Source organism: Gossypium raimondii, chromosome 10, assembly GCF_025698545.1.
Source record: "Gossypium raimondii isolate GPD5lz chromosome 10, ASM2569854v1, whole genome shotgun sequence".
Classification (NCBI taxonomy): Eukaryota; Viridiplantae; Streptophyta; class Magnoliopsida; order Malvales; family Malvaceae; genus Gossypium; species Gossypium raimondii.
In genome coordinates this window covers 4012883-4073830 of record NC_068574.1, presented here as the reverse complement: position 1 = coordinate 4073830, position 60948 = coordinate 4012883, and the positions used below count along the sequence as shown (strand labels likewise).

Below are 60948 nucleotides of genomic sequence, written 5' to 3'. Positions count from 1 at the left end.
AAAGTCTAAAAACTTCCTAGCATAATGTGAAACAGATTGATGGGAGCGGTGAGCAAAGTCTAAGATCAGCGGTCAAAATAGAAATTAAGTCTCCTTTCGCCTTCTAATTTTGGCAAGTATCCAAAAGGAGATAAGTTAAAACTAAATATCGAATAATATTTTTTTAATATCTGTTGGAGTGGGCTATTAATTTATTCCAACTTGCTGATACTTTTGGTTCAGCAATCATGTCTTCTTCCTCCCTCTCTCTCTTTTCTTTTTTGTTGAGCAGCAATAATGTTTTCAAGTTGACCTGGGCATTAACAGAAAATTGACAATTTGAAGTATGGTGAAATCTCCAAGCAAATAAAGCTCAGGTTAATTCATGCCCAGTAATAATTCTTATCGAAGACGAAGTCGAGAGAGCCATTGGCTCATTGCGTGGAGTAGATGTGAGTGGTGACTGATAATAAGAAACACTTGTACGCCCAAATCCCGTATTTATTTTGTGAAGAAAGAAAAAAAAAAGAGATGGCTTTAAGGTTGATGATGAAGCCACCACTGTCTTCTTCCAAAGGCTTGCTCTTCTTCTACTTGGTTGTTTTGTTTTCATGCAGCCAATCCATCGATGCCCAGACTAACCAGACTAACGCCACAACCGATCCTTCTGAAGGTTCTCTCTCTCCCTCTCTCTGTATATATGTATAACAACGAACAAATAATTGATTTTAGGGGGAAAGCTATGGTACTTATAATCGGTTTTGATAAACATAGTACATGTTCGACAAAATGTAAATATATTTATCAGTATTGTTTATTAATATTAAATGCTTCCTCTGTTCTGAGTAATTATTGTTTGGATAAATGGTAATCCTTTGTTAACGAAAACAGTGAGGGCATTGATCTCAATCTTCCAACAGTGGGATCTACAAGCGCCGGATACATGGAACATCAGTGGAGAGCCATGTAGTGGAACTGCTCTCACCACAAGCTTTTCTGAGTTTGAGGATCCTTCTAATAACCCCGCTATCAGATGTGATTGTTCTTTCAACGCTAGCACTGTTTGCCATATTACTAGTCTGTATGCTTCTTGCTCTCTCACGCTTCTGCAATATTTTTAAGCCATTACTATATATCATTATAGTATAACAGTTTATATAAGGCTAATTTGATCCAAAAGCTACTCCATTCACATTAACCGGTAATGTATCTTCTGGAAAAATTTAAGGATATAGTTTTCCAGATTATACACAGCAAAAAACCTTTCATTATTAATGGCCTTTGTGAGAAGTCTAATAATGATTAATATATCATTTCTACTAACATTTTACATGTTTTAAACTCTTTTATCAGGAGGGTATTTGGACTAGATAAACGAGGAGTGATACCAGATGAGATTTTGGAGTTGCCTTACCTGGATTTCTTGTAAGAATGTTCCTTTTTATTCCTCTTTATTTTCTCCTTGCTTTTGTTCTTCATAAGCCAACATTGATTTTGAATATTTTCCAAATGAATACAGATTTTGAAATGTTTACAGAATGTTTTTTAGTTAAGGAAACCGGTTGGCTTTACAGTAACTGATTATAATCATTTCTGTTGTTGGTGATGCAGGAAAATTGATAAAAATTTCTTCTCCGGTTCTTTGCCAGCATTCATTGGAAATCTGTCTAGATTAGGGTTACTGTGAGTACTCGAAGGGAATCTGATAAAAAGCATTTCATATTTGGTTGATATTATTTCTTTGTTGGTTTTCAGGCCTTAGGAACGACCTTCCAAATAACAGTAGTTAGAAAAAAAAAAAATTGGACGAAACAGTATTTAGAATTAACATCATAGGAATGCAGAAAATGTATAGGCTGCTGTTTTATGGTTCAACACTTCCAAGTCTAATTGGTTTTTCATAAACCTCCCAATACCATACATGTAATTGCTACCAATACTTGGACTCAATACAAGAATGGATTCTGATATGTGATTGACACTTAAATTTTTTTTAAAGTTTTCTTTTTCATATATTTGAAGGATCATATCTCCATACCGTGTCCAAAAAATTAAGAGTTGAAGCAACATATTAATAGGTTAACAATGAGGTTACCTTGACTATCTTTCAAAATAATGACTAGTGGAATTCGATGGCTGATCTGAACTGAAGTTAAAACAGTAGTATGTGAAGTCCACTCTGTTTTATATATGACAGACAATGGCTCTTCTATCACACTAGAATAAGAAATCATTCTGTTCCCTAATTTCTATGTACAATTTTCATTTTGTTTCTTCCTAATTTCTTATATTCAAGAATACTCCTTTCTTTGGATTATTTATTTATTTATTTTACTTTGTATAGGTCAATTGCCCAAAACAATTTCTCTGGGCCCATTCCAAAGGAGATCGGAAATCTCAAGAAGCTATATCTGCTGTAAGAATTGAAGGAACTCTCAACGAATTCTTTATGTCACCATTATAAAGGATAAAATAGTTCTTTTTTTAAGCAAGCATTTACTTGTAAAAATGGTTTTTTTTTCCCCAAAGTTTCTCAAAAAAATTATGTGGATCAATGTCATGCAGCTCTTTGGGTAATAACGATCTCTCCGGAACATTGCCTCCTGAACTTGGTAATTTAGTCGAACTTGGAGAACTGTAAGTTATAACTTTCTTTAGTTCTTTGTAGGGGGCGTACATGATTGTGTTTATAGGTTACCCTTAAAATTATAACAACAATGGGTTTATGAATTTGGCAGATACATTAACAGTTGTGGATTGAGTGGTGAAATTCCCTCATCATTTGCTAACCTTAAAGAAATGCGAATTGTGTAAGAAAGACCCTTCTTTATGCTTTTTTCCTTTTCTGTCTCTTGTTCTTACAAATAGGCTTACGTACCTTAAGTCCTTACCTTACCATAATAACTGTAAGCTCTATTGAATCTCAGGTGGGCATCTGACAATGCATTCACAGGCAAAATACCTGACTTTGTTGGTAACTGGACAAAGCTTACACAATTGTAATTCATCAAAACATATTGGTTATATTCTTCATATAAGTTCAATCAGACATCAAGAATGATAGCTTTGCCTAGATTTTTCATCAGTTTGACTACTCTGTCGAATATTTATACAGGAGATTTGAAGGGAACTCTTTTGAAGGTCCAATTCCATCTAGTTTTTCGAATTTAACATCTTTGAATTCTTTGTAAGTAGAGATATCTTTCTTTCAAGATAGTATACTTCTGACCACCGTAGCACTCTCTCCCATTGTCTACATATTCATGCATGATACATGTAGGCATGCATGCATACATGTATGTGTATATCTACGTACTTATTTTTTATGCTCGTAAATCATGTAGGCGAATTGGTGATATATACAATGGGAGTTCTTCTTCTCTTGATTTCGTAAGAAATCTAAAGAACTTGACTGACTTGTGAGTTAACCATACTCTTTACTTCTTGTAATCATTGGTTTTCCATTTTGAGAAAAAAAGATGGTTTTTATCTAAATTTATGTAATTAACATATTTATTTTTCCCTTCTTTTCGTTTCCTATAGGGTTCTAAGAAATGTCTTGCTCACTGGTAATTTTCCATCTTATATCACGGAATTACAATCTTTACAAAAGCTGTAAGTTTCATCTAGAAGTTAACTGCTTCAATAATCTATGTTATTTGCTTGCTTCATGTTTCAAATTTCTCTCTGTTCCAGGGATTTGAGTTTCAACAACTTAACAGGCCAAATTCCAAGCACTTTGTTCAATATGAATTCTCTCATATACTTGTAAGCAATCAAACAAAAAAAAAGAAAAGAAAACCATCCCTTTAGTAGTTGCTTAAGACTTATAGTTTTCACTTGACATTATTCATCTCTTTCATGTTATTGATATGGCCAGGTTTCTTGGAAATAACAGTCTATCAGGTTCCATTCCCAGTCAAAAGAGTGAAACTCTTCAGACCATGTAAGTCATTCTATCTCATCAACTTATTTCGTAAAATGTTAGTTTTAAATGTCCACCCTATTAACCATATCCCCCCTCCCCCCCTTCCGTTTTTAATGTAAAATTGCCTTTTATCCCCCTAAATACTTCTCCAATAATATGGTAAATTATGTTTGCCTCCCCAAAAGTATTTTCAATCAATTAAATAGTTTAATTTACATTAATCATGGTATTAATATTTATGTCTACCAACTTTTTTTTTTTTGGGGAAAGTCTACCAACTTATTTAATTTACATTAAATAGTCATTCTATCTCATCAACTTATTGCATAAAATTTAGTTTTAAATGTCCACCATCTCATATTAACCATAGTCAGCCAAGGGCAGGATTTAAGGGGCTGGCAGCCCCCCAAATTTTTGTAAAATTGCCTTTTATCCCTGTAAATACTTATAAAAAAAATATGATAAATTATGTTTGGCTCCCCAAAAGTTTTTTAATTTGATTTATTTTTGAATTTTCAATCAATTAAATAGTTTAACTTACATTAATCATGCTATTAATATTTATGATTATATATTCATAACAAAGAGAAGAAAATTTTAAGTCAGCATCTTCCATATAGTGAATCTCCAAGTTGAAAAAGCAGGTTACATTCTCCTGATTCTGGCAATATATTTGTACTCCATACTCACTTTCTGCTAATATATTTCTCTATGCAGAGATTTATCATACAATTTTCTATCAGGAAACTTGCCTTCTTGGGTAAACTCACGCTTACAACTGTATGTATCTTAAACCAGGATGCTTCCTTTACTTACCTTTGCTTTCTAATTTTAACACTACTTTGTAGCTTATGGCCATTCTGGTGCTCAAATAGAGTTTACTATCTTCTTGTTGATATCTCACTGTAAAAAAGGAATCAATTGCAAAACAATACTAATAAGAGCTTGTTTCATGGAATTTTATGCAGGAACTTTGTGGCCAACAACTTCACACTTAACAGCTCAAACATAAGGTGAGTTATGTCCTGCAGCTCCCAACTTACCTTTCTCCTAAACTTTCTTGAAAGAATTCGTTTAACTTTGTGAAAAGAAATGCTTGCTATTATCTCTACTATGCAATGCATTCTTATGAATGTTCCTAATCAAGAAATTGTTTTGAAATTCCTCAGGGTTTTACCAGGATTAGAATGCCTACAAAGAAGCTTCCCATGCTTTAGAAATGCTCCACGATGTATTAGCTAAAACTTTGGAACTGATATCTGTTGTTGGGCTCTTAATTATATAATTGATCAAGACCAATGCTTAATGCTTTGCTAACATATTTCAATGTCGGCAATGGCAGATGCAAACTTCTCGCTCAATTGTGGTGGACCAGCAATAATAGCTGATGGGATACAGTTTGAGGCTGAGAATAGAACACTCGGCCCAGCAAAATTTAATGTAACCAGTACGCAGAAATGGGCAGTTAGCAATGCTGGCTTGTTTGCAGACAGACAAAATCAACAGTTTGTGGAAAACAATGGAGGACAAGTGAGAAGTACAAACACTCCAGAGCTGTATGAGACTTCAAGGATATCCCCTGGATCACTCAGATACTATGGCCTAGGCCTTGAGAATGGACCCTATACTGTAAGATTGTTCTTTGCAGAGACAGGTTTCCCAGAGCGAACCTCAGGGTCCTGGAGGAGTCTAGCAAGGCGTGTTTTCGATGTTTATATTCAGGTAATATTTCTTTTGAAGTACAAATTCATACCATTGTAAGCTATATATAAATCATTTCACTGCCCCTATTTGCAGTGTTTCTATGATTACAAGTATGTTCACATAATTTTACCCTTAGAAATACTTATTGGTTTGATATCTCATTAATGCTTCATCAGGGAGCCCGGAGACTAAGGGATTTTGATATATCAAAGGAGGCTGGTGGTGTTCAGAGAGCTATAAGTAGGAATTTCACTACTAACGTAACTGCGAACCATCTAGAAATTCACCTGTTCTGGGCTGGTAAGGGGACTTCCGGCACACCAGAAGATGGTTATTATGGTCCATCCATTTCAGCTATTAGTGTTGTTCCAAGTAAGACACCTTAACACTTTTGAATCCTCATGTAATAAATGCTCCATGTGCTTATCTTCTGTTTTATGTTTCTAATACACCTATTTTGTTCTCCAGATTTCATACCAACTGTCAGTGGGATACCCCCAAGCAATCCTAAAGAGAAGAACCACACGGCATTGATTGCTGGTGTTACAGTTCCTGTTGTAGCATTGGCTTTGATACTTATATTTGCAATTATTTATGTGAAGAGAAAGAAAGAAGATGATGATGAGGAGGGTAAGAGGATTAGTTTATTGTAAAATATATATTATTGGTTTTTCATTGTATATCAGAAAAAGGTGCATCTTTAAATCTCTGTTCAATATCAATGGAATAGTTTATATGAAAAGACCCCATTAACAGAAAAGAGAAAAAGTCTTCTGCTTTTAAAATTGGTATGCCCAGCAAAGATCATTAGTCTTTCAATGTAATATCTAATCATGGTAATTGTTAATATTAGAGAAGCTTTTTTTTTTGGCTCCAACTTACAGGTTACTAATTGCCTTGTCTCTGCAGTGCTTCTTGGTATCAGCCCTAGACCAAACACATTTACTTATTCAGAGTTAAAAGCTGCCACTGAAGACTTCAGTCCTTCAAATAAGTTAGGAGAAGGGGGGTTCGGACCTGTGTACAAGGTAAACGATGTCAAACATTTTTAGCATGCTAACTTGCTTGTCATACAATGATGAAATTATCCAGAGGATGATTTATTACATGGCATTACTAAATCATAGTACACTTTAGGGTACACTTTCTGATGGGAGAGTCGTAGCTGTGAAACAACTTTCAGTAGCATCAAACCAGGGGAAAGATCAATTTGTTGCTGAGATAGCTACCATATCAGCCGTACAACATCGTAATCTTGTCAAACTATTAGGCTGCTGCATTGGAGGAAATAGGCGCCTCCTTGTTTACGAGTATCTTGTGAACAAAAGCCTTGATCAGGCTCTCTGGGGTATGAGAACAATTTATTGTAATAATTTATGCTTTCCATTCTTTTTTTATTAATGAACAACTATATGAGATTCATTGTACTACATATGCAGGAAAACAGGACTTGCATCTTGATTGGCCAACACGCTTTAATATTTGCCTATCAACCGCAAGAGGGCTAGCTTATCTTCACGAGGAGTCTATGCCAAGGATTGTTCATAGGGATGTCAAGGCAAGCAATATTTTGCTTGATGCAGAACTTTGCCCAAAGATATCTGATTTTGGATTGGCAAAGCTTTATGATGACAAGAAAACGCACATCACCACTCGCGCTGCTGGAACAATGTAAGACCTTTCAACCTTTTTGTTCATGAATCCTGCCTCAGTAGCATGTAATTTCTGTTCCCAAATTGCTAGATTTAGTAATTTTATCAGTAAACATTGTTCACCAATGAAATGTAATTATCTTGAAGTGGCTACCTGGCACCGGAGTATGCGATGCGTGGGCATCTTACAGAGAAAGTAGATGTTTTTGGCTTTGGTGTTCTTGCTTTGGAGATTATAAGTGGTAGACCAAACTCATATAATTCCGTAGAAAATGACAGAATTTATCTTCTTGAATGGGTAATCCAAACAGATATCTCCCTTTTGCAGTACTATTTATTCAAGTACCTCTTAAATTCTGAAGGCTTTGCTCATTATTATAAATTTGTTCATACAATGTCTCTAGGCGTGGACCCTGCATGAAAATAACCAACTTTTGAGCCTTCTTGATCCAAAATTAGTGGAGTTTGATGAAGATGAAGCTCTCCGAATGATAAGAGTAGCACTTTTATGCATTCAGGCATCACCATCAATGCGGCCACCCATGTCCCGTGTCGTTGGTATGCTTGCAGGAGATATTGAAGTGACCAATGTTACAACAAAACCAAGTTATATAACTGACTGGGATTTTAAGGATGTCACAGGCACCTTTATGGATGAATCGCAAACATCCATTCCATCTGACCATAGCGGCAGTGACATCAAGAGTAAGAACAAGATCATTTCAGATGCAGATGATCAACCAGTACTTTCTCCTTTAAATATTTCTGGATTCAGGGAGAGCTTTGGAGAAGGAAGGTGAGAGTTGTTTGTTCCATGCCTGCTATAACAGCATATGATAATGTAGTTTCTTCAACTCTGCCTACTTTGTTGTTCTGGAAATTATCATTTATGTATAGATTGAATTGTCTTGTAATATATGTATCGCAATATTATGAAATTCAGACAAACAAAGACTAGTTGTTGGAATACAATAATTTTGTTCAATGAAAAATAGCAAATTATGCAGTCCAAAGATTAACCCCCGGAATAACAGTCGTGAGACATCGTTGCAACAGAATAATATTGTTCAGTGTGTAAATCTGGTATATGCTAGGTAGGCCAGCCGACCTGATTTCCTTTTTCAATAGTTCTAAAACTATAATTGAACTTTAGGTGCTGAAATGTGCTCTAATGTCCATAGCAATTAAATTTTTTGAGAAAGGTAGCAAATGTTTTGTTCATTAAAATACTTGGTATTTTGACATGTGAAATTACATGCTAAAATTGGTATATAAATATATGTATGTATTGGACTGACATAATCAGGAAGAATATTTGGCAAGTGGAATGGTGGATAGATAATAAATGGAAGTTTGGGTCTAATCTAGCCACCCAAATCTGTTGGCTTGACTGATTTTCATTTCATATATATAAATAAAATTCGCCATATCCAACTTGCAGTACACGTTCATTTAAAAAAAATCACCTTGAAAGCAATATACACCGCTGAATATTTGGCCAAATGGTTTGGAAACACTATGAATTTAGATAACTCTCCAAATCCGCTCTGTATTCCATCCCCATTCAATAAGGCACTGCCCACTTCCCTCCCTGCAGTACAGGGCAGCTCCATGGGATTGGTTCATATCAGATTGTAAGACCTATGAATTTGTCATAGTCCTGTGATAAGTTCAACTTTGGGACATTGGGTTCTTTCATGCATGGTCTTATGCAACTCTCTGTCATCGCTGCCCTAACCAATACGGCAAAAAAATATTTATATTTGTCTATTTTTGACAAGGCAGCTCCTTCCTATAGCTAGTTGTGTTTTTTATATCAGATAAAACAATACAACGCTGGATTAACAACTAAAACTGGCGGCTAAGTCCAACTACATATATAAATGTTGAGTCACACTAACTATATCGGTGAAAGAAATCAAAAGAAAGATGATATCGAGTGAGGAGCCGCCATCTTGTTCCAAATGCTTGGTGGTGTTATTCATTTTCTTTATTGCTTGCACCAAATATTGCAATGCTCAGACTCCGACAGCTACCACCGACCCATCTGAAGGTATTCTCTCTGTCTGTAATTCACCATCTACAATATCTGAAAGATTCAAATACGAAAAATTTTAAATGTTAAGACTTAATTTAAATGTATGAAGATTAAGTGCAAAGATATATTATAATTTCTAGTTCATTTAATTGTTTCAATTGATTTCCTCAAACAAAAAATGATTTTGTTTCAATTGATAGCTAAGTTTATGAGATGGAACTGTTGGCATATAATAATACAAGTCTCAACTTTCTTGCAGTATTCATGGTAGATGGAGTCCAGTAAATTTAAGATTAGTTATTTGATACGTTAACAATGAAGCAAAGTTAAAAAATAGCCAAGTCTTCTTCTTCTTCTTTTGGAAACAAGTTAAAAGATTCCTTTCAAGTGTTTTTATCATATAAAAAGTTTAGGGTAAACTACACTACAAGTCACCCAACTATTGGCCTGTTTCTTTTTCAGTCACTTAACTATGAATTTTTTTAAAATTGGTCACCCAACTTTTTGAGCTTTTTTTTTTGTCAATTTCTGTTAAGTGCCGTTAAAATATTTGTATAATAACAAATTTAGCCTTCAACTTTTACATATTATATCAATTTAGCCTTCAACTTTTAAAAAATTACCCTCAAAATTTACAAATGGTCTCAATTTGGTCCTAATTCTAAAAATTCAAAAAAAAATGTGTAAAAGTACATGAATATTTTCATAAAATATAATAATAAATTTAAAAATATAAAAAAGAAAAACAAAACTATCGATTTCAAATTGACTTGGGTCTAAGGTATGGTCTTCTACTCGTCATTTAGCCGAACTGATGAAATGACGAAATCCATAAAAATAATTCAACAGGTCCTGGAAGGAATTCTGGGGGGTCCATATGAGAATTTAGAAATCCATTGTTTTGATCGAGAAAGGGATCCATAATGGAATGGTTTTGAATCAGTTCATTAGTAAAAAACCTTCTTCCACCTTTGAATTACCGAGACAAAAACTTTATGCGAGAATAGAAGCCCCAATGGGAGAATTAAGAATTTTTCTGATAGGGGATCAAAGCGGTTTTCCTTGAAGATGGAAAATTCGTCCGCCCGAATTTTATCAATTTGAAAATTCTTCCTCAATTAGTTAAAAAAATGAAATTGACTGATATTATGACGATACTAGGTAGCATAGATATCATTATGGGGGAAGTAGATCATTGAGTCAATGGGTATTGATCCACCGATCTTCGAATTGTCACTTAAATGGAAACTTTCGAATAGTTAACTGATTAAATTGTAACTTTTTTTAGTTAACTGACTAAAATGAAAACTTTCCTATAGTTTAGTGACTAAAAGTGTAGTTTACCTAAAAATTATATTTAACTTCAACTAAAATTAGGTATTTAAAATTTATATTTAACTCAATTATATATTAGAACTCACTAAAATTTTTTTATGTAAATTTAATTACTTACCAGAAGATTTCAATGAAAAAAGCCCGCATTTCACTGAAAACAATTTACAGAAAATTATTTTAAAAAAAGATTGATTTTCTAGAAAAAAAATGTTCTCTGTTTTCATTTTCTTTTTCTTTTCAGAAAGAAAATTTTGTTTATTTTTGAAAATTGGAAAATATGTTTGGTGAATGGAAATAACAATTTATTTCAATAATGAAAATAGTGAAAACGAATTTGGTATGCATTTTTCAAAATAGAAATAAAAATAAGTAAATTAAAGTATAATTTATTTAAATTGTACTGTAATAGTAAAATAAAATGTAATTAAATAAAAATTATAAAGATTAAAAATAAAAAGTTGTTTCTAAAAGGATTCAAACCCGAACAATTTTAATATATAAAATGAAGCTTTAAAAATCCCTTATTTTAACTCTTTCCATTTTATCAAAACAATTTTATTAAAAGCAATGAAAATATGTTTTTATTTTTAATTTTCACATATTTTTATTTTTCAAAATTAATTTTAAAATTTTAGTCAAACATATTTTCTTCACTATTTTCTAAGAAAATTAAAATTTTAGTCAAACATATTTTTCAAAATTTAATTTTTAAAATTTTTAGTCAAACATATTTTCTTCACTATTTTCTAAGAAAATTAAAACGAAAATAACCCTTGTTTTCTAAAACCAAACGCACCATAATATTTTTCGGTGTTTGAATAATTTTATGTAAAATATTTTTCATTATTTGACAACTTTTTCTGAAATTATTTTCTAAAAGTTATTATAATAACATTTCCTTTTGACAATCAAAATTTATTTTTAATAAGATAATATTTTATAATAAATAATATCTTATATAAACTTAATAATAAACAATGCCTAATTAAAAATATTACATATATGAGAGTGAATAGTGACACATTAGCGTTAGAAGAGATAAATGAAGCTAACCATGATTTAAACAAATAATCATATTTATGTAATTAAAATATTCATATTTTATACTATAAAATATTTACAAATTATGATATAGATATATTATTAAAATATTAATATAAATATTTTCAATCATACATTAAGAATATTATTTGAAATTGAAAATTATTAATGTTAAAATTTATTACTAATATAAAATTGTACTATAAATATTATATTAATTATATTAATAATTTATTATATTATCAAATATAAATAATTAAAATATTCATGTTTAATAATATTGAATATTATAATATTAGATTTTAATATTTTAATATTTAAAATAAACGTTTATTGTTAATGTAATAATATTAGGTATGATTCAAGTTAATTTTTATATAAAAATAAGGGTAAATTACACTAACAGTCACTTAATTTTGATGCAGCTGGCAAAACAGTCACTTTGATTTCAATTCAATCACTCAACTTTTAAAAAATAACAAATTAGTCACTAACATTATCGAAAAGTGACAAATCAATCACCCATTAACATTTTCCGTTACAAGCCTAACGGGACAAGTGATGTGACCAGTTAACTTGCTACGTCGGGCGAGGCAAAGTTTCAATTCAGTCACTCAACTTTCAAAAAATAACAAATCAGTTATTAACATTATCAATAAATAGCAAATCAATCACCTATTAGCATCATTATTGAAAAGTTACAAATCAGTCACTCATTAACATATTCCGTTACAAACCTAATGGGACAGGTGACGTGGCCAATAAACTAGCTGATGTAGCCAGTTAACTTGTCACGTTAGATGAGGCAAAGTTGAGTGATTTTTTTTCATCCTTCCTTTTCTGTTTTTAATAAATGACCCTATATTTTTACTTTTTCCATAAATGACTCAATATGTGTTTATACTTATTCTCAATTCCAACAATCTCGTCGCCACAACCATCTTTGGCATCACCATCATTGATCTCCAAAACACCATCCCATCTTTCTTTTTCAACCCCCCCAATAGAGGAGCCACCACGGTTGGGATCCAACTGTCTTTTTCTGCTGTCCAAAGTCATTAGCTTTGAAAAATCAGACCGAAATGGGATTGGAGACAATTCAAGAACCAAATCGATGAGGAGAAAATCATCCAAAGCAACATTCAAGCAATTCAAGAGCCAAAACGACTCAGATTTGTCGAGATCTCCATGGGATACGATGATATAAACAAAAGGGCGGTCGATTAAGCTAAACAACACTAACTCCATTGCTAACATTATCAAGTTGCATAAAACAAAATTAGAACCAAAACAAGGAGAACATCTAGACAAACCAAACAATCGACTGAACTTATGATTTCCGAGAACAAAGGAAGCGGTCCCTCCAAAAGGACAACTAAATGCCGACAAGTGAAATTCTAGGTTGGGTTAGTGATTAGCAATATCCCAAAGTAGAAATCGGACTAGGTATTGTAGCAAAGGAGGATGAGAGATGGATTCGAAGAAGAGCACCGGAGATGGTCAACAATAAAAGTTGTGGTTGAGGTGAGGTAAGCCCGGTCCTTGGAAAGGGATTTGAATACGGGTCACAAACCTAAGGGTAATCTAGAAAGGATATCGAAAAGGGTATTTTGAGTTAATGACAATGAGGAAACCATGGTTTTCAGCTTTCTTCCTAAACAATAAGAATTCATTCAAGGGTTTTGTTTGTTCTTCTTTTTGGGTATCTGGTTTTTTAAAAGTTAGTAAGATTAATTTGTTATTTTTTAAAATTTGAGTGACTAAATTGAAAGTTGAGTGACCGTTGGTGTAATTTACCCTTATATATATTTTGGGTTTAAAATAATGTGGTGAGCCGGTTAAATTTCAGGTCACTTTTTTGTTACATACGTAACAGAAAATGGTTAGTAGGACTAATCTGTTATTTTTTAAAAGCTGAATGATTGAATTAAAATTAGAATGACTATTTTATGAGCTGCATTAAAATTGAGTGAGTTTTGATATAATCTATCTTAAAAACAAAAACATTAATGAAAGAGTTCTTCTCGAAGAAAAATAATAATAATACCTTACAAGAGGGTAATTCAATTTGTAGGAAAAGGGACTTTAACTTTTATTGACCAAACTGTTTTCATGAAGCAGACACACAAAATATTATAATCTCTCTTGTTACTGCTACCCAAAGGCTCCTTTAAGAGTATATTTAGCAATGGCTTTTCAATTGCCTGTTGTTTGGATGTTTTCTTTTGACCATCTTCACTTCATGAAGTGCAATTTTCAGTCTTTGAATGTCTTCAATCAGGGTCTGATACTCTGACAGTACCCCCGGTCAAAATTTTTTTTACTCTATTACTACAATTCCAAAACGACTAAAGCACCCTTCAGTTCTCCCTTCCCCATCACATAGCTCACCACTAAATAGCTGGTGTCAACCCTAGTTTCACCATGTTCAAATGAGCCATCTTCCTCCAAACACTCTCGGGGCTGCTCTTCTTTTTTGGTTCATCTTTCTATTCTTGCTCAAACCATTACAGCAATCCTGTATAAGAGCTTTTGCTACCATTATGCCACTTACATATATAGTAATCTTTTTATTTTTGTTGATGTGAAGTGAGGGCATTGAATGCAATATTCCAACAATGGGAAACTCAAGCGCCAGACGGTTGGAACATCAGCGGAGAGCCATGCAGCGGAGTTGCTCTCAGTCAAAGCGATTCAGTGTTTGAAGACTCTGCTAATAATCCATCTATCAGATGTGACTGTTCCTTCGAAAATTCCACCCTCTGCCACATTACTAGACTGTATCTCTATTTCTCTATGCTTTCCTTCATCTCTTCCATATATCATACTCATCTTCTTATTTAATTTCCATTTATGTTTTGATGATCTCAGGAGGGTATTTTCTCTGGAGAAACGAGGAAGGATACCTGAAGAGCTTTTAGCTTTTAGATATCTCAACTTCTTGTATGAACATTCTCTCTCTCTCTCTCTCTTCTGCTCATGCATGCAATTCATTTGTATAAATAACCCAAGATTTAATACTTTAACTAATTTTAAGACCTTCCAATGAATACAATTTTTTTGTTCTTTTATAGTTGAATACGGGACATATACGTGTGCGTATGTTTGCTTGAAGATTTTTGCTGTTCTAATTATAATAAGGAAGATTCATTAATATGTTTTGGTGATGCAGGAAGATTGATCAAAACTTCTTTACAGGTCCCTTGCCAGCATTTATTGGAAATATGTCTAGACTAGGATTACTGTGAGTGCTCCAATATTATCACTTAGATATATAATTTTTAAGGTCTTTCTAGTAATATGACCAATGGAATTCATACTATTTAATATAATTAATTACTGTCATAATTAAGCCAAAAATATACTTATTGTGTTAGTAACAATTTTCATCTGTTTCCTAGGAATTCAAGCATTTTATTTTAATGAACTATATATTATTCATACTCATCCCCTTTTTTAACTTTCTGATCAAAATGGTGATTATGAACTCATTTGAATTGCAAAATGCTATTGATTTAACTTATTATTGTTGTTGGTGATTTCTTGTATTGATCCAAGAAGTGCTGATTCTTTGGATGACACTTTATAAAAATGACAGGTCAGTTGCCCAGAATTCATTATCTGGACCCATCCCAAAGGAGATTGGAAATCTCAAGGAGCTCTATCTGCTGTAAGACTTGAACAAATTCTCCACACATAAAACATCATGAATGATCTTCATCATACAGCATATATATAATATGTATACTTTTATGTTTGTTTTTCTCTTTATAATACAAATAGAACCTACTATTATTCTGAGTCCTTCACCCAAAACATAAAATATAAATTTTGTGGTTGTACATCATGCAGGTCTCTTGGTATTAATAATTTCTCAGGAACAATCCCACCAGTGTTGGGTAATCTAGTTGAGCTTCAACAACTGTAAGTTGTAACTTGTTCTCTACTTCTTTTTTAGGCATGTAATTAATATTGTATTACTATGTTTATCATATGAATAATTAAGATAACTTTGGCTTATGATTGTTGTTGACAGTTACATTAACAGTTGTGGATTGACCGGTGAAATCCCCTCAACATTTGCAAACCTTCAAAATTTGCAAATTGTGTAAGAAATTTCTACGACTATGAATATCTTATTCTTCTATATATATGCTTGTGGGTTTTTGTTCTTCAGTTCCGGAAAGTTGCCTTGGCCTAGCTTAGCTTAATTATAATGGCTTGTTGAATTTCAGGGGGGCATCTGACAACGCTTTCACAGGCAAAATACCTGAATTTATTGGAAGTAACTGGACAAAGCTTGCATCATTGTATGTTTTCCAAATATGAGAAATAACCGTGAATGTAGATTTTTCTTGTGCTACTTCGCCGACTAATCTGTCAATCTATAGGAGACTTGAAGGGAACTCTTTTGAAGGGCCTATACCATCTAACATTGGGAACTTAACCTCTCTTACCATTTTGTGAGTAAATTAAATATTTTGTATTCCATGTTATTCCCCCACCCTCCCAATAGTCCCTCCCAAGCCTCTCTTCTCCTCATGCTCACACATCAATGCATGTAAATATCTTCTGATATATATGTATTTGTTTGGTCCTTGTGTATAATCATGTATATAGGCGAATTACCGGTATATACAACGGGAGCTCTTCGCTTGATTTCGTTAGAAATTTAAAGAACATATCAGACTTGTGAGTTAAGCATACCATTGAACATCTTGATCTTATCTCTATCTTTATTTTTTCTTTTCTTCTTTTTTTTTCCCATTTAGTTTCATGGTTTTACCTAAATTTACGGAATAACAAACTTTACTTTTGTTTCTTTTTTCCTGTATTGTAGAGTTCTAAGAAACGTTTTACTCACTGGTAGCATTCCCTCTGACATCTCAGATTTCCAATCTTTACAAAAGCTGTAAGTTCTATTCACAAATTTATTGTTAATACTGTATACTAAATGAAAAGTCCATTTCTTACTATTAATGTCTTTTCTTTCTCATCCAGGGATTTGAGTTTTAACAACTTAACAGGACAAATTCCAAGTAAATTGTTCAATATGAAATCTCTTACATACTTGTAAATTCCAAGAAACTCTCTCTTTCGTTGCTTGAAAATCTCACTTTATGTCTAGTTTATCGCTAATATCTGCTTCAACCACATTGTTTCCACATAATGTAATTATTTATGTTGTTTATTCTTTTCATGATGTTGAAATGGTCAGGTTTCTTGGAAATAATAGTCTGTCAGGTACCCTTCCTAGCCAAAAGAGCGAAATTCTTAAGAGTATGTAAGTCATCATATCACTGTGATGTATGTCATTGAATTAGTTAACAACTTTTCTTATGATTGATGTTTTGAGTTTAAGATTTTTCCCTGATGCATCATTTTTTGAATCCCAATCAATGTTTATCCCTTTCTGCACATGAGGAGTTTTTGAAGTTGTAGGCACCCACCATTTATAATATCTGTAGTTGTAAATCTATCATTGTTAACTACTCTACTCTGATGCAGAGATGTGTCTTACAATCAGCTATCGGGAAATTTGCCCCCATGGATAGATTCAAGCTTACAACTGTACATCTCTTAATCCATGACACTTCCTATCTTTGATTTCCAATTCAATACATTGCTTTGAGCATGAGGCTTGCTAGTGCTCAAATGGAGCTTTTATCCCCCTTATAATCACCATGAGTTTAGATGTACATATGGACATTAAAAACAATCAATGTGCCGATAGGTCCAACATTTGAGGGTCTATACATAATACACATGGGGGATGTGAAAATTAATTCATTAAATATTTTCTGATATGGATTAGGAGTAAGATTTTTTTCTGGAATTCTATGTAGGAATGTAGTGGCCAACAACTTCACACTCAATAGCTCAGACATAAGGTGAGATATTGTCCAACCATCCTCTGTTTTCCCTTTTCCTTTCCATCTTTTCCCCATCTGTTTTCCCTTTTCCTTTCCATATTTTCCCCATGAGTAAGCAGTTGCAATCATTTCATCCATGCAATGCATTATTTTCAAGTTTCAAATCCAGATGGACTATAAATATTTTTCAAATTACAGACTTTTACCAGGATTGCAGTGCCTTCAAAGAGGCTTCCCATGCAATAGAAATTCTCCACGATGTAAGCTTTAGCTAAAACTTTGGCATCTGTCTATGTTGTTGAGGTTTGAATTATATATAATTTCCAACGGGGATTTTGACCATTTATTAGTTATGTGCTAAACATGTTTCAATGGTTGCATGGCAGATGCAAACTTTGCAATCAAGTGTGGCGGTCCGCAGATGACTGCTGATGGCATAGTGTTTGAGGCTGAGAATAATTCTTTGGGCGCAGCAACATTTAATGTAACAAATACTCAAAAATGGGCAGTTAGCAATGTAGGATTGTATGAAGACAGGGAGAATCCACTGTATGTGCAAAACACAAATGCACAAGTGAAAGGCACCAACACTCCTGCGCTTTATCTTACTTCAAGGATATCCCCTGTATCCCTCAGATACTATGGCTTAGGCCTTGAGAATGGGCCTTATACAATAAACTTGTTCTTTGCGGAAACAGCTTATCCAGATAGAAGCACTCAGTCGTGGAAAAGTTTAGGAAGACGCGTTTTTGATATTTATATTCAGGTAATGCTTGCTCAATATGAAAAATGAAATCATTTTCAAGTGTAGATTATAAATTTTGTTACTTCTAAAGTTCCATTTCGAGTGTTTCTATGAATACATTTATGTTTATATCTCATCACCACTTTCATAGGGGGGTCTTCAAGTTAAAGATTTCGATATATCAAAGGAGGCAGGTGGGGCTGAGAAAGCAATTACTAGGAGATTCATTTCTAATGTGACAGATAATCATCTTGAAATTCACTTGCTTTGGACTGGTAAGGGGACCTGCTGTGTACCAGAACTAGGTTATTATGGTCCATCCATTTCAGCTATTAGTGTGGTCCCAAGTAAGAATATTAACACACATCAGTCAGTCTTTCTTACAAGATCCTTCAAATGTGCCTTTGTTTTCTGATTCTGATACCTCTACTTTGTTGGCTTAGATTTCAAACCAACTGTTAGTGGGTTACCACCAGGCAATTCTAAGAGGAAAACAGCACTGATTGTTGGTATTGCAGTTCCTGTTGGAGCTGTTTCTTTGATGCTGATATATGTAGTTATTCACTTTAAGAAAAGAAAAGAATACGATGATGAGGAAGGTAAGAGCGTCACTACTTTACATACAAAGTGCATCATTGTCATAGTGGTTATATTTCTACAAAAGATGTCTGTTGGTTGAGAAAAATGAGGCATGTCACTAATTCAATCCTTTATGTCAATAGTTCAGCTAGGTAGTAGGCTGTGGATAATGATTTGTAGATGGTAATTCTCTATGCTCTTGATAGTGGTAGTGAATGACTTAACTTCTGAATAGTAATTCCCTATATATATTTATAGAGAGAGAGAGAGAGCCCTAAATTTGATGAGCAATCCTAGAGCATATCTAGTCTTAAACTAGGTTACCTTAAACTTGGTGAGTGTTGGATAAGGATATGCACCGATACAAGTATACATTTTTTTTTCAAGTTTTTTCATATATTTGGAGGACCATACCCCATTTTCATATCTAAATATGTGTCAAATATGGTTGTCAAATATGGATTCTTTAGACATGATTTTGTACCTTCACAAACATTGCATATCGAGTACCGAGCATCTACAACTCTAGTACAGTTAACAAAGTCAGCATTATAATTAATATTGAAATATTAGATAAAGTTTTTTTTTTCTCATTTTATCACTACAACTTACAGCCTACTACTTGCCTTACTTGACTCTGCAGTGCTTCTTGCAATTGGTCCTAGACCAAACACATTTAGCTATGCTGAGATGAAAGCTGCAACAGAAGACTTCAGTCCTTCAAACAAGTTAGGAGAAGGGGGTTATGGAGCTGTCTACAAGGTATGCTATGTTTTTACATTTTTAGGATGCAATTATCATATTGATTGAAACACTTTTGAGAGGATGGCATATATTTCAACATCGCTAAGTTAGATTACCTTGTAGGGTACATTATCAGATGGGAGGGTGGTAGCTGTGAAGCAACTTTCAGTAGCATCTCACCAAGGAAAGAGTCAATTTATTGCGGAAGTAGCCACCATATCAGCAGTGCAACATCGCAATCTTGTCAAACTACATGGATGCTGCATTGAAGGGAAAAGGCATCTTCTTGTTTACGAGTATCTTGAAAATAAAAGCCTTGATAAGGCACTCTTTGGTATGATCACACTGTAATATATGATTAACAAGTGCAAGATTCTTTTCCCTTTTCAGTCTTTTTGCAGGAAATATATGATGATGAGCATTTGAATTTACTCCATTGTTGATTACTCATAACTGAACCAGTTGATTAAGTTTTTTGACACTATATATGCAGGATGCAGTGACTTGCATATCGATTGGCCGACCCGCTACAATATCTGTTTAGCAACTGCAAGAGGGTTAGCTTATCTTCATGAGGAATCTAGGCCAAGGATTGTACATAGAGATGTTAAGGCAAGTAATATTCTCCTTGATGCAGAATTGTGCCCCAAAATATCTGATTTTGGATTGGCAAAGCTATATGATGACAAGAAAACGCATATCAGCACTCGGGTTGCCGGAACCATGTAAGTCTCTTTAGACTTCTGTTCAGGAGTTCTTAATGCCTTTCTTTTTTTGCATTCATATATTCATGAACAAATGTAAACCAAGTGACTAGATAAAGTAGTTTCATTGATAAACACTCACAAAATGGGATTTAATTTATGTTGAAGTGGCTACCTGGCACCGGAGTATGCAATGCGTGGGCATCTCACTGAGAAAGCTGATATTTTTGGATTTGGTATTGTTGCTTTGGAGATTCTTAGTGGTAGACCAAACTCTGATAATAGCTTGGAGGATGATAAAATCTATCTTCTTGAATGGGTACGTATTAGACAATCTTTTTTCATTTCTCGTACTCAATTGTTTTTCATTGCCTTCAAAAGGACATGTAACTCATGATGAACGAAATGCATTTTCTACAACGTTTCCAGGCATGGGCTCTACATGAAAATAACCAAAGCCTGGATCTAGTTGATCCGAATTTAGTTGAGTTTGACGAAAATGAAGCTCTCCGACTAGTCGGGGTTGCCCTTTTGTGCACTCAGGGATCACCGTCGATGCGGCCACCCATGTCCCGTGTTGTGGCTATGCTTGCCGGGGATATTGAAGTGAGTGGTGTTATAACAAGACCAAGCTATCTTACTGACTGGGATTTTAGGGATTTAACAAGCAGTTTTGTGACTGAAAGCATACAAGCATCGACTGCATCCGAGGATAATGACAACCATAACCAGAACAGGATTAGCCCAGGCCCAGGGGCGGCACCAATTCTATCTCCAGTAAATGTCAGTGACATTCCTGAAGAAAGATAAGAGGATTATGTATTTGCATGTGTCTTATTAAGACAGAAATTTGCTACGTTTTGTAGTTAAAAATAAATCATAGACTTCTACATACATATGGATTATAGAGTGAAAGCTGTAAATGGCAAAGTCATTTGGATGCGTTTGCAAGAATAAATGAAATTTGTCAATGGCGCATGACCTTGTTAGATACGACATTGTCAAGCAAGAGCTTTTACCACGATTTTCACCATGTCAACATTTCTGGAAGAAGAAACCAACCACCATAGTTAATTGTTTGAGTAATATTGTTTATGAATTGGAATTTGCTTTGAAGTTCAGTGAAATCAATTCAAATTCAATATATGTAAATAATATTCAAATTAAAATTCAACATAACATTACTTTAAGTTTTCTTATATTTTCACTCTTCCCATTTAAAAAGTAAATGACCAAATACATTATCACATAATTCAAAACATAAATAACCTAATTCAAAGAAAGTATCACAAATAAATTAAAAATTACACATTTTAAAGTCTCGTCACTAAGGAAAGAGTTAATTTATTTCTTATTATCAATTTAATTTATGGACACGGTATAAAATTATAATTATAAAAGTTTTAGAAAACTTTTATTATGTATAAATTATAATTATTAGTTAAATTTATAGTTTTTAAATATAATGTGAGCGAAAGAAAATTATTACAAATCTGTTAACTATTATATCGGACATATTTTAAACAGAAAAATTATTTATTCGAATTGGCTTTTTTACAAAAATATTTTTTGGTAGAAAAAACTTTTTGAATTAATTGGTAAAAGACCTCTCTATTTTTTGGTGTTAAAGTGGAATAAAAGAGAATAATAAATAAGTAGGGTTACCAAGTAATTAACCCTATTTAAGGTTTGGTGTCAGTCACGCCTAGACCTATTCATGGGTCGGGCCACCCAGCCCGACCTGAAGGCCCGCTCGAAATGTGGGAGGGTTTAGGCAAAAATATAGGCCTAAAAAATGGGTTTGGACAAAAAAATAATGTCCGTTTAAAAAAGGGGCCGGGCCTCGGGTAAGGCATTTTTGGCCCCGACCTGGCCTAGCCCGAATTCACTAAATGACAAAAAATCTATTTTTTTTGTTTTTAATATTATTTTCTCCCTATTTTGCTACCATTTTACTATTATGTTGCTACTATTTTGTTGTTATTGTTTGGATATTGTATAAAACTTATTTTATTGTTAATTTTATTATTATTTTAAAGACATTTGTTAATTTTGTTATTATTTTAGAGGTATTTGCTTGTTAAGTTGCATCTATCTTAGTGTTATTTAAGTATACATATTTTTTTAAATTTATTTTCAATTTGATGTTTTCAGTATTTTTGATGTATTATACATATTTTAAAATTATATAAAAATAATATAAAAATTAATACGGGCAGGCCGGGTAAGGCCCGAGTTTTAACGTTTTTACTCGGGTAGGGCTCAACTAAAATTTTAGGCCCATTTTTCAGGCTAGGCCTAGCAAACGAGCCTAAATTTTTAGTTGAGTCCAGCCCGACCCGGCCCATGCACACCTCTAGTCACGCCGCACCCTTAAACCTTTTTTTTCATCAAAATAGGAAATTTACATATCAGGCTCTTGTATATTTTAGGTGATCACATTTCAATCTGATGTCGCCAATGTGTTAGGTGACACTGATGGGACACTGTAAAAAATATCTACTTTTGTAATTAATCTATTTCTCATACCTTTTTCGTAATTATTTTTTATATATTATTTATGTAAAAAACCAAATTGTTATTTTGGATTTTGGGTGTTTTCATATTAGGTATTTCTCCAATCAAATTTAGATTATACATTTGGTTTTTTTAGCTTTTTAGGTGAAAGGATCATAAAGAAAAGCAAAATTAAAAAGAAGATCAAATTACACAATATGTAAGTGTTGAGGGTTAAAACTTTTAGAATCAAAACTAAATTGACATAATGTATAAATATTTAGGGTTAAAATTACTATTATGTTAATTTTAAAATCAAATAATTAAGTAATATTTTATAATTTTTTTATAATTAAATAACTACGAATGCAATTTATATAATGGAAAACAGACTCGTGCTTAGTGGTGGAAAAGTCCAGGGTCAGCCGATTTTTGAGAAATTTGCAGGGACCCATCTCATTTCGCTTTCGAAATCAGAAAATGTAATTGTTTGATGTGATTTAAATGAATACATATATACTGATCCACCTTTAAATCTTATTATTATTATTATTCAGAAGTTAAGGGGTACTTTTAAATATTCGATTAAAATTAGATTAAGGCATACTCAGAAATCGAGAAAGAATAAAATTATATAATTAATATATCTATAAAAACTTGATATAATTATAAAAAAATTTGATATAAATAAAGGTTTAGTTTGAAATAATAGAAATATTGAAACTTATGTTGTTCAAATATTATTATATTAAAAATATTTTTAAATAATAATAATTTTTAATTATTATCCGAGTTGTAATTAACTTATAATAATTGAATTCAAGGCATTTATAAGGTAGACTTCAAATTCCCTCCAAAAGAAGGTAAAGACTTGGACTTTGATTATATCAACTTAGCAAAACTTGGGTGTAAAATTAATGGTTTCGAGTTGACCACTTGACTTAGCATTAAAAGAAAATTGATCATTTAAAGACGAAGATGAAAGAGCCATTGGCTCGTTGCAAACTCCCATGAATAAAGGAAAAAGGATGACTTCAAGGCTGACGATGTCTTCTTCCAAACCCTTGCTCTACTTCTGCTTGGTTGTTTTGTTTTCATGCAGCCAATCCATTAACGCCCAGACTAACGCCACCACCCATCCTCCTGAAGGTACTCCCTCTTTTTATATAACAATGAACAAATAATTTATTATTTATTTATTTTGTTGAAAACAGCCAATATTTCTCTCCAATGTATTTTATTCATTCCTTCATTTCTAATTATAATATAATAAAAACTTAATCACATATTAAAATACTATAAAAATTAATATATTTTATCTTTTCGTTTTGATCATTAAATTATGTTTGTTTAAATTACGTTTTGTCATTAAAATTTTAATTATTTTATATGATTATTAATGTTATTGTTTTGTTATGTTGTAGTTTATTAATTACATTAATAACATGATGACAATTGATGTAACCCTTTAATATTAACATTTTAAATGAAAATTTAAGTTAATTTATATAAGGGTAAACTACACCTATGGTCATTTTTGTTTACCTTAGGTTACATCTCACTTATGTTTGAAATGTTACATTTTAGTCACTTACGTTATCGTGTTGTAACATTTTAGTCACTGAGCCGTTAATTATCGTTAATGGTGTAATGGTAAGCTGACGTGGCACGTTAAATCATTATTTCAAACAAAAAATTTAGGTTAAATTATACAATTGATCCCCATAATTTTTCGTTTTGAGCAATTTAATTTTTTTATGTTCTTTTAACTTTCTTTCTTTTTTTTTTCTTTTTTTTCCATTCTCTTCTACTTCTCCCTCTGTTTTTCTACCTTCTTTATTTCTTTTAACATACCAGGAAGTCGAATTGGTAGTGAAAAAAGAAGCATGGTATGGGTTTATGGGTTTTGGTTATAGGCAAATGATGACAGTCGACTTCTTACTTCTTTTTTCATTGCCAATTCGACTTCCTAATATGTTAAAAGAAATGGGAAATGTATGAAAACAGAGGGAGAAACAAAAGAGAATGGAAAAAAAAGAAGAAAGTTTAAATAACATAAAAGAAAAAAATTAAATTACTTAAAACGAAAAAAATATGGGGATCAATTGTATAATTTAACCTAAAATTTTGTTTGAAATGATGATTTAACGTGCCACGTCAACTTACCATTACACCATTAACGACGATTAATGGCTCAGTTACAACATGATAATGTAAATGACTAAAACGTAACATTTCAAACATAAGTGTCTAAAACGTAACCTAAGATAAACAAAAGTGACCATGGGTGTAGTTTACCCTTTATATAATTAATCCTTATAAACATTTTTCGACTAATTTAATTTTTGTTTCTTTTATTTTCTCTTAACCATTCCTTCCCTTTTTCTTTTTTTCTTCTCTTCTCTCTTTCTTTAATGGCAATTTGTCACAAAATACACATAATATGTCCCTTGGTAAACAAAAATCTTCACTTTCTTGCATAATCAGTGGACGGTACACGAAAATTTTCCAACCAAGCACTGCGGAGCAACAATTAGATTCTCATAAGTCACCAACAGTGCTAGAAAATATGCTTGGAAGTAGGAAAATTTCAGTAAGAGCCTGAAGTTATTGATGAAAATTTTCCAAATTCAAACACCAAATTCCTGCAACCACTCTTTATAGAATCACCAAGCATGTATAATAACTCATTAGACCAAGAATTAGGAAGAACTTTTGGAGTTTAGAGAAGTTGAGAGAACAAATACAGAGAAAAACAAAGAAAAATACTTAGCAGAATTTTTTACTGCTATCAAAATCTCTCATCATCATTCATTCTGAAAGTATTATAATATATATGGGTATAGTGGTTCCAGATAATTCAACTAATCCCACTAAAACTGTAACACCTCTAATCTACCTCCATCGTCGAATTAGGGTCACGAGCATTACAAATCAATCAAAACAATTAATTACAATATAAGTCAAGGTGTAAGCTGACTATCTACATCACATCATACAAGGAGCATTATAAGCTAATTTAATATTTCCATATGTAATAGCTTTGAACAACTTAGAAATAAATATGCTAAGCAATGCTAAACTTGGTCTTCTACTATCTACACTCGTATTACTATTTATACCCTCTTGAAAGCTAGAAGTTGATACATAACAAGACTATTTCAATTATTAGCATTAGAGTATACTCTGCCTATCTACTTTCGATGATATTAGTAGACTGACCTACTTCACCTAATTTAAGTTTGTTATTTCATTCCAAATCAAAGTCAAAATACTCTTACAATCCTTAATACAAGTTTACAAGACCCTAAAATAGTCTAAAAATAAACAGGGGCTAATTTGAGACAATTTTTAAAATTTTAGGGCAACCTCAAAAATACCTAAAAATAGGGGTGACACGGCCATGTGGCCAGGCCGTGTGGAATGCCCCAGACCGTGTGACTTTCGAAGTTGGGACACACGACCGTGTCCTAGCCTGTGTAACTCACTGACTTGGGTCACATGGCCGTGTCACAGGCCGTGTGTCAACCTGCGTGGGAACCGCACTTATACTGTTTTACAACATGTTCAGGGCACACGCCCATGTGTGTTGCTCGGTGCGTCACACGGTCATGTGACATATCGTGTCTCAGGCCATATGTACCTAAATATACCTTAAAACTCAAGTTTACATAATTGTGTTTACTTGGACACTAAGCAACCAATTCACCAGTCATTTAACCTATTCAAATAACAATTAAACATGTTCAAAACAAGCTAAAATAACCATGCTAAGTGCCTAACCAATGTACCATCATTGGTACCACATTTTATATCTTCAAACATATTAACAAAGCATCAACTATTCAGAACTTTCATTCATTACCAAAATTGAACTAACATTTAGCTACTTAGGCTACCAAGCTTTAAGCTAAAACATATACCAACACATTAAGCTAGACTATCATACCAAAACATAGCCTTAACCACAACCATGCATACAAATAACCATTCATTTTACTTGAAAACCAAAATATCATCACATTATCAACCACATCAACCAAAAGACCTCTTAGGTACATGCCATTACAAATTAGAACATCACCACACTTGAGTCCGGGATTCGTTGTTGGATGCTGAGTCGACAATAAGCTAAAAGTATCTAACCTGCGCATGGAAAACAAAACTATATGCTGAGTATAACTCAGTGGTATTTCTATAATCCGAACAATTAAAACTTGATGTAAATAAATGTAAGATGCAATTAAGAAATGATATATAGAATATCAAGTTCATCATACTAATTTATTCATTCTTGTTCACATCCAATAAATATTACATATTTTGATATATGGCAATAGCATTTCATAAGGCATCTAATAAATCATCTCATACAAAGGCATTATTCATTTTCATTTCCAATTCATGAGTTCATTACCCATAATCCATCAATATTCACAACAAAATCCACCATTTCATATTTCATTTCACATTTCATTTCCCTTTCTCAACCTTTGCCATTTCAAATTTCAAGCACATCGATATTTATCATTTATTTTCCCTTATTAACACGACTCGGACTCGGACAGGTATACGGATCCAACCAACACACCAGTTTGGCACCTAGTGCCTCGTCGGATAAATTCGAAGTAATAACTGCGCCTAGCGCTATATAAGTTAACACCTAGTGTCTCATCGGTTAAACCGAAACAATTTGGCACCTAGTGCCTCATAGACTCGAGGTCGAAGAAATCGCTGAACTTTTCCTATCGTATGGCATGCCGTCTATATCCGACTTAGCCCGAAACAATTAATAGGGTTTATTTTACTTTTCAATACAACCAATGTCTCAATTTTATGAATGTATATTATCACATATAAGCATATATTCAATTTGATAGTAACCACATTTTCTCAATACATATATTCAATTCAACAATCATAAAGATACCACATTTCTCAATATTCATAATCAAGTCATTTTAATCATCATTTGATTCAATTCAGCTCAAATGTACAAGAGCTCTCACCTCAATTACTTACCATGCACAAACAACTCAATATGCAATAATTCACAATTTAGTTCGGATTATAGAAACACAAACCGTATATTATGAGCTACTTGACGTCAACTTTGTCTTTCCCATTCTTACTCGAGGATTCTAGGACGACATTCGCTACAGAATAAAATAATTACAATAGATTAATAATACACAACTCAATTTTCATTAAATTTCAAATGTTACATTACATTTTGCTTAATCCTCAATTTAGTCCCTAAATCAAGACAAATTTTAATATCCATATTTAACCTCAAATTTTTATACTAATTTCACTCTAAGCTAAATTTATCTCCCTATTTTATATTCTACCCCTTAATTTTGAATTTTTCACAATTTAGTCCCTATTACTCAAAATTAACAATTAATTCCACAATTTAGTCCTTTTCCACTTCTAACTTAAAAATCTATCAATTTAACCCCTAGTACTTAAACTATTCAACAATGACGACATCTAAAATCTTAAACAATACTAAAAGTTATAACAAGGGTCGGGTAGCTCTAAGTACCGATATTCTAAAAACGTAAAAATTACAAGAAAATAGACTAAATTGACTAACCAATTGAAGTTTGAATGTTCTAACCCCTTAGTGCCGTCCAAGCTTCTTTTCTTCTCCCTAGTTTCTAATTTGCATGTAAAAGAGGATGAAAAATTCTCTTTCATTCCACTTCTTTCATATTTCTTTAATTTTATTTATTATTTTATATATTGAAGTTAACTTAAGTATATATATATAATATATATAATATACATAACATTAATAACCTTAACTCATGACCCGCCACACAATATTTATTTAATGGTATAATTGCTATTTTAGTCCCTTTAATTAATTTTAATCTATAATTCAATTTTTAATCATTACGCGATTTAGTCTCTATACCTTAACAACTCCTAATTTCACAAAAATTACTTAACGAAAATCTTATTCACTACCAAACTAACCTCGTAAATATTTTTAATGGAGTCCCGAATCTCACTTTCTGTCACCCCTAACTACCGGATCATTACAAAAACACCTTGAAAATACATAGATGAAATTTATACATAAACTGATTAGGTAAAAAATTAGTACCTAAAAAAAGGTCAAATCAATACTAACTCTGCTTGCTTTAACAAGTAATCTCAACAAACAGACTAAATACAAAATACCAACAACAGAATATGCAAACACTTGTAATACATTTTGAGAATTCGCCAACAACACATAACAGCTCGCATCTGATTTAGCAAGCAACTTGAGTTGAGGTTGCATCTCTTAATGAGCTTACACTTTTGGTTGAGCTCGCAACTTTAGGTGAGCTCGTAAATGTAGAGCTCGCAAAATTGTTTAAGCTTGCAGCTTCGTGAGAAAAGTTCGTCACTACATGAATGACCACTTCGCAACAAAAACTAACAATCAAAATCCAACTTAATGGAATTTTATACAACATAAATTACAGAACAGAGAGAAAAACATTAGAACTATTCATCTGCTTCTTTCTCTAAACCTTTTGGATCAAAAACAACAAGGCGTGGCTACATTAAAACATAAATTACTGAACCCTAAACTCATAAGACCAGACCACCCACTAACCTTTCAGCCCCAATAGTTTTAGCTAATTCTCCAATTGTAGAGGCAGCTATATGCTTAAAAACAAAAGGAATAATGGGATATTCGGTCCTTATACTTTATCAAATCTTTTAATGTGCTACATTTACTTTCAAAATGTCTAATTTAGTTTGATTCTATTTACCAATTTGGTCCTTAACCTTGACTGTGTCAAAACTTTTGTAGACATGGCAGCAGAAGGACCTATTAATGCAAAGATATATCAATCTTTTGCTTGCAAAATTTTTTTTTTTTTTTTTTGCTATTACATCAATTAAGAGGTCGATTAAGTGTGCTTAAATACGTTTTTAAAAGTTGGACACGGGTTATAGGTAGAACTGGCTATATTCAATCATCCTAAGATACAATATATTGTTATTGATATTTTTTTTGGGTTGATTTTAAGTGAGGGCGTTGAATGCAATATTCCAACAATGGGAAATTCAAGCGGCAGACGGTTGGAACACGAGCGGAGACCCATGCAGCGGAGTTGCTCTCAGTCAAAGCGATTCAACGTTTGAAGATCCCTCCAATAACCCATCTATCAGATGCGACTGTTCTTTCGAAAATGCCACCCTCTGCCACATTACTAGACTGTATCTCTATTTCTCTATGCTCTCCTTCCTTCATTCCTTCCATATATCATACTCATCTTCTTATTTAATTTCCGTTTATGTTTTGATGATCTCAGGAGGGTGTTTTCTCTGGAGAAACGAGGAACGATACCCAGAGAGCTTTTAGCTTTCAGATATCTCAACTACTTGTATGAACATCCTCTCTCTCTCTTCTGCTCATGCATGCCATTCATTTATATAAATAACCCAACATTTTTTTTTTCTAATTTTAAGACATTCCAAATGAATAAAGAAACTTCTTTTCTTTCATAGTAATCTGGGAGATATATATGTGTATTTGTCTGCTTGAAGTTTCAGCTCTAATTTTAAGGAAGATTCATTTACATGTTTTGATGATGCAGGAAGATTGATCAAAACTTCTTCACAGGTCCCTTGCCAACATTTATTGGAAATTTGTCTAGACTAGGATTACTGTGAGTTACTCCAAGATTATCACTTTATAAATGATTTTCAGTCTTTCAAGTAATATGACCAATGGAATTCATACTATTTAATATAATTAATTACTGCCAAAAGTTTCAGTTTATGTTTCCTATGATTTCAAGCATTTTATTGTAATGAACTATATATCATTCAAACTCATCCCCTTTTTAACCTTCTGATCAGAGTGGTAACTATGAACTCATTTGAATTGCAAAATGCTATTGATTTAACTTATTATTGTTGGTGATTTCTTGTATTGATCCAAGAAGCGCTGATTCTTTGGGTAACACTTCATAAAAATGACAGGTCAGTTGCCCATAATTCATTATCTGGACCCATTCCAAAGGAGATTGGAAATCTCAAGAGGCTCTATCTGCTGTAAGACTGGAACAAATTCTCCATACATAAAACATCATGGATAATCTTCATCATACAGCATATATATGATATGTATACTTATATGTTTGTTCCTCTCCATATAATACAAATAAAACCCAATATTTTTCTGATTTTCACGCAAAAAATAAATGAGTTATGTGGTTGTGTGTCATGCAGGTCTCTTGGTGTTAATAACTTCTCAGGAACAATCCCACCAGAGTTGGGAAATCTAGTTGAACTTCAACAACTGTAAGTTGTAACTTGATCTCTACTTCTTTTTTAGGCATGTAATTAAGTATTGCATTTATATGTTTATCATATGAATAATTAAGATAAATTTGGCTTATGGTTGTTGTTGACAGTTACATTAACAGTTGTGGATTGACCGGTGAAATCCCCTCAACATTTGCAAACCTGCAGAATTTGCAAATTGTGTAAGAAATTTCTAGGACTAAGAATATCTTATTCTTCTATATCTATGCTTATTGGTTTTTGTTCTTCAGCTCCGGAAAGTTGCCTTGGCCTAGCTTAGCTTAATTATAATGACTTGTTGAATTTCAGGGCAGCATCAGACACCGCTTTCACAGGCAACATACCCGAATTTATTGGAAGTAACTGGACTAGGCTTGAATCATTGTATGTTTTCTAAATAAGACAATTGAATATGAGAAATAAACTTGAATATAGATTTTTCTTGTTCTACTTTCCTGACTAATCTGTCAATCTATAGGAGACTTGAAGGAAACTCTTTTGAAGGTCCTATACCATCCAATATTGGGAAATTATCTTCTCTCACCATTTTGTGAGTAAATTAAATATTTTGTATTCCATGTTATTCCCCCACCCTCCCAATAAGCCCCCCAAGCCTCCCTTCTCGACATGCTCACACATCAGTGCATGTAAATGTCTTCTGATACATATGTATCGGTTTGGTCCTTGTGTATAATCATTTATATAGGCGAATTACTGGTATATACAATGGGAGCTCTTCGCTTGATGTCATTAGGAATTTAAAGAACATATCAGACTTGTGAGTTAAGCATACCATTTAACATCTTGATCTTATGTCTTTCTTTTTCCATTTAGTTTCATCATGGTTTTACCTAAATTTACGGAATAACAAACTTTACTTTTGTTTCTTTTTTTCCTGTATTGTAGAGTTCTAAGAAACGTTTTACTCACTGGTAGCATTCCCTCTGACATCTCAGACTTCCAATCTTTACAAAAGCTGTAAGTTTTATTCACAAATTTATTGCTAATACTGTATACTAAATGAAAAGTCCATTTCTTACTATTAATGTCTTTTCTTTCTCATCCAGGGATTTGAGTTTTAACAACTTAACAGGTCAAATTCCAAGTAAATTATTCAATATGAAATCTCTTACATACTTGTAAATTCCAAGAAACTCTATCTTTCGTTGCTTGAAAATCTCACTTTATGTCTAGTTTATCGCTAATATCTGCTTCAACCACATTGTTTCCACATAACGTAATTATTTATGTTGTTTCTTCTTTTCATGATGTTGAAATGGTCAGGTTTCTTGGAAATAATAGTCTGTCAGGTACCCTTCCTAGCCAAAAGAGCAAAATTCTTAAGAGTATGTAAGTCATCATATCACTGTAATGTATGTCATTGAATTAGTTAACAGCTTTGCATATAATGAGTGATGTTTTGAGTTTTAAGGTTTTCCACTGATGAATCATTTTTTGAATCCCAATCAGTGTTTGTCCCTCTCTGCACATGGGAATGGTTTGTAAAGTTGTAGGAGAGGGATGATGAATGATGTTACTTGTAGACACCCAACATTTATAATATCTATAGTTGTAAAGCTATCATTTTTAACTAATGTACTCTGACGCAGAGATGTGTCTTACAATCAGCTATCGGGAAATCTGCCCTCATGGATAGATTCAAGCTTGCAACTGTACGTCTCTTAATCCATGAAACATCCTATGTTTGATTTCAAATTCAATATATTGCTTTGAGCATGAGTCTTGCTGGTGCTCAAATGGAGCTTTTTTTCCCCTTATAATCACTATGGATGTAGATGTACATACGGATATTAAAAACAATGAATGTGCCAATACGTCCAATATTTGAGGGTCTATACATATTACACATGGGGGATGAGGAAATTAATTCATTAAATATTTTCCGACATGGATTAGGAGACTAAGATTTTTTCATGAAATTCTATGTAGGAATGTAGTGGCCAACAACTTCACACTACACAGCTCAGACATAAGGTGAAATATTACCCAACTATCCTCAGTTTTCCCTTTTCCTTTCCATCTTTAGCCCACGAGTAAATAGTTGTAATCATTTCAGCCATGCAATGCATTATTTTCAAGTAAATATTTTTCAAATTACAGACTTTTACCAGGATTGCAGTGCCTTCAAAGAGGCTTCCCATGCAATAGAAATGCTCCACGATGTAAGCTTAGCTAAAATTTTGGCATCAGTCTATGTTGTTGAGGTTTGAATTATGTATAAATTCCTAAGGGGATAATGACCATTTCTTAGTTATTTGTTAAACATCTTCAATGGCTGCATGGCAGATGCAAACTTTGCGATCAAGTGTGGTGGTCTGCAGATGACTGCTGATGGCATAGTGTTTGAGGCAGAGAACAATTCTCTGGGCACAGCAACATTTAATGTAACAAGTACGCAAAAATGGGCAGTTAGCAGTGTAGGATTGTACGAAGACAGGGAGAATCCAATGTATGTGCAAAACACATTTGCACAAGTGAAAAGCACCAACACTCCTGGGCTTTTTCTTACTTCAAGGACATCCCCTGTATCACTCAGATACTATGGCCTGGGGCTTGAGAATGGGCCTTACACTGTAAACTTGTTCTTTGCGGAAACAGCCTATCCAGATAGAATCACTCGGTCTTGGAAAAGTTTAGGAAGACGTGTTTTCGATATTTATATTCAGGTAATGCTTACTTAACATAAAAAATGAAATCATTCTCAAGTGTAGATCATAAATTTTGTTACTTCCATAGTTCTATTTCCAGTGTTTCTATGAATACAGTTATGTTTATATCTCATCACGACTTTCACAGGGGGGTCTTCAAGTTAAGGGTTTCGATATATCAAAGGAGGCAGGCGGGGCTGAAAGAGCAATTACTAGGAGATTCGTTACTAATGTGACAGATAACCATCTTGAAATTCACTTGCTTTGGGCTGGTAAGGGGACATGCTGTGTACCAGAATTAGGTTATTATGGTCCATCTATTTCAGCTATTAGTGTGGTCCCAGGTAAGAATATTAACACATATCAGTCTTTCTGACAAGATCCTTAAAATGTGCTTTTATTTTCTGCTTCTGATGCCTCTACTTTGTTGGCTTAGATTTTAAACCAACCGTTAGTGGGTTACCACCAGGCACTTCTAAGAGGAAAACAGCACTGCTTGTTGGTATTGTAGTTGCTGTTGGAGCTGTTGCTTTGGTGCTAATATATTTAACTATTCACTTTATGAGAAGAAAAGAATATAATGATGAGGAAGGTAAGAGCATGATCAGTACTTTACATACAAAGTACTTCATCATCATAGTGGTTATATATCTACAAAAGATGTTTGTTGGTCAAGAACAATGAGACATGTTGCTAGTTCAGTTTTGTATGTCAATAGTACAGCTAGGAAGTAGGTCGTGGATAATGATTTATAGATGGTAATTCTCAATGCCCTTGATAGTGGTAGTGAATGACATAATTTGTGGATAGTAATTCCCTTTGCATATATATATAGAGAGAGAGAGAGGACCCAAAATTGAATGAGCAATCCGAAAGCATATCTAGTCTTAAACTAGATTACCTTTTTGTAAGGATTTGTATCTCTGCATGTATAAATAATATTTCAAAATTTTTTTCATATATTTGGAGGATCATATGTGTCAAACATGGTTGTTGAATATGGATATTTTCAACATGATTTTGTTCCTTCACAAACATTGCATATCTAATACCGAGCAGCTTCAACTCTAGTACCATTAACAAAGTCAGCATTATAATTAATATGGAAATATTGCATAAAGGTTTTTTTTCTCATTTCATCACTAGAACTTACAGCCCACTACTTGCCTTGACTCTGCAGTGCTTCTTGCAATTGGTCCTAGACCAAACACATTTAGCTATGCTGAGTTGAGAGCTGCCACAGACGACTTCAGTCCTTCAAACAAGTTAGGAGAAGGGGGTTATGGAGCTGTCTACAAGGTATGCTCTGTTTTACATTTTTAGGATGCAATAATCTTAATGATTGAAACACTTTTGAGAGGATGGCATATAGTTCAACATCACTAAGTTAGATTACCTTGTAGGGTACATTATCAGATGAGACGGTGGTAGCTGTGAAGCAACTTTCAGTAGCATCTCAGCAAGGAAAGAGCCAATTTATTGCTGAAGTAGCCACCATATCAGCAGTGCAACATCGCAATCTTGTCAAACTACGTGGTTGCTGCATCGAAGGGAAAAGGCATCTTCTTGTTTACGAGTATCTGGAAAACAAAAGCCTTGATCAGGCACTCTTTGGTATGATCACACTGTAATAATTCTTTAATGCTTTAGCTATTCAGGCTCTGGAACCATTAAACAGCGGAAGAATGGATTTGAAGCATATGATTAACTAGTGCAGAATGCTTTACATTTTCTGTCCTTTTGCAGAAAATATATGATGATGAGCATATGAATTTACTCCATTGTTGATTACTCATTTCTGAACAACTTGATAAGTTTTTTGACACTATATATGCAGGACGTAGTGACTTGCGTCTTGATTGGCCTACCCGCTACAATATCTGTTTAGCAACTGCAAGAGGGTTAGCTTATCTTCATGAGGAGTCTAGGCCAAGGATTGTACATAGAGATGTTAAGGCAAGTAATATTCTCCTTGATGCAGAACTGTGCCCCAAAATATCTGATTTTGGATTGGCAAAGCTATATGATGACGAAAAAACGCACATCAGCACTCGGGTTGCCGGAACCATGTAAATCTCTTTAAACTTCTTTTCAAGAGTTCTTAATGCCTTTCTTTCTTTCTTTCTTTCTTTCTTTCTTTCTTCTTCTTCTTCTTCTTCTTTTTTTTTTTTTTGCATCCATATATAGTTCAAGAACCATGTAAACCAAGTAACTAGATAAAGTTATTGTATGGATAAAATCTCACAAAATGAGATTTATTTTACGTTGAAGAGGCTACCTAGCACCGGAGTATGCAATGCGTGGGCATCTCACTGAAAAGGCTGATATTTTTGCCTTTGGTATTGTTGCTTTGGAGATTCTCAGTGGTAGACCAAACTCAGATAATAGCTTGGAAGATGATAAAATCTATCTTCTCGAATGGGTAAGTATTAGGCAGTCCTTATTTATTTCTCGTACTCAATTGTTTTTCATTGCCTTCAAAAAGGACATGTGAATTAATGATGAATGAAATACATTTTCTACAATGTTTCTAGTCATGGTCTCTGCACGAAAATAACCAAATCCTGGATCTGGTTGATCCAAATTTAGTTGAGTTTGACGAAAATGAAGCGCTTCGAGTGGTCAGGATTGCCCTTTTGTGCACTCAGGGATCACCATCAATGCGGCCACCTATGTCCCGTGTAGTTGCTATGCTTGCCGGAGATATTGAAGCGAGCGGTGTTATAACAAAACCAAGCTATCTTACTGACTGGGATTTTAGGGATTTAACTAGAAGCTTAGTGACCAAAGATGCACAAACATCAACTTCATCTGAGAATAAAGACAACCATAACCAGAACAGGATTAGCTCAGGCCCAGGGGTAGCACCAAGTCTATGTCCTGTAAATGTCAGTGAATTCAGTGAAATTATTGAAAGAAGGTGAGAGGCTTACGTCCTTGCATGTCTTATCAAGACAGAAATTTGTTTTGGATGCATTTCTCTGTATAAATGGAATTTGTGAATGGTGCATGGCACTGTTAGTACTACATTACTGGCGAATCAAGAAACAGCTTTGACAATGGCTTTGACCTTGTTAACATTACTGGAAGAAGAAACCATTGTAGTGAATTATTTGAATAATATTGTTTTTGAATTGGCATTTGCTATGAGGTTCAGTGAAAAATCATCACGATTATTTCTTCCTGGTATACTTGGCTGCAAAAGCAAATAGAATGAGATCAAAAGAAATTAAGGGTGAGTTTGGATGGGCGGTGCGTTTACCTGCGGTTAGCGTAAAAACAGCGATGGCGGTGAGATTAGATAATGTAGCGTGAGACAAAAAGCAATCGCCCATCCAAACCCACTTAAGTCAAGAATGAAGAAAACCTAGCCTTGATTGTTTGATTAATTCCATCCTTTGGCCTAGAAAATCAAAATAAAGAGAGAAGTTGTTCAATTGAAATAAAGGGATCGTTAAGGTTAAAATATGTCGTAAGTCTATTTATTTTTTGTAAATTTAAAATTTAATTTTTCTATTTATCAAATTTTAAAATTTAAGTCTAACTATTATCACTGTCAATTTATTTTGTTAAATTCAGGTTTATTAGGTCAATTTTTTTGTTACGTGACTATCAAATAATTTTTTTTAAATGTCTCACCAACAATTTTAATCAAAAATTAATAATATTCAATTGAATCTGAATTTTATAAAATTCATAAAGTAAATAAACTAAATTCTTGAAAATAAAAATTAATAATATTAACAAAAAAAAAAAAAAGAAGATGATAGATGTATGTATATCAACATTACTAGGTTAGATTACCTTATAGGGTGGAAGGTGGTAGCTGTGAAGCAGCTTTCAATAGCATCTAACTGGGGAAAGAGTAAATTTATTGCTGAGGTAACCACCATATCAGCAGTGCAACATCGCAATCTTGTCAAACTACAAGGATACTGCGTCGTAGGGAAAAGGCATCTTCTTGTTCACGAGTATCTTGAAAACAACAGCCTTGATCAGGCACTCTTTGGTATGATCACACTCTAATATGCTTTCTTGCTTTAACTGTTTGGGATTTGGAACCATACTTAGGAAGAATGGATTTGAATCATATGACTAACAAGTACTTTACAGGAAAATCTGATGATAAGCATTTCAATTTACTCCATTGTTGTTTACTTTTACTGAACAACTTCCGATTATGTAACAATGAGTATTAGAAACGAAAAAGAAAATCAAGGCCAAGTTATCTTACTGACTGGGATTTTAAGGATTTAACAGGTAGATTCCCTGCATCTGAGAATAACGACAACCATAATCGGAACAGGATTAGCTCAAGCCCAGGGGCAGCTCCAATTCTATCTCCAGTAAATGTTAGTGATTTCAGTGAAATTACTGAAGGAAGGTGAGAGGTTTATGTTGTCTCGTTAAGACATAACTTTGCTATCTTTTGTAGTTGAAAGAAAATCACCTACATGTATATGTAAGAAAATTTGTTTTGGATTCATTTCTTTGTATAAATGAAGTTTGTGCATGCCCCTATTATGTGCTACATTAGTAGCAGCATTCAAGGAAGAAGAAACCATTGTAGTTAGCTTGAATAAAATAGTTTTTGAGTTAGTTTTCTAGGATATTAAAAGTGAAAAATAACTGTAGATACTTGATTTTTTGTTATTAATGTTTCTTTCAATAGTATATCAGGAAATGAATTACTTTCACTAAGCTACTATTATATCCACAATTTTCATAATTCTCTCTCATTACTCACTACAAGTAACTTCGTGATTTCATTACCCAATAATACATTAACACGTTCTTGTGAATTAATCCACATCACTCTTACGTTCCATAAAATATATCACTTGTTTCATAATCGTTCTTTAAGATAATTTCCTTTCTAAGACTTGTAAATAGAGGTTTGGACATCTCATTTGGGAACTTTTTAAATTGTTTATCAAACTTAACACTCTAAAATTAACTTTGCAACTTGTTTTCCATAATCAAAACAACCATTGTAACTCTGATCCTTCTCAACCCACCTTATTGTGTACATGATGATCGCCTATCACAATACTTGGCTACACTAGTATATGGATTGTGATCAAGAATAAACAAATCTGAACCCTAATTTCTTTTATTTATTTATTTTGGTGTACAACATGAATTAATTAAAATTTAAATATTTTTAAGTAAGTTATTTGGACGGATGAGAAAATTAGGTCAAAATATGCTACGAAGACACCATTGTTAGAAAAATACCCTTTGCTCCAAAACGAAAGCTAAGGCAGCTCAAAGGGAATTTATCATTATCCCATATGATATTTGATGAGAAGGAACAAAGAGAAACAAAAACAATGGCTGCTCAAGCACTAGGCCATTATCCTCATAGTCACAAAGATAATGGTTACAGTTGCAGCCACAGGCAACAGCAAAGCAATAAAAAGAATTATCATTCGTGAACGGCAGGATTCGAACCTGCGCGGGCAGAGCCCACATGATTTCTAGTCATGCCCGATAACCACTCCGGCACGTCCACCACCCTGGCTGCTGTTTTTCCTTTTACACCTGTAATACTTTAATTATTAATTCACTTTTCTCCTGGAAACACTGCCAGCCACGCCACAAAAAATTAGCCGTTGCAGGGTTGAACGTTTAGCTGTGCAGACGACCGTTGGCAAAAGAACATTATTAAGTCCCTAGCCACTCTTCCTTTGGCCCTCCTTTTATTTAAGAAGCCAAAAACCTCTATAAATATTGTCTCCCAAAATCCTCTTTCAGACAAAGACAACAAACGAGCAGACAGAAATTTGGGAAGAGTTTTGAAGTGAAGATGGGTACGGTTGTAGTCATCTCTCTGCCTCTAATCATCTTCTGCATATTACTTGGTACCGGATGTTTCTTCTTTGGAAGAGCCAAAGGTAGACAAGATTTCCGCACCAACCCTCAGGTTTATGGTGTCCCAGCTCCGCCGCCCGGTGTACCAACCACCTCTTTCCCATCTCCTCCACATACCAAGCCCCGGCCGCCCGTGGCAGCAACCACCTCTTTCCCATCTCCTCCACACACCAAGCCCGACAACTTAGTCAATGTTTAATCAAGTCATTTCAAAATTGAAGTTTTCACACACCCGAGTTCCAAGATTGGATTTTATATCTGGGTTCTTTTTTAAAAAATTGATTCTTTTTGTTTTCTTTGTTTGTGTACCTGTGTGAATTTTTTTAAGACATGTCGTGTTGGTTGGTGTAAATTGGTTGATATGTAAAATCAATAAGATTTATAGAAGCTATAAATCTATACAAGTTCAAATTGCTTATGTTACAAATTCTTTAAACTGCAAAATCTTTGATTAAACAAATGAAAAGATGTTACATTAAAGATGGGCCGAGCAAGATCGCTTTCCTTTTTCTAACTCAGTAACCAAGTACAATCACAGTTAGATAGAATTACATGTTTGTGTATTCATTCCTAAGAGGCTAAATCTATTTTTTTTTTAAAAAAACTGTTAAGAAATTCTAGAATTACATGCCTTAATTACAAACAGTGTTAAAAATCTCAGGCAGTTAGCTTGAATGAGTTATTTGCAGCTTGCATTTGCGCCCAGCAGATCCTTTCTCAATGAATTATCAACCTCTGTTGAAACCATATAGCCTTCTTTAAAATCGCGTTGCAATTTACACTCGATAAACCATTCCAACTTCGATCAGAGAGGTGTGTGGAACCCCAAGGGCTATTGCAGGGTGCCTACAGTTCTGTCTCAAGAACCCGTAAACGATGTTTATGGCAAACTTCTTCAAATATGAAGATGTATCGCATGCCAAAACACAAGTGCTACCCATCATATATGCCAGACCGGATTCCCTGGCCTCTCTCAGATCTTCCAATTCCTTGCTACATCCCACACCACGAAATCTCACTGTTTTCTTACTTGATTCACTACTAACTACATTCTCAAAACTTGAAGCAGTAACATCATCTGACGGACTTGATTGCTGCTGATTTGTGGTTTCCCATCTGAAGGCTTCACCATCATTGTTGCCATTCCGTAAAAACTCTGATACAGTTTCAATCAGATGATTCTCAAAATCGTGAGTATCATTCCTTTGATCCTTGTAGCCGTATCTAACAACACATTGAAAGAGACAGAATTCTGGTGGGCCAATGCGACTGATAACAAACCGCTGGTTGGCAGGAACTTTTGGAACTGTGAGAGATTGCACCGTAACAAATACAAGGATACGATGAAAGGCAGGAAAGTTGGTGACAAAATGGGCAAACATTGGGGGGACTCCTGTGGCCACATTTGAGTATATTAACCCTATTCCAGGAACTCGATTTATTCCCAGGTTTGTGCCCATGCTTAGAAGCATGTCCAAGCAGACCCTGTTGTTCAACTCATAAGCTTGTTTCTTTAGAGTACCGTAGTGCCATATGCACATCGTAGACAGTAATATTAGCGACAAAACCAGAGGGAACCAACCCCCTTTATGAACTTTTGCAAGGCATGCAGAGAAGTAAAGCAACTCCACAGATCCGAAAACTATGACAAATGCTAGAGCTCCTAAAATATTCCTCTTCCACACCATAACAATAACCAGAAACATCAAGCAGGTGGTAACCAACATTACAGTGATAACAGCAAGACCTAAACAAGAATAACAAGTCAAAATTGAATGTGAGTAAGCTGCAGGGAGAAGAGAGGTATAAGAGATAGAGCACCCAAGATTGTACCATATGCATTGCCTATCGTGTCCGTATCCCTATACCCAACCAGAACAGCAAGGCATAGAACCATCAAGATCCAGTTCACCTCTGGTATGTAGATCTGCCCGTGTATGTGGTTTGATGTGTGTACCACCTTGACCCGTGGGAAGCACTTCAAAGCCCTACACTGGCTGATTACTGAGAAAGTACCGGAAATAATTGCTTGACTCCCAACCATCGTTGCAAGTGTTGCAATGATAAAAACTGGCCAGAATACAACCTCTGCAAAGTGAAGGGAGGAAATTTGATATGAGATTATGCTCCAAACCCCATGTACTATGTGATAATAATAGAAAAAGTACCTCTTATTTTCAGCCTTATGGGCAGCATTAACATTCATCTATTCCAGCAAAATAAATAACAAGCAATAGCATCATTAAGAAAATTGTGTAATTTGATTGAAGCACATATTTAAAATTTTAAGTAGTCCCAACTTTTTTTTTTTTCTGCTCGGAAGTAGGCCAGCCTGGAACAGGTATCATTAATCTATAAGGTTTACATGTGACTTGCGACCAAACAAAGCAGAGAAATAGCATGAAGCACTCTCGAATGAAATATTACAAGACTTGTTAATTGGATTTACCAGGGATTGCTTTATAGAAGCTTTTCTGAAGGTCCTCTTTGTGCTTGGAGAGATAGGCAGCCTCACCCATGTATGCCAAAACCAAGCAAGGGTATACAATAACAGTAAATGCAATCTGTTCATTAGAAACATATGTTAATACAAATAAAAAAGGTATATAATTAATGGTCATGCTTTGAAGTAAGAAACAGGCAAAACAGTCTATACAAACCACCCAACAAACAAAGATAGGAAACAGAGAGATAAAAGAATATTCACAAAAACTTTTACAATATTGAGACAAGCAAAGTAGATAGGATTGATGTTTCTCATTCTTTTCCAATTTATTCAAATACAAGCACAAGTAAGAACTTACCCGGATTGAAAGTTGGGAAAAATGACCAAGATCGGCAAACATGGCCTCAGCACCTGATATAAATTGAAACAAGGAAATTCATTATTATAACCAATATTTAACTTAAAGAAACATGTTTAGCAAGGGGGGTAACTGACAAACCTGTGATGCAAAGAACTATGCCTCCAAGAGAACTCCATCCATCTTTTCCTGCCTTTTTGAAAAAATTATATACATAATATGGTGACAGAGCACTTACTACATGTGGGTTCCAGTATATTGTGTTGTAAACTCCAATAACACTAATGCAAAAGAGCCATGCTAACAAAATCGGAGCAAAAAGATATCCAACATTACGAGTCCCAAAATGCTGAAGTGCGAACAGCCCCACCAAAATCACACCAGCAATAAACACAGTATAGTCTACATGAGAGAAGCTAAATTAAGGATATGCATAAACAACATTTTATCAAAAATTAAATTAACTAAATTATCTCCATTTAAAAGGGAGTTATAGAAACCCTTGTTCGAATGTAATTTGTAAATAAGCTTTCTCGCAAATTTCCAACTAGTAACTGCAAAAAGGCTGGCAGGCTTAGCTTGTAGATATCAGTGTGTGTGGATGTGCAATTAGGAACAACTTGAGTGACTCTGAATCAAAAGTAAAGGAATTGTACAATATAAGGAGATGGAAAACAATAATTTGACTTACTCTCATGAAGAGAAGGAGCTTTAATTCTGATGCCATTAACTGCAGAAAGAACTGTATAAGAAATGCATGTCATTAGTAAATGCAAGAGTAGATCAAAAAGGAGTAGACTGTAGTTAGCAGATAAAGCAACAAATGCAACTTTTTATTAAAAGTGCATTGATCAGCATTTAACTTTCATATAAAATTTCACACAATTTATTTGCAAAACAACATCAAATGCTCTGTAAAATATATCTAACTCCCAGATTCATCCTCCTGTAAAAAAATAAAGGAAATTTAGTTCAAGTCATCCGAATAGAGACAATACCAGACATTGATGGGGTTAGGATGCCATCACCAATAACCATGCTAGTCCCCAGCAGCACAAGTAGAAGCAACACAATCCGAGAACTATGATACTTATCAAAGAACTCCTTTAAAATAGAACTAGCTACAGTCTCCTTCCTGGGTAGTCCAGAGTTATAAGCAGATATGTCATCGTCAGATGCATCAGAAGCACTCAAAAGACCCAACTTTGCACGCCGGCAAAGCAATGAATATAAAGCAAAGGTTCCACCTGCAGGAATGAGGCCTCCTTCAGGAAATCCTTAAAAAAAGTGCAGATAAACTTTTCTCAATAAACAAGGTAATAAAATATGCAGGTCTTTGGAAGCACCTTCACCATTATCATCTGCCCCTAACACAAATATAATGTACTTGCATAGAGGGATTAGAGTCAAAGTCCAGAAAACCAAAGACAGTACCCCAAGAATTTCATCATCTTCCTCATGAAGTCTTAACCTCCCCGAAAACGTGCTTTTGTAAACATAGAGTGGTGAAGAGCTCAGATCACCATATACAACTCCAAAACTCTGATAAGCAAGACATAAAGTAGCCTTGTAAAATTTCTGCATGTAAAGCAAGCATCAAACGTGTTAGCGTTTCCTCATTCATTATCATTTCTTGAACATAATAAAATACGCCTTCATGCTATATTATGATTCTAAAAATCCCCAGAAAATGGAACATCAGGGGGAAAAAAAAGCATGTCAACAAGTTAAGTGCAGGAAGCAAAATACAATTTTACTGCTACAAAAACTCCAAATTTTCAAAGAAATGTAATATTTATTCAAAACACAACGACAAACTAGCAGGAAAAGAGAACAAATTGACAAGAAAAAACAAATTCAATAATATTTGAACAACAAAGCAAAAAAAAAAAAAAACTATAGTGAAATGTAAATGAAATTTAAAAAATTCAAAACGGAACGTAAACTCAGCCTACTAATAACATGTAGTTCACTTTTGATAACCTATACAAAAAAAATATCAACATTAACAAAATCAGAACTCCCATCTTTTCTTTCATATTTTCTCAGCAAACAAACGAAAATTTAAAAAACTACAACAACCAAAAAACCCCAATTAAAGACGAGCACCCAGATTTAAAAAAAAAACGGAAAATTAAAAATACAAACATCAAAATCCCAAAAAATGGAAAACTTGAAAGGTAAAAAAAAAAAAAAAGTACCAGCCGAGACTCCCGGGTCACAGACCCGGCTTCCGGATCCATAAAGCAGTGTGTCCTTTTTTTTATTTTTTTTATCTTTCCTAAGAAAGATCGGTTCCAAAATGGGTATTCAAAGGGAAAATAAATGGGAACCCTTAACTCCAAAAAAATCGAAAAAAAGGGCATAAAGATATGGAAGAAAGAAGGTGTCAATGAGAAGAGAAGGCAAAGGGAGTTGTAAAATGGAGTGTTTTTTTTTTTTTTTGTTGTTTTAAAAATTTTTGTTCTAGAGAGGGGAGAAAGAATGAGTTGGATTTGGAAAGAGGCAGCAGATAAAAATATAATAAAAGAAAAGGTGTCAAGTAAGGAACAGTCTCCTTTTCCATTATTTATTTGTTTATCTACTTTTTTATAATTTTTTAAGGGCGCCAATTAAAAAACATACTTACTATCTGTTTGTTTCCTAAAAATATTTTCAGAATGTTGAAATTATATGAGTTAAAATATAATTTATCATTGCATTAATTTATAATTTTATAATTATTAAAAAATTATTTTTATTATTTTAAGAGAATCAAACTATAATTTTACAATTTATTAATTTATAGATTTATATTTTTCACTCCTAAAATATATAATTATTTTATTAAAATTATTTTCAAAACAAACATAATATAAATTATATTTGACACGGGATAGCGTAAAAAAATTTTGACAATTAAAATTTAATTATAATAAGATAATATTTTATAATAATTATATCTTATATAAACTTAATAATAATCAATGATTGTATGTGTCTAATATTTAAGAGTGCATAATAACACAATAAATTTGAAAAGATAAATGAACTAGAATTTAAAAAATACTAATATTTATATTTTATACTATAAAATATTTATTACTAAATTTTATAAATTATAATCATATATATTCATTATTAAAATATGAATATAAAATATATTTAATAAAATATTAAGAATACTATTTAAAATTTAAATATATTATTAATATTAAATTTTATTGTTGAAATAAAATTATAATATTAAATAATTTTATATAAAATCATCTTACAGACTTTTTCAAAAAAAATTAGTTATGCTTTTTAAAAGAAAAGTTATTTTTAAAAAATTATTTTCCATTAATCAAAATATTATTTTTGTTAATCAATATATTTTTTAAAATCATAAATAATTATTTTTAATGTTATAAAAAGTTAAGAATTTAAATTTAATTCAATTACCACATGTACTCATAGCAACTCCACATTATAGATTAGATTTATCCCACTTTCTTTAAATAAAAGTTAAAAGGATAAAAAAGTATTTATTAAAATAATGCAATCTTTAATCAAGCATGAAATAAATTAGGAAGTCTATTAATTTTGATTATCTAACTTTGCCTGACATGTTTTATTGACTTTCTCTTATGGAACAAACCTAATGCCTATACTTTATTGATTTAATTGTTATTTTATTTTTAGTTGCAGAAAACAAACACCATTACCCATTTCCAACATTGAATTTAGCTTCTTCTTTTCATGGCGAATTTTGCTCTTTGTATTTCGATTGACCTAATGAAAGTTTTTTATTGATACTCCAGTCTTTAATGAAACTCTTTCAATAGTTGTTAACTAGAAACAAGTCTAATTCTGGTCTTAATGTTATTTGGTAATTAATAATTATTTTTTGTTATAAAAATTATTTAATTTAAAACCCACCAATTTGGAATTTAAATAATTCAAAGTCTTTGCGTCATTTCTATTTGACTTCGTGACAACAGCTATGACTATGCTATTCATTTTAAGAAATTGAAAAGGAAGGCCAAAAGCATTAGAATTGTTTGATCTACAATATAGCATTTTTTTAAATATTTTACCAATTAATATCTTAAATAATTTTAAACTTAATGGTATATATTTATATATGAAAGGACAATTATATATAAATGGATTAAATTAGTGTAAAAATATTTTTTGAGAATATTTCTATTTTTATATTTTATATAAAATATAAAAGTACGATAGAAATTGAACTCAAAATACCAAACACTTATCAATTTTCTCATTTCGATCAAAGACATGTTTAATTAAAATATAAATTGAATGTTGAAAATACCTAATTTCATTGGTGGAAAAATAAATAACCTACTTTTATTTTAATATTTATATATAATTAAATTTATTAATAAAATAATAATTCAGATAATAACTCGTTCAATGGTGAGGGCCACAAATTGTACTTAGAATAAACAAGGAATCTTGAATTAGATAATTCAATGAGTTCAGAAGAAAATGAAAAAAAGTAAGCACTTTCCTTTTAAGTGCTTTTCCTATTCTTTTTCCCTTTTTCTTTCATCAGATTTTATTTTCCAAGTTTGAACTGAAACTTAGGATTCCGCATATCACTTTAATATTATTGGAAGCTAAAATCTATGCTAGAAATTTGGAAAGCTTTTAAATACCACAAATTAAAAATCACAGTTTGAGATTCAACTAATAAAAGTTGGGTTGTTGTTGATGTACAAATAATATGTCGACCAATCAATGACGGTGGCAAACGGCAACCTCATTTCACATGCTTTGTTTTTTATTCGGGTTTGTCCCCTATATTATTCTATTTTTTAAAATTTAACACACAAAGATTAAATTTTTTTCAATTAAGCACCTAAATTTTGTCACAACTGTATATATGAAAAATTATTTGATACAATGATTTTTTTTTTGAAGTGTAATCCGAATAATTATAAATGAATTGTTTTAGTAGCCACCAAATAGAATCAAACTCTCGTACATAAGCGTAATTGTATATGGTAGGTCTCAAACTTGGATACTCTAAACCCAATACCTCTACATTTACAATGATATTTTTAGACTTTACAAATAAGATTTAGAGAATAACACATATCTCATTTAAAGTGTAGAAAATACAGAAAAATATTATACAACATATAGTAAAGTAAAAGTATCATAAAAGCCTTTATATTACGAGTCAAATTGTATTTTGCCCCATTTACTCAAAAGATGAATAAATTAGTCCATGTACATTAAATAAAAAAGTAAATTGGTCATTTCTATTAAAATTTTAATCTGTTTTTACTATTAAAAGTCGCGTGGTTGACAAAATAACCAAATTATTACACATGGCATGCCACGTATACCTTTATGATGATGTACTTATATTAGTTTTAATAGTAAAAATAGATGGAATTTTTAACAGAATGGCCAACTTACTCTTTGATCGATGTTTATAAACTCATTTGTTTAATTTTTTAGTAATAAAGACAAAATATAATCTAATTTTTAATTAAAAAACTCTATAATACTTTTATCGATACAATAACCCATGTATTATCCTTAAATAGAAGAACACATGTATGTTGATGTAATCTAGAAAGTAGATTATTGTAAATTGAGAAATAAATAAAGAGCTTCGAGAATATATTTGTAATATTTTAGTAATTTTAGGGTTAATTTTAAATATTGTGCGAAATTGATGCGGGCAAAGGTCATGCAAACAAACTTATATTATATGTTTGAAAGGACCTAACTTTTTGACACAATTAATTTAGTAATTAAAATCTAAATAATCGTCATCTTCTATCTTAATTGTTTAGATTTTGGTTTTGAACTGTGGTACGAAATCTTTGGATGTCATTATCACCTATTTCTCTTATACATGAGATAAGCAATGCGGACAGCAATAAAACACTTGTAACCTTTTAAATGGTTAATAGAGATTAGCAGACATACGCAAATCAAACCTATTGTTTACTTGATTGGGAAAGTTATATTAAAATTTTGATTTCTTTCTTTTACTTCATTTTATAAATTCTTGATACGATTGAGTTGCTTTACTTTAAAATTGAATTTTATGTTTTTAAGTATTAAATCGGAAAGAAAAACGAAATTCAAATTGATTTGTTCATTAGACTGGTCGAATTCGTTTTCTAGGCTCGGTAGAATTTAAAAAAAAAATGGGTTTAAAATTTTGTCTGAGTCCGATTTAGATAAAATAATAATAAATTCGAGCTTGTATTATTTTTTTATGTAAAAACAAATTTAAAAAAATATAATATATAAAATGCACTAAAATTATTAAAATAAATATTTCTCAGTAAATTAAGAATATATTAAAAAATTTATACTTAAATAACACTAAAATTTTTAGAACTAGCAAGCAAATGTCTCTAAAATAATAGTAGATTTAACAATAAAATAAAAATGATATAATATTCAAATAATAGCAACAAATGAAAAAAAATTGTAGGCAGATTCTGCTGGGTTCAAGTAAAAAAATATTACTTGAGGCCAGTTTCGTCTAGAAAGCTAGTATTATTTTTTTGTCAAAGCTTATTTCTTAAGTCTATATTTTTTTAAACCCTCGCAATTTTTTAACTAACCTTTAAACCTAAACGAATGAATTCGGTGTATAATTAAGTCTAAATTCAACTCACGGATTCATTATTAACCATATCAACTAAATTAAATATCAATCAACTTTTATTATCTTCGTTTTCAAATAATTTGACTATATTAATTTAGAAACCAAAAATACATGTCACTTTCTAAAGACTTTGTTGGTAGAATTGCAACCTCAATTAGCATTGTATTAGATCAGTTCTGTACGACCATGCATTTATTCAATAATTTCTAAATCATTAAATTTGAAAAAAATATAAATGGACATGTGTTAATAATCTAGTTTTGTTCATTTTAAATCAATAGTCTAGCTTCTTTATAAATGAAACTATTTAAGAGATTGTTGTGTTTTTTTATTCATTTTACACATATTTTAATCTAGGGAAGGGGTTGTCACCACGTCCAACCGTGGCGGAGCAAGGGTTAGGTAGGCTCCGACTCCCTTAAAATGAAATTTTTTTCTATTTACACTTTTTATAATTTATAAAATTTTAAATTAATAATGATAAAATTATACTTTAGCCCTCCTAAAATAATAAAAATTTGATTTAAGTTTTTAAAAATTATAAATATATAGTCTATTAAAATAGTGAAATTATATTTTTACTATCGTAAAAATATATAATTTAATTCTGACCCCAAAAAAATTTTTCTGGTTCGGCCACTAGCCACGCCATCTGTATTCCTTTTCCAACAGTTAATGCCACATTAGTATTTTCATCCTGAAAAAAATCAAGTCTAAATGAAAATATTATTGATGTAACATTAAACTATTGAAAAATGATGATCCCTATTTCATACCATCTTTTCTCTTTTAATATAATCCCGTCTTATGAAATTAATTAAAAATAATATATATTTTTATTTTATCTATTATGAATAACGGTAAGATATTTAAACATGAATATGTTTCTAGAAAGTCTTGCCACCTGAAAATGTTAATTCATAATTCATAATAAAAGAAAAACAACTTATCAAACCATGATTATTGATTGCATTTCTTTGCTTCCATATATGAAAAGAGTTATGTACATAAAAATATTTAAGTAAAGTTGATTACGGAACCCACCTAATAGTTTAGCTATTTGAATGGGTATTTAAATAGAGCTTGATTGATTGTCAAGGTCACGAGTTTTTGGAAGTTAGTGGAATTGTGGAAATAAGATTTTTTTTAATATAGAAGTACGTGAGTTTTTGAATGGGTATTTAAGTACGTGAGTTTGAGTGCGTTGAAACATATTATTATTTTTTTTATGAGTTGAGGCGGGACTATAGGTAATTCTAGGCATTGTGTCAAGAAAAATAAATATGATCAAAACTTATAATGTGATTGTTAAAAAAACATTATTAATAAAAAGAATAATAACATATTTCTAAATATAAATCGTAAAATAAACATAAACAATAAAAATAATTTCTATGAACAATTTAAAGGAAAAAAGAGGAAACAAATTAATCTAAACTTAGAAATCCAATTCTTGTATGTGTTAATGTCCCTATTGTTTGCAAATTGAAAACTTGAACAACAATAACATTCCAATGGAAGATCTTGAGTGTAGAACGTGGGTTTAATTGAAAAATTTTGATATAAATTTGGATAATTTCTTTTTTATCCATTTCTAAATCTATCATCTATTATCATAAAACATTAAAATGAAACATCGATCAAATTTGTCCAATTTTAAGGATAGCTCCGAAAGTAGAAGAAAAGAAGAATAAGCTGAAATTTTGGCCCTCTATTATTCAAACAAAGGAACAGTGAGAAATTTTAGGGTGAGCTACTACTACGAACATATATGAACTAATTTATTTTATTCAATAATCCTATAAAATTTGACTTTGAATTGAACTGTTATATATATATATATATATATATATATATATGTATATTAAAGAGATATTATACCAAAAATTTTAAGAGCATATTTTTGGATATTTTGATATATATTAAAATTTTTAAAGAATATTTTTTTATGAAAAATAGTTGAAAATTCTAGTATACCAAAATCTCATTTCACAAGCCTTGTAACACTCTTAAACCGTATCTGTTGCCGAATTAGGGTTGAGAGGTATTACAAAACAAAACACAGCTCAAAACAAGTATTCATTGCATTTCATGATCCGTAAAACAATCATTTTAATTCACTAACCCTACTCAAATTTCGAAGATTAATAGTACTATATGCTTTACCGTTCAGTATATTAAAATTTACTATTTAAGCTTATAAAATTTCAATACATACATTTCATAAGCTGGATATCAAATATAAGAAAATACTCATGCATATAACCATATTAAATTGAACCATTCAAGAAAAAAATCATGTGCACACCATGCCATTTATTCTTTCATTTGCTCAATTAACAATTACCATATAAAAATATACTCAAATCATGCACAACTCATTTAATTAATAATAGTCAACAATCCAAACATTAGCAACCAAGACACATATATGCGTATAAATAGATACACATTCTACTTGCCTAACTTTAACCAATTTTGCATGTGCATCATTTTATAAGACCAAAACATACATATTTTCTTATTACAAGTTTATACATATAAACATACATTAATTGAATTATTTCCGAACACTCATACTAAACATATCACTTTGCATATACTTATTTAAACAAGCATTATTTGAGACCAATTATATATTCTCTTAACACAAGTTTGTGCGGAAATAAACATATTAATTTGAACCATTTTAAGCACATATAACATTAAAAGACACCTAATTTGCATGCTTAACATACATACACATGACTAATTACTTCTTCGCTTATTCGGACATCCAATATGACTTCAATACATGACATAACCATATCACATACTCAATAATATGAGTTTAATATTTTAGCGAATATACATATACACTTTATTCAACATTTCTATCCAATTTACTAATGCAATCATATCATTTCAAATTGTCAACTATCCGAGTATAGCATAATTCCCACATAACGAATACAACCAATTTCAACATTAACATATAACTAAACAATTAACTACGTGAATAAATTACCATTGCCAAACCATAATTTAGATTAAAACCATCATCTATATTTGCGATTTAAGCTAACACATGAGCGATTATCACTATCTTTAGCATCATTAACAATCTACAACCAAAGCACATCCATATATCAAAATTACCACATGCATATACCATGACCAAATTTACTTAAACATTGATCATTAGCTTTAAGATCAAGCCATTTTCACATGGCTAAACATATACAAATTTCAAGACCAACCAAAACAAATGCTAGCCTATACATGCCATAAGTTCAAAATTCAAGCTTCAAAAAAAATACCAAAATAGCATTCGACAGTGTGACGAATTTTCTTGACGATCTCCGAGCTCGTAACTAACTTCCAAAATCTATAAAACAGCGAACGAACGAACACACAGTAAGCTTAAATAGCTTAGTAAGTCATAAGCAAATAGTTTAACAAAGAACATATATAATTCATACAAGTAGGCTGAAAACTCCTAATCTTGAACACACATAAATATAAACATATTTAAGCGATTAATTCACATTATCATGTTATACTACAATACTTACCTTTACTTCCAAACTTTATATAACTCAAATATACCTGAATCGTTTAATTCAAACTCACATTCGGTTTTGTCGTAACATTTTTCATTGAACCATTCGGAATCAAAAGGATACTCGGATAGCTCAAAAAGCTCGAATAATGCCAACATCCCAGACGTGGTCTTACATGTAATCAAATAATGATGCCACTGTCCCAGACAGGCTCTTACACGTAATCATATACGATGCCAATGTCCCAGACATGGTCTTACACGAAATCACATATTGGAATCCTATGATTCGTAAGGCTTTTGGATGTCGTAATTCAATCGAATTAAGCTCGTAACTAATCAATCTATGCTGAATTTAATTCGGCAATGTATATAAAAAATACATTCAATTTAACAACATGTATTCACTTACAAACTTACCTCGGGCGAAGACAAGCGGATGGAATCAACTACTAGACCACTTTTGACTTTTCCCGATCTAATTCCGTTTTCTTTTGTTCTTGATCTTAATCTAGCTAAACAAGTGTCGAACCTAATGAAGCTTCAAACATTTCTTTTTCTTTTGTGTTTCGGCAAAAACAAGATGATAATGGCCATTTGCATGTTTGTTTTTATTTAATTAATAATAACACAACAATTACTATTTTAACCTTAGCCATATAACATTAAAAATCCACTAACTAATGTCAATACTTGTCCATGCATTAATTCAATGGTCCATTTGCATCTTAAGGACCTCATACTTAAAAATTCATGTCAATTCGGCACTTTAACAAATGGCACACAACTTTTGTATTTTCTACAATTAAGTCCTTTTTCTCAAATCGGCACACAAACGATAAAATTAATTCACGAAAATTTCACACATGTCAATTCACATACTATAAGCACGGAAATAATATTAAAATATTATAAAAAATTCTTATCAAATATCAAATTTCCTAATAACATTTTCTTAGATATTTTAATTTACATATTGTTAGGAATCGACCCGATTAAGCAACGAATAAGTAAAAATAGCAGAAGAAATCAAGAAATTGAATACACAAATTTAACGTGAAAAACCCCTCCAAAGAGGATAAAAAATCACGGGTAAAGATAATTTTACTATAATGGCAAAAGAACGAATAGTACAAAAGATGAAAATAAAAACTAAACCCCAAAACCTCAAAACAAATAACCCTCAAAACGTAAACACAAAATTCTCCAAATGTGTTATGAGTTCTAATCTAATGGGTGTATATTTCTAAGGTTGTAAAAGAGCCTATTTATAGGCTAAATTAGTAAGTCAAATAAACTATGCTAATAAATGCTAATTATATTACACTAATAAATGCTAAATCTTATAGAAATAAAATATATTTTTGTTTAACTTGATTTACAAGCAATCTCTTAGAATTTGGGTTACACAACTCTAACAATCTCCACATTGACATGAATTCTTTCAATGCCATCTTTGCCAAAGCCCGCCACAGACCTATCTTGAACTATGCAGGGAATTAACTAAGTCGAATCTGTGCTAGAAGCTGGAAGACTTCTAGCCTTCGACTTGTGCACTGCCAAATCAAAACTAACCTAGGTCTAATTTTCATGAACACGGTGCCTTAACTTTTCAAAACCTGCATCCAAAAGAGAACCTCTTTTCAACGAAACGGTCATACATTTTTCCCTCCTATGACCAAGTTGCCTCCGCTCCAAACAAGTTGACTTCGACACCGTAATGGACGAGGGACATCCAATTTCACCAGTCACTGTAGAACCTTCCAGAATATAAAGACTAATTGTTCTTTTACCTTTTAACAAAACGAGAGCTCCACGAGATACTTTAATGTCGCTCGACTCGATGTCGATTCACCATCCTTTCAAGTCTAAAATACTCAAGGAGATAAGATTCTTTCGTAAATCAGGTACATACCTGATATCTAAAAGTGTCCTAATCGTCCCATCGTGTATCCTAATTTTAACAGTACCAATACCAATTACCTTACTAGATGAATCATTTCCCATGCGCACAACTCCACTTTCAACCGAATTGTATGTGGAGAACCATTCTCTATTGGGACACATGTGGAAAGAACATCCCGAATCTAGGATCCACTCAGACGTAAGCTTGGAGTTATATCTCGTTGACACTAACAAGAAATCATCACCGCCTTCATCGACCAAATTAACACCAGCTACATATTCCTCGTTACTCTCAGCAGCTCTTTTATTTCGCAGTTTATAACAATTTGCTTTCACGTGACCTAACTTTTTACAATAGCGACACCTTTTGTCTCGTTTCTTTGATGCTACCAAAATGGAAGCTTGCCTATCTGCCTTGCTATTCAAACCAAACCCATTGTCGAGTTTGTCTTTACTCAACAAATGACCATTCACATTTTCGGACGAGATTTTATCTCTACCATAAATCAGGGTCTCCCTGAAAGACTTGTATGAAGGGGGTAAAGAGCACAATAATAGTATAGTCTGATCTTCATCGTTAATATGAACCTCAACGTTCTTTAAATCATTTAAAAGAGTAATGAATTGACTAATATGATCTCTAAGAAGTTCACATTCGTTCATGCGAAACGTAAATAGATGTTGTTTCGACACTAAATAGTTAGCTAGAGGCTTAGTCGCATAAAGAGTTTCTAACCTTTTCCACAAGGCAGATGAGGTCTTCTCCATCAATACCTCCTGCAATACCGTATTCACGATGCACAATTGGATTGCAGACAATGCCTTTTCATTAACCTCTTCCCATTCTGTTTGATTTAAATTCTCAGGCTTTTCCCGGTAACAACATTTTTCAAACCGGTTTGAACTAGAATTGCCATCATTCGAACTTGCCATAGATTGAAATTTGTCTCACCATCGAACTTTTCAATTTCAAACCTTGTTGCTGCCATCTCTGAACAGGCTGATCTATTAAAATTGAACTGGCTCTAATATTACTTATTAGGAATCGACCTGATTAAACAATGAACAAGTAAAAATAGCAGAAGAAATTGAGAAATTGAACACACAAATTTAACGTGGAAAAACTCCTCCAAAGAGGATAAAAAATCACGGGCAAAGATAATTTTACTATAATGGCAAAAGAATGAAGAGTACAAAAGATGGAGATAAAAAGTAAACCTCGAAAATAAAGAACCCTCGAAACGTAAACACAAAATTCTCTAAATGTGTTATGAGTTCTAATATTATATTTCTAATGTTGTAAAAGAGTCTATTTATAGGCTAAATTAGTAAGTCAAATAGACTATGCTAATAAATGCTAAATATATTATACTAATAAATACTAAATTTTCTAGAAAGAAAATATATTTTGTTTAACTTGACTTGCAAGCAATCTTTTAAAATTTGGGTCACACAACTCTAACATACATATATATATATATATATATATATATATATATATATATAATTCTAAGGAAATATAGTAAGAAATTTTATATAAGTTACTCAAGCTATACGAATTTTTCTAATGAAAATCCAAAATTTTGACTTTTTAACAATTTTTTCTTAAATTAGTTAATTTCTATATTTTAAAATACATTTGAATTAATAATAAATTGAAAAAAATCTATGTTTTTATTAATAAATGGTATCAAGATAACTGGTAATGTAATTAAAAAATTAAATTATGATATAAAAATTTCTTAATATGAAAAAATTGGTATGAGTCATTTAAAAATACTAAAAATTTTAAGGGATATTCTTAGATACTGTATATATTAAATTAGCAATATGTCAGTGTCGTTGATAACCACTAATAGTTAAAGACGGAAAGCGTTGGTTAAATAACTTAAGTAATACAATTTAAGAGTTTAAAATTTTAATTGAATGTATTTTTTACAAAAAAAAATTAATTTACGAAAGTTCAAATCCCTGCATCATAATGATTATTCAATGATAAACAGCTCAAATATATATATATATATATATATATATATTGTGTGTGGCCAATAAGATAGGTCAAAGGTTACTCAATGGCGGATGCCGTGGTCACATTGTCTCACCAAAATATTTGGAGAAAACATTTCGTGCGGCGGCTCTTCATCAAGAAAAAATAAAGCCATCAAAATTTAAAATCAGTAAATATCATTTCATTTTTCTTTTTCTTTTTCGTTGAACTTTTTAATTTGATTATCAAATGAAAGTTGAATTGGTAAATTATCTTAGTATATGTCTGAATTTCTATTAATTAATATATTAATGTATGATTCGTGAGTACTATAATTTTTAATATATGAATTTAAAATTAAAATTGAATTAGACACAAGGAAAAATATGAAACGAATTTAAATATGACATGACAAAATAATTAAAACGTGCATGATGGTAAAAAAATAACATAAACACAATATGAGTACACAAAGGTATCGAAATTTATAAAAAATAAAATATTAACATGTATAAAAGTATATAATTTTATAGTACTTTGAACATGCACAAAATAACACAAATTTTAACAAGTCAAGTTAATGTATTCGATAATGTGATTTCTTATCTCCTTATTTCTCTATTCTTTGTGTTGAATGCCTTAACTTCTTAATTCAACAAGCTAAAGATCGTGAGAATTTGTATGGGATTCAGGTTTGTCAAGGTAACTTGAGTGTTTCACGTCTTTTTGTTGATGATAGTTCTTTCTTCTTTTGAGCTACAAATTTAGAGTGTAAGGTGGTTCGAAATATCCTTTTAATTTATGAAACTATGTCTGGTCAATCTATTAATTTCTAGAAATCTGAAATTATGATTAGCTCTAATACGAGTTTAATCTCTAGACAAATAACTTATTCAATTTTTGGGGTTTGATAAACCTTCATTTTTATACATTATTCTTGATCAATATAAGATTCATTTTTATACATTATTCTTGATCTATATAAGATTGTGAGTATTTTTTTTTTTGAAACAAAAGATTGTGAGTATTATCTAAGAATTAGAGGGAGATAGGATTCGATGTAATGGACAAGCCTATTGGCTTCGTTATTAGTTTCTCTCCTTTGATTTTTGGCAGAATGACTTATTTGGTCCTCAAATTTTATAAAAAAATTTATTTTATTCCTCTATTTAATATTTTGTTTCTTTTTACCCTTAAACTTACATTGTTTTTTAGATCACTCTAAAATGGATAAAATTTAACTTCTATAAACTTTCTTGACGTGGAAATCCATATAGATGCCATGTCATCAATTAATTAATTTTAAAATTAAAAAAATTATTTTAAAAATAAAAACTATTATAATTATAAAAAATATTTTTAATATATATTTTAAAATTTTTAAAATTAATTAAATGTTAACAAGGCATACATATGGATTACCATGTGGATGCCATGTCAAAAAGTTAACATCTTTTATCCATTGTTAGGTAATTTGACAAATAATACAAGTTCAATGACTAAAAAATAAAAATTAAATAAAAAGCTAAAATAACTTTTTTATATAAAGTTGAAGGATCAAATAAGTTATTATACCTTTATTTTTTTTGTGCCCTTAGTTTTCTTGATTTATGAGTTACTTTCGAAAATATGAAAAGTATTTTTCAAAAAGATTGAGACAATACAATGCAGAAAAAAAAATGAATAGTGACAGATATATATATACACTATACCTGTCCATGGGTCGGGCGGCCCGGCCCAGTCCGACGGCCCGCCCGAAATATGGAAGGGTTCGGGTAAAAATATAGACCCGAAATATGGGCTTAATCACTTTTTTGGCCCAAGCCCGGCCCGAATATAATAAATATATATTTTTTATTTTTATTTTTAAATTTTAAAATACTTTTAAAATTTTTTTATTTTTTATTTTTAAAATAATTTTTTAATGTTTATTTTAAAAATGGGCCGGGCTGGACCGGGCTCATGATATTTTTCCCGGGCCGGGCCTGGGCAAAATTTCAGGCCGGGTTGGGCCCGGGCCTAGGAGGCGGGCCAAAAATTTTTTTGGGCCCGGCCCGGCCCTGCCCTGCCCATGGACAGGTCTAATATACACACATATATATACACGTCAACTTGTTAGGGTAAAATATAAAAATAGTCACTTTTGTTTACCTTAGATTACATTTCAGTCATTTATGCTTGAGATATTACGTTTTAGTCACTTACGTTATCATTTTGTTACGATGTGGTCACTCTACCATTAAATTCCATTACCTCCCTAACGACAGTCCTACATGGCAGTCCAAATGGGTTTTAAATGCCAACTTGGATATCCAATTGTTGGGATGAAAATAGGTTTTTAATTAAATAAATTTAATTTGGACTACCATGTAGGACATCTAAGTTGGCATTTAAAACTCATTTGGACTATCACGTAGGATCGCCGTTAGATAGGTAATGGAGCTTAATGGTAGAGTGACGACTTCATAACAAAACGATACCGTAAGTGACCAAAACGTAACAGTTAAAACATAAATAACTCAAATGTAATTTGAGGCCAATAAAAGTAACTATTTTATAGTTTACCCAACTTGTTATTATGATATAAGAAAACATATATTTATAAAGCTTTAAACATATTAAAAAGTAAATATTAACCAAAGCACAAATATTTGTCTCTCTCTCTCTTTTTCTTCCCTCTCGACAAAGATTAAATTAACCTTTTACAACAAAAATTTTATTCTATACTTGTCCTGTTGTGCGGAAGCGTGTAAAAAAGTAAAATTATTGTACTAAAAAATCACACTAAGTTTAATTCCCAGGAAAGAGAGGTGGATCACAAGGATCGCTTAAGTACCAGGTCTTTCCTAGCCAAAATATCCCTCAATCGTAATTTAATAGCACAATAAATCACTACAATCATACTCACAATTCATGCAGAATAATACAATAAAGAACACAAGAATTTAACGAGGTTCAGCAAATTTTGCCTACGTCCTCGGGCACTACCAAATATATTTCACTCCTAAATACAAGTGAGAATTTACAAAGAGAGAGAGAGAAAACAATGCCTTAAGTAGAGAATGGCAAATTTTGGGATGATGAATAAGTGAAATTGTTAGGCCTATTTATAGTTGAGGTTCAGGGATCAAAATTGCAATTATCTTATGCCAAATCTCAATCCCACTTTTGGTGCCTTAAATTCCAGATTTTGATACCTATATCTTTCTGATACCCATATCTTTGACTTTCTATAAATATGGATGATTTCCAATAATCTCCATCTTGAAGATTTGATTCGAATAATCTTATCTTCACACAATTCTCTCTGCCTTTGTCAACAACACTTGATAGTGCCTTCTTCAACTGTTAAACTTGCCTAGCTTTCATAAACTGATCAAATCGCTTGTACCACTGCCTCAATTGTTTCAATCCATAAAGCGACTTTGTTAGTTTGCAAACCCAATTTTCTTTATCAGCAACCTTGAATCCATCTGGCTGAGTCATATAGATTTCCTCTTCTAAATCACCATATAAAAATGTGGTCTTCACATCGAGCTGAACTAGTTTAAGATCATATTGCGCAACCAAGGCTAGCAAAATTCGAATAGACGAATGCTTCACAATTGGAGAAAACACTTCATTGTAGTCTATTCATTCTTTCTGAGCATAACCCTTTGCTACCAATCTAGCCTTGTATCGAACTTCATTTTTACCAGGAAATCATTCCTTCTTTGCATATACCTATTTACATCTAATTGCCTTCTTTCCTTTGGGTAGTGTCACCACTTTACACCATCAGGGTTACTTATTGCTTCTGTGTAAGTAGAAGGAACACCATCATCTACAATTAGAAGTGCATAGGCCACCATATTATCAAAGCGAGCAGGCATACGAATCTCTCTTCTTGGCCTCCTATATGCAATTGAATCATGTTGCTGTAGAAGTTATTGGGTCGAAACTTTTTCATCATTTATTCCTTCAATATTAGTTGGATCATCATTAACCTTTTCAAGCTCCACCTGCTACAAAGTGCCACTGGTTTTGTTATCCTTTTGTGAATCCTTGTTCTTCATCATGGTTGGTTCATCAAAAGTCACATCTCTACTGAAAACAATCTTCCTTGTATCAGGACACCAGAGATGGTATCCTTTTACTCCACCAGTTATACCCATGAATAATGCTTTCTTTGCTATTGGGTTTAACTTAGATTCTTTTACATAATAATATGCAGTGGAACCAAAAACATGTAAAGAATCATAATCAGTAGCAGGTTTACCAGCCCACATCTCCATAAGAGTTTTTCTATTTATTGCAGCTGATGGTAACCGATTAATTAGATGGCACGCATATGTAACTGCCTCAGCCCAAAATTTATTGCCCAATCCAGCATTTGACAAAATACATCGAACTTTCTCCAATATAGT

The 60948-nt window shown here is 32.2% G+C and overlaps 4 protein-coding genes and 1 non-coding gene across 6 annotated transcripts; 3 read left to right on the top strand and 2 right to left on the bottom strand.

Annotated features, from left to right (window-relative positions):
* Window positions 1–206: 206 nt before the first annotated feature.
* On the top strand, window positions 207–8276 carry LOC105776102 (probable LRR receptor-like serine/threonine-protein kinase At1g56130). The gene is made up of 24 exons (XM_012598581.2): window positions 207–652; window positions 871–1060; window positions 1333–1404; window positions 1591–1662; window positions 2324–2395; window positions 2545–2616; window positions 2718–2789; window positions 2907–2978; window positions 3095–3166; window positions 3324–3398; window positions 3523–3594; window positions 3676–3747; window positions 3860–3925; window positions 4625–4687; window positions 4876–4920; window positions 5077–5138; window positions 5250–5629; window positions 5788–5983; window positions 6080–6241; window positions 6521–6639; window positions 6749–6959; window positions 7051–7282; window positions 7411–7561; window positions 7668–8276. The coding sequence occupies exons 1-24, from the start codon at window positions 511–513 to the stop codon at window positions 8061–8063; spliced, it is 3138 nt and encodes a 1045-aa protein (XP_012454035.2). The 5' UTR covers window positions 207–510; the 3' UTR covers window positions 8064–8276.
* Window positions 8277–9099: 823 nt separating this feature from the next.
* LOC105776104 (probable LRR receptor-like serine/threonine-protein kinase At1g56140) lies at window positions 9100–21313 on the top strand. The gene is made up of 24 exons (XM_012598585.2): window positions 9100–9316; window positions 14268–14457; window positions 14549–14620; window positions 14850–14921; window positions 15276–15347; window positions 15530–15601; window positions 15714–15785; window positions 15913–15987; window positions 16069–16140; window positions 16298–16369; window positions 16518–16589; window positions 16679–16750; window positions 16896–16961; window positions 17186–17248; window positions 17524–17568; window positions 17749–17810; window positions 17937–18316; window positions 18447–18642; window positions 18739–18894; window positions 19518–19636; window positions 19742–19952; window positions 20112–20343; window positions 20491–20641; window positions 20752–21313. Exons 1-24 carry the CDS (start codon window positions 9193–9195, stop codon window positions 21130–21132), a joined length of 3099 nt encoding a protein of 1032 aa, XP_012454039.1. The 5' UTR covers window positions 9100–9192; the 3' UTR covers window positions 21133–21313.
* A 2505-nt stretch (window positions 21314–23818) lies between these two features.
* On the top strand, window positions 23819–36953 carry LOC105776103 (probable LRR receptor-like serine/threonine-protein kinase At1g56140). Of its 2 annotated transcripts, XM_012598583.2 has the most exons (24): window positions 23819–23967; window positions 29856–30045; window positions 30141–30212; window positions 30426–30497; window positions 30814–30885; window positions 31063–31134; window positions 31248–31319; window positions 31447–31521; window positions 31616–31687; window positions 31844–31915; window positions 32044–32115; window positions 32205–32276; window positions 32422–32487; window positions 32748–32810; window positions 33088–33132; window positions 33259–33320; window positions 33445–33824; window positions 33955–34150; window positions 34243–34398; window positions 34987–35105; window positions 35210–35420; window positions 35644–35875; window positions 36078–36228; window positions 36341–36953. In XM_012598583.2, the coding sequence occupies exons 1-24, from the start codon at window positions 23829–23831 to the stop codon at window positions 36728–36730; spliced, it is 3123 nt and encodes a 1040-aa protein (XP_012454037.1). In that variant the 5' UTR covers window positions 23819–23828; the 3' UTR covers window positions 36731–36953. The 2 variants fall into 2 exon arrangements, with proteins under 2 accessions (XP_012454037.1, XP_052477579.1); XM_052621619.1 differs by lacking the exon at window positions 31844–31915.
* Window positions 36954–39239: 2286 nt separating this feature from the next.
* TRNAS-AGA (transfer RNA serine (anticodon AGA)) lies at window positions 39240–39321 on the bottom strand. The gene has a single exon. It is a non-coding gene; the product is annotated as a tRNA-Ser (tRNA).
* An 829-nt stretch (window positions 39322–40150) lies between these two features.
* Window positions 40151–44987, bottom strand: LOC105776999 (probable potassium transporter 13). The gene is made up of 9 exons (XM_012600015.2): window positions 44686–44987; window positions 43831–44062; window positions 43483–43731; window positions 43176–43226; window positions 42626–42886; window positions 42485–42537; window positions 42130–42244; window positions 41514–41768; window positions 40151–41427 (listed from the first exon to the last, which is right to left on the bottom strand). Exons 1-9 carry the CDS (start codon window positions 44848–44850, stop codon window positions 40457–40459), a joined length of 2352 nt encoding a protein of 783 aa, XP_012455469.1. The 5' UTR covers window positions 44851–44987; the 3' UTR covers window positions 40151–40456.
* Between the last annotated feature and the right edge of the window lie 15961 nt (window positions 44988–60948).

Excerpts from the sequence above, each read along its gene's own strand:
- LOC105776102 (XM_012598581.2), top strand. The coding sequence starts at position 511 with ATGGCTTTAAGGTTGATGATGAAGCCACCACTGTCTTCTTCCAAAGGC. Across the intron at positions 3,748-3,859 it reads ATGAATTCTCTCATATACTT|GTTTCTTGGAAATAACAGTC; the intron begins GTAAGCAATCAA and ends TGATATGGCCAG. Across the intron at positions 4,921-5,076 it reads CTTAACAGCTCAAACATAAG|GGTTTTACCAGGATTAGAAT; the intron begins GTGAGTTATGTC and ends GAAATTCCTCAG.
- LOC105776999 (XM_012600015.2), bottom strand. The coding sequence starts at position 44,850 with ATGCCCTTTTTTTCGATTTTTTTGGAGTTAAGGGTTCCCATTTATTTT. Across the intron at positions 43,732-43,830 it reads GGCAGATGATAATGGTGAAG|GTGGAACCTTTGCTTTATAT; the intron begins GTGCTTCCAAAG and ends TCATTCCTGCAG. Across the intron at positions 42,538-42,625 it reads CATAGTTCTTTGCATCACAG|GTGCTGAGGCCATGTTTGCC; the intron begins GTTTGTCAGTTA and ends AATTTATATCAG.
- LOC105776104 (XM_012598585.2), top strand. The coding sequence starts at position 9,193 with ATGATATCGAGTGAGGAGCCGCCATCTTGTTCCAAATGCTTGGTGGTG. Across the intron at positions 16,751-16,895 it reads ATGAAATCTCTTACATACTT|GTTTCTTGGAAATAATAGTC; the intron begins GTAAATTCCAAG and ends TGAAATGGTCAG. Across the intron at positions 18,643-18,738 it reads AGCTATTAGTGTGGTCCCAA|ATTTCAAACCAACTGTTAGT; the intron begins GTAAGAATATTA and ends TTGTTGGCTTAG.
- LOC105776103 (XM_012598583.2), top strand. The coding sequence starts at position 23,829 with ATGAATAAAGGAAAAAGGATGACTTCAAGGCTGACGATGTCTTCTTCC. Across the intron at positions 34,399-34,986 it reads AGAATATAATGATGAGGAAG|TGCTTCTTGCAATTGGTCCT; the intron begins GTAAGAGCATGA and ends TTGACTCTGCAG. Across the intron at positions 35,106-35,209 it reads GTTATGGAGCTGTCTACAAG|GGTACATTATCAGATGAGAC; the intron begins GTATGCTCTGTT and ends ATTACCTTGTAG.